Genomic DNA, 72089 nt, shown 5'->3' with positions numbered 1-72089 from the left:
GAAACCTGAATTTGCGTTTTCACGAAGAGCCAAATATATTTACTAATTAATTTTCACTAATTAACTGCTGAATTAAGTCTTATTACTGGGTTCATGTAAAATTCAGCTCACACAGAATAGTGTGATGGTTTCCTTGCTTCACAAAGTTGTTGCAAAGTGGTATTTTTTGCAGTTTTAAAATATGATAAACTTCTTTTGCGATTATCTGGAAAACACTTTTTCTTCAAAATCGACATATGTGGCTCTTCGTGAAAACGGTGACGATATGCTCCATCAAGATGAAATACTCATGCTAAGTAGTTTTTGAGAAATTAAAGGATATCTGCTTGCACAACTTTTTGGGACACCCTGAAGAGTATGCAAAATGTATCTTGTCAACATCTTTGAATGTTTAAACAATAAAAACAATCAGACTGTTATCTAGCCTGTCTTAGATTAGTTTCAAATGTTCCTGTTTGGTCACATACCAAGTTTTACAAGTATCAAGACTGACAACGCCTTCATAGCTAGACCTTCGCGAAGGACAAACGATCATACACATTCAACAATCTGAGGGATTTCCCACAATTTTTTTTTCGTATTATTTTACGATGATATTCCGGGAAGAAGTGTGATATTACTGGCAGTGTTGTCGTCGAGACCTCCATGTCCGAGACCAAGGTTGAGACTGAAACTGAGGCATTCGAGACCAAGACCGCGGACTTCCGAGACCGAGACTTTTGCAGGCAGAGACCAAGACCGAGACCAAGACTTAGACCAAGACTGAGCAATTAGCTTAAAGAACAATAAAAAAAATCTCAGAATTCCAAATAAAGAATTGGAAGGTTGAAAAAGTAAATAAATATTTTGGATGAGTTTCCTACCCTGTTGATTTATATTTAATGAATGTAACTAGCTTGAAGGGATTGTACAACATTTGACTTTGCTGCAATTTTCATAAAAGGATTTGGAGGATTTGTGTTCTAGCAAATATTGTTAAACTGACTTGTTGCACGTTTTGGGATTGTAGATGCTGGAAAAACCAAGAAAACCAATCATGTTCTTGTAGTCTGGTTCCCTGACCCCACTTAATATGAAACAGAGCAATTTATAGACTTTGGGGAATTGTAAAGTCAGAGAATCAGTCTATAGCAGGCTTGTACCCCTTCAAAGGTGTGTAATCAATTGTAAAGAAAATGCGGAATAACTAATAAGGAAAAAATAGGAGCAGTTTTTGAAGGAAAAAAACAGTTTTCTCCAACGTTGGTCGGTCGACCAGCGTTGGAAATTTTTTTTTGGAAAATGTCAGCACACCAGGAGCCACGATTTTACTGGATGCTTATTTAGACTGTCATTCCCTAACTTTCCAGTAAGGTATTTCGTGAGAATTTGATCATTTCGTTTTTTGATGTTTGCAAGACTTTGTATTTTCCCTTTAATGCAAGAGCTTGAAAAAAGCAGTCGCTAAAATGTTGTCAGTCAGGGCCCATCAGTTTCTGCAGGTCTTGAAGTTTTTAAATTACAACTGTACAGTCGCGTAGGTCTAAAACGGTCATGAAGCAATGAACGTAATACATTGGGCTGGATCATTTCATGGGGATGGGGGGGGGGGCGCCATGTAGATCAATGATTTTTTTTTTGAAACTCAAAATCTCCGTGGGGGGGGGGGGGGGGGCGACGGGGGGGGGCGACAAGGTTTCATGGGGGATGTCGCCCCCCCCCCTCCCCCGTGGCTACGCTACTGCACTGAGCCCTCCCGAGACCAAGGCCGATGACCGCTAAAAAAAAGGTCTCGATTCTGGTCCCTCTGTGTTGGCTGATTTGGGGTCGTCCACAAGGTACGTTACGCACGTAGTTAGAGACAAGTGTGTTTATCATATTCCAAAACAACGTACCTCTGCAACATACAGCTGACTTCTCTAAACGTGATCTATTTTTTTTGTGGTTACTTTGAACAGTGTCTTTTGGTCGAAAACGCAATATTTGTATAAATTTTACAGATGTGAATCAACTCGGATTTGAGCATTTACGGTGGTCACGGTGATCGCCATATTTATTTCCGAGTTGTATTTTGTCATCTTTGTCATTGTTTTACCCCCCCCCCCCCCCAAAAAAAAAATCAACGGCGACACAGTTGTTGGCGCTAACTAGTTTGGTACTAGTTTCATAATAACTACACAATCGCCAATAAAAAAAACTGCTTCATTAAGCCGGGTAGCATAGCAGATTCGTAATGCTTTGTATTAAACGTACAGTGCGGTTGAACCACTACGTGTGTACAGGGGTGGGGACGGGGTCTAAATAGTCAACATTTCGTGCGTACGTAGTTTATGGGCGGTCCCTTTACGACAAGCAGTCCGTCCGCTAATTCGTGTAGACTGTGGAATATAGCCGCTTCCGCAAATGCATCTATGATATATTTATAGTCACATAAATTTGTGTTCAACAGGCCAAGACATAGTTTATATTACATGAGGTTAATCAGTGGACTAACATCACCCAGAAACACAAACACGGAAGACCGGAATAAAGAAATTGGTAAATAGCACCCTCTATCGGTCAAGTGTAGAGCAGATATACAGCTCTTACATGTATGATCAGCTGGTCAGCCTCGAGTGGTTCACCGTCCATGTCTTCGGGTTTCTGAGCCTGAATGATGTCTTCCTTTATCTGATCCATAGGATCCCTTTCTTCAACTGTATTCTGATCCATAGTATCCATTTTTTGAACTGTATTCTGTGGACGGATATGGAAAAAAAAATTACGGAAGGAAACAAATGTGACCTGCCTGTATGAGGTAATGGATTAATTTTGCACCGCTTCATTATGTAAACAAGCGTCAGCATGAGCTTAAGTTCAGAATTAATTGTTAGTTTTAGCCCCATTAGTTTTTTTTGCTGTATTAGCAACTTTCAAACAGTATTTTAGAGCTTGAGACATGGTGAATTGCTCAGCATCTACGAATCCTTAAAAAGCAAACACATATCATCAGACAGTAAAATCAGCCCCACACAAGACCGAGTGCGACACACACGAGTATTAACCCTTCGAGCTTCAAGCCCCAAAAAATTACGCGGTGGAACCACCATGAGAATTGTATCACATTACGTGTTACTAGGTCGATAACCCTGGCATGCCTGTACATGCACAAGATATAGGTCATTTACATGGCCAGGGATTGTTTACAACCTGTCTGGGATCTGGGCGGCACGAGGGGTTGACACAAAGGGATCGGCGGCACTTACGGGTTGGCCACGGATCTCCAATCACAAAGGCATCAACCGCTATCTTGGCTTCTGTCTTTCAACACTCCGTGCTCCGGAGTGGCTAGGGTCTGGCCAATGGGAGTCTACAGGCTTGTGGTGTATAGTAGGGGTGAGGATTACATGGAAGCTTGGCCTTATTGGCCCATTGAAAAAAAAATATGACCATATTTGGAAAACAATGAAAATTTTTACACTGCGCCGCTGCTCGAAGGTACACTCATATACATTGTAGTTTACTATTACAATGTACTATCGTTAAACCAGGTATAAGCTTTTCAACAGTATTTGTTTCAGACCATCTTACCCTCTGTGGTTTTCACTCGTCCTTTGTTTCCCCCTATTGATGCTGACAACACTGTCCTTGCCCTATGACGTAGCCTATATTTACATATTTATTTCAATATGTTTAATTTTGGACCATCTGTACATTTCTTCAAGTAACAGATAATAATTATAACGATGACGTCATAAAACGAGATAGCTCAGTCTAAGTTATAAGTTTATAATTTTTTATAGTTAGGTAATAATTAGCTGATTACGTCATTATGATGTCATATATTGCCCGGCATCCTACCTTCTTTCGAAAATCCATGCCATGGTCATGCTCTTGAGTGGGCTGAGTCTTGCCGATGAACTTGTACAGCTCACGCCGCTGGACCATCTCCAGAATGTGACGGGACTCAGCCAGGGCTGGCTCATCGGAACGCATGATCTGAAGGATGATGTCGTCGGTCATGTTGGTGTAGGCAACCATGTCATCGATCGCTTCCGACATCTGCAACATGTTGCTGTACAGGGTGTATAAAAAAGGCAATCCAAAAATAACGGACAAAGTTAACACTCATACATTCAAGTGGAAATAATTACTAAGTAATGATTGGGGCATTACCTTCCTTAATCCTGGCAAAATACTCTAAAAACTCCTTGACGATTTTAAAGCAATGCATTTTCAAATAACCTTGTATTCGAATGCTCAAAACCGCTTTCGACATAATATTTGCGTTTGCTCTTAAAATAACCTTGTATTCGAATACTCAAAACCACTTTCGACCGAATTTGCATTCGCTCTTAAACCCATTGAAAAATCTCGAAAATTAAGTTGATATTTTTACTCACCCTTCCTTTCCTTTGACCAAGAAGTGATCGTTTGCCTTCACTAATGCTTCAACAAGCCTAGATCAAAAAATAAAATTTAAAGAAAAGAGAAAGACAGAAATTAATTTCAGTCCACTAAAGATAAATCGGAACATTTCGAAAATTAAATTATTAATTTAATTATCTGTCAACATTGGGGGAACGGGGGAACAGGCAGTAGCTTTAAAGTTTGTATGGGTGAGTTTGTCTTACATTCACTATGTGGACTTTTGAACAAAAGATGTCCACATAATGCAGGTTGTGTTGACGTCATGTGGACTAAGCCGTGTCCACATAACGTTTCGCCCTCTCTGGAAAACAGGTTTAGAGGCATTTTGGGGATAGGTTTATCCGTGGCAAACTGAAGAGAAACACTAAAGGGGATCATAGAAAAAAAAATTGGGTTGGAAGAGTTTTCACAGTTAAAGTAAAGTTATTTTTTTATATCGACTTTTCTTAACTTCACGAAAACAAAGAATGTCCACATATATAGCGTATGTAAAACAAACACGTGCGTGTGTGTGAGTATGTAAACACCGGAAATTGTGGACGTAGGACAAAAGTATTGGGGCGCAAACAATACGTCCACGATTGACCGAACTTCCACGATCTCAAATCGTGTACAAAACAATGGGGCGTCCACGATTGCCGGCATTTACACACGGGTGGGTGTGTGTGTGGGGGTGAGTTTGTCTTACATTCCCTATGTGAACTTGTGAACAAAAGATGTCCACATAATGCAGGTTGTGTTAACGTTATGTGGACTAAGCCGTGTCCACATAACGTTTTGCCCTTTCTGGAAAACAGGTTTAGAGGCATTTTTGGGTTAGGTTTATGAAGAGAAACAACATAGGGAATCATAGAAAAAAAAATTGGGTTAAAAGAGTTTTCACAGTTTAAGTTAAGTTATTTTTTGTACCGAGTTTTCTTAACTACACGAAAACAAAGGAATGTCCACACAAGGTACGTAACGTGTGTGTGTGGGGGGGGGGGGGGGTGAACACCAGTGAACTTTCGAGGGCGCTGTTCCAAGATGGTGGATACAACCATCGACCTTATCGTTTTTGGCACTGCGCATGTGCGCGCAAAGGACAGTAGGTAATTGTGTTGGTAACAAGAATTAAACAGCTGATTTTGTTCGTTACGTGTGTGGTCGATCGCTTGTCGATCGTACTTTAAATATGTAAACTTCTACTTTTTAATTCAAGCGGAAAGAACAGCATTTCCAGAGTTTCTCCTACCTCTACCATGGCCAGCAGATCTGCAGGGTAAACGGTTCCTGTTCCTCCACAAGTAAGAGTAACTTTCAAAATGTGTTTTTAATGATATTAAAAAGGTGTCTCTTCATGAATCTCAAAAAAGAAGGGCATGAAGGGAAGGGTAGGCCACTCTGTAGGCTAACGGGTCAACTCCCAGTCTAATTCGTACCCGAGTCAACTCGTACCCCAAAATTTACACCAAGGACGTCAACTCGTACCCCTGTCAACTCGTTACGGAGTCAAGTCGTACCCGGCAAGTTGTACCCTCTTAATTTTGAACATTAACTTTGAAAGCAAACAGGCAAACAAATAAAGGCAAAACTAAAAGCCTAAATAAAGCAGAAACAACTTGAACTCGTACAGCAATAGGTCCACCCACCCATAAAAAGTGGGTACGAGTTGACCCCGCTACGACTTAAACTGGGTACGAGCTGACTCCAGTACGAGTTGACGTGGGTGCTTGTTAAATTTGGTACAAGTTAACAAACAGTCTTCTAATCTCAGCTCGAAATTTGTTAAAACGTAAAACAAAATGGCGGCCGTGCGATGCAATTTTGAAGGAAAACAAGCTCTCATTGGACTGTATATAGCTACTTTGAAATTTCAACTCTAATATTCCGGTCTAATTTATAATTATTCAATGAATTTTCTATTTACAACTTTACACACATTGGCTCGGTATTATAATCTCGTTAATGTAATGTTTATGGCATAAAACTGGCTTAGAAATGACTCTTCTTATTTTGCGATGACCACTACACACGTCGTAACTTGCGACGTGTTTTAAGCCGTTGTCAATGAACTGACGACGCGTTCAACACATCACAACTTTCGTGAAATGGAAGATACGACGCGTCGCGAGTTGCGACGTGTTACACGTCGTAACTCGAGTTGCGACGCGTCGCAGCACTTTGTGAAATCGGGTGCTGGGCGACTATCGAATTTCTGTAGTCGCGAATAGTGACGATAAATAGTCAAGCCTCTGGTTGGGGAGGGGTTGGGGAAATAACCACGTTCTGATTTTTTTCTGTACGGTAGATAACCCCCAACACATATCTTCCCACTCCAAAACAATTTGGAGTGGAAAGATATTTGTTGGGGTAAGTAAAATAACGGGGGGGGGGGGGAATCAGTTAAAGTTATGTTTCTGCTATCACAAGTGAGAAAACTGAAGAAAAGTCTACATGTACAGGTACTTGGAATCAAAACAGAAGCAGATTTTTTTCATCAGTAGTTTTAAAAACTGCATTTGTTTTTTTTTCCCAAAAAATGTCATTTTTAACCCAGAAACAGAACAAATGAATGATGCTGTAACAAAATTGAGAACATTGAAGGAGAGTCTGCTTGAAATCAAAACTGAAGAAAGATTTCCTAACAGGTATTTTTAACACTGTATATATGTTTTTTGTGGGTTTTCTGGACCAAAAATGTCATTTTAAACCCAGAAGCAGCACAAATAAAAAAAATCAATTGTCTTGATTACGGACCTGGTACAGGTTGTGTATTAATAAAATATTGTACAATGCACTGCAAATTGTGTCAGTTTGAGTTTTTTTGGTCCAGGATATCAGTAGGCCCTACTACTGTGTTTTTGGTTAATTCTACAAAGCAGAAAAAAAACCAATTTTTATTATTAGCATTGATATAATTAAATATATAATTTGAATTGAAATATAAAAAACAACTACCCAGGTACAATTACCTAAAATTGCAAGGCGATAAAAACTCGGGAACCCTGGAAGTCATTTGCTTCTTGTGACGAAGCAAAAGATTTTTCAATTTCATTAGTAAAGCCGTTTTTCTCGACGAAAAACTTTTTAATATAATTGAGAAATCGCACATGTCAAAAAATCATAAAAACCCAACGCATTAAATAACATAATTGTTATGTCGACTCATGTTATAACGAGCTCGTCATAACGATACCCGGATGAAACGAGCACATTATCCCAGTCCCGATCAATTTGTGTACACTACTATGGGGAAATATTTGGTTATTACGGGCACGGTCATAACTAGACTTGGGCTATTACGACGATTTTGGCCGACCCAATGTCATTTACAATGACATTTTTTCAAAACTACGGACATTGCAGCTTTTAAGCTTCACCCATCAATGTACCTTTGTAAAGACTTCAACCCAACGTTATTTCATCTCGCTGATCTTTAAAAATAAATTCAATGGGACTGTGATAATTGGCGCAGTGGACCGCTGGTCTAGTCGCTAATCCCCCGCGTCGGTTTCCCTCGCATGACCAGGGTTTGAATTTGAATTTGAAACTGCGGTACCACATTTCTAGATTATTACAAACGGACAATAGGGGGCGCTCAGAAGATACGTGTTAACATTGTAAGGAATAGCCTTTAGTCTGCCCCACTGTGCATAATTGCTCCCTATTGTTGGCTTGTTAAAAAATACGTAAAAGAAAGAATAACACCATGTCTTTTGTTATTGCGTGTCAATCAATCTGGACCAACTGGGAATACATGTATAAGGAGGGGATTTTTTTTCCGAGAGGCCATACGTTTATCATACTCCATCAAGACAACTGCATGTCAAGATTAAACTGCAATGGCTTCATTTTGCGCGCCAGTATGGTATCGTTTCAAGTACCCTGGCAACCATCCTGAAGAACTGAGAAAACATCATGTCAAACTTTCAGTCTTCAAAGTTTGATCCCTCACGAAAGAGATTTCGCACTGCTCCTTTCGAAGATGTCGAGGAGGCCCTTCTCCGTTGGTTTCGTGGGACCCGAGCCAAGAATCTTCCTGTCAGAGCCACCACAACTTCAAAAGCAGAAGTTTTGAAGAATAAAATGATAAGGTAAACAAATTTAATTGACCTGTTCCAGGGCAACGGAGGTCTGATATGCTCTTCCCACTTGGAAATTATTTTAATGGACACCTGAATAACAGTAGTACATGTGTGCAGTTTCAATTCAACCTGTTGAACTGTTTTGTTGTCGTGGTCAGTTAAAATCGGCACTCTCATGCGCCCTCCGATGTACGTTATGGAGCATGTAATGGAAAAGTTAACATTTAAGCCTATACCTGTTTTGGTATTTGAACATTTTGAGACGCCGCTCTTAAGATAATTAGTCTAACCAAAATGAACTCTTTAGTCATATTTTCATGTTCCACTAGTGCCAAGGCATCAATAAAATGATTTCATTTTCCCAATTTAAATTTTGTAGTACATTGGCACTGTTTCAATTCGATCTATTAGTCGGCACTGTCATGCACGCTTTCATGTGCATGTACTTTCCAATGGGAAAAGTTAACATTTAAGCCCACCTGTGTCGGAAATGGACATTTCGTGACGAAGTTATGCCCTATTTTTATAAACTAGGTGTCAAAATAACCGCAAGACATCAGAACATCTATCAAAGAACCTTGGCAGCATTTAACAAATGCTTTACGACGATAGTAGCCAAAATGTACATGATGGGGGGTTGAGGCCCTGCCCCCTGTGCGCTTTTCCCGCCGCTCTTAAGACAGTTAGTCTGACCTAAAACCACTCTTAAGTTATATTTTTACATTCCATGAGTGATCAATACAAACTGGTTTCACTTTTTCCTCTTCCGGCCGTTGCGTTGCAACGGTATCAGCGAAAAGGAAAAGGAGGAGGTGAACGCCACGGCCACCCTCCGCGCTTTTCGGGCTGTTCTTATTAAGTTAATTAGTCTGATCTGCATCATTCTGAAGTTACATTTCCATAATCTACAAGTTCTAAGTTATCACATGATACTGGTTTCGCTCTTGTTCTCAAAATTTTGATTAAATGTAAAATTGGCCCATTTGGTATGGCGCCAATGTGACTTAATCTGATCTAGCAAAACTTAAGGATGGACATTCTGTGATCAGGGTCGATATTACTATGCTTTAAGACAATCAGGGTATTTGTTCCCGAAATTTTGATTAAACATTATTCAGCTCTCAGTCTAATAGCACTGAAAGGATCACCAACAAATTGTACAAGTTGATATGAATGAATGAGGTTTAGTTAATTATTGAACATAATCCCATTTTAAGTTGTCATTTTCGATGAAATAAAACATTGTATTTGGGTCAACTTTATTTTTTAAATGTTTTCATTTCATCAGCTTAGCGTCGTCTGCTGTCGAAAAAGGGACGCGAACATACGGGACAAACTCACATGCTTTCTATGATCTTGACCACCTTGTGCTGGTAAGCGCGGCGGTGGAGGCTGTATCGTGTGTAGAACATGTCGTACACATTTGCCACCTCCTGGAAAGGAAACAGCCAAAAACAAAGAAAATCAGATTTGTTATATTCTTCCAAGTACCATTGGTTCACTGAATCACCTAGTGTGACCAACATTCCACCTGTTAGGCAATACAAACTAGGGTGTGAGACACTTTGCTGGAGATTTTCCCTTGGCTATGCATGCAAAAAAAAAGATCACAAACATTTGAACACGTTGCTTGAGTAGTACGCATCTGTACCAACTATGGCCATTTCAAAAATCTTATGACACGGGGAAACAGGACTAATGCCAACTAACTTAAAGGAAATGCTGCCCGCTCCTACATTCTTACAATTTTGCGTACTTGGTGGACTCAGATATACAGGACACATCCACACTACATGTTTGAGCTCTTTCACTCTAAGAAGATGAAATTCCAAACCAACCTTATCCCTGGTGCATATCTGCTTCTCGCCATCCACCTCGATGACTCGGCAGAACTTCTCGAAACGGCGGCTGTCAAAGCTGCTAGAGATGGCCAGGTTTTCGCAATCTCGCTGGAAGTAATCCCACTTGTCCACGTCGATACCGTTACGCTCGTTGGCAACAATCTCGTACAGGAAGTTCTTGTCCTTATTACGGCCTGTGTCGCGCAAAGGTTTCTGAAAAAGTACAAGATGACTTAAAGTCAAGATTTCTTCTGATGAAGAAGTACGTACGTAGATTCACTCGTACCCCTTGCCCTGCAAACAGGGTGCTGGGAAGGACTGATGAGCTACACACAATCTTGTGAAGGAAGTATACGGATGGCATTCCTGCACCCGATTTCATGAAACTCATCGTATCTTACGATGCATCGCAGCGCTGCGACGCGTCGTTTCCCTACGACGAAAGACAGCCGAGAGTAACATCACAATGGCAACAACTATAGAGCATGCGTGCCTGGTAAAAGAGGAAGTAGGCCTATATAAACTGCCATGCAAAATGGAAGACCGCCATATATGCATCATCACATGTGGGTTGAGTAGGACTCTGTGACTTTTCCCGTGACTTTTTTTTCAGGGGGGGGGGGTTATCAACTTTCCGTGGCATTGATTTCTTTGACTCGATTGTAAAGTAACAAAATTCCATGACTTTTCTGTGACCATCCATAATAGCTTTGAATTCCAGGATTTTCCCAACTGTGGGAAACTTGAAACAATGTTTTGATGTGTATGTTTTGGTATGTATGAGTGTCTTCCGGTTCTTTTCTAGAACCAAACTCACAAGAGAAATTTCCCTTCACAAGTACGTGGTTTTCAGCAAATTTACACATTTTGATATACAAACCTATTCAACTAAGGGTGTATATGCCTGCATTCGGAGACCCCCTATTGTCCCTCTTTTGTTTGTACTTAATAACTGTTTAGGAAGTCCTCCCATATGCTTTGTACACATTGCCAAATTGGGGACCTTCGGGAATTGGGGACCCTAGTGTCCTCTATTGCTCAACGTCTCCTATTGAATGCAGAAACAAAGTCAGTGGTCTTGATTTGCCCAACCTTTAAGAAAAAATCTTAAGAGAATGCTCAACCCACGATGTGTCCCCCCCCCCCCTCCAGAGTAGACGGATATCGACTGCCCCTCTCCTCCCCGCCCCCATTACTTGCTACGTTAATTCTTTAATACATTATTTTGCACCTTTTTTCCCCTTTTAATTAGCTCCTTGATGAAGTTGATGTCTTGGGCGTCTAAACCATACTTGGCAAAGACGTCTATCAGTTGGTTGGCTTCAATCAGATGGTCAAACATGTCCACCGAGGCTTTCTCGTGCTGTAAATATGGTGTGAACAGAAAAATCTAAATAATATCAACAAACACAAAGTAAAACAGATATGAATGATCAGAGTATGACGGGAATTCCTCTGAACCTCCATTTGTTTACAAAAATCATTTCAAATCCCCCCCCCCCTCTCTCTGGCTGGCAATTTCAACAAGGCCAGAGCGGTCAAAATAAAAAGTGACTGTTTTTAACAGTCGAGTGCTGCCAGCCTTCATAAAGCAGGATGGCTGTGATTGTTATGAAACCTGATATAGCTATGCTTTGACTGTTGGAGACTAAGCCAGCTGTGCCTATACTCCAAGTCACGTGCGTTTTTCAGTTGATAGAATCCGACTGTCACAGTGTCATCTACAAGAAATATGATTTGACTGTTGGTGACTAGCCGGTGTGAAAGGCATGACAAGGGGACAGGAATGCATTTGTGAGTGTCTGTGACTGATTAAAGAAAAGGAGGGTTTTATTTCTGTTGCAGACATGGTTTTGTCCATCACATGTCACAAGTCAGTTACCAGTCAACCATAACGGAGAATGTATAGACAAACGAATGTCGTCGTCACAGTTTGTTTAAATTGTTGTGGCAGTCCTAGACTGAAGGACTTGCGAGTGTCACCTGTCTATGTGACGTCCATTATAAAAAGGGTCAAGTTTCTATTAAAGGCCTATTTCTACATGCAGAACTACATGTTTGATTTGGTTGTAACTTGATATGTACGATTAATGTGCTGTCGACGACATTTCAAGTGACGTTATCATGACGTTCATCACGTGCACAAAGACATTTCAAATGTCCCAAACAGCTTGTGTTTGTCCACAAACAGATTTCTAGTTATTTATTGGCTTTTTCGCAAAATGGCGAAAAAAGCCTTTGTTTTGTTCTGACTTGTTTTCTTCTATTTTATCTTTTTGGGTCCACCCCAAATGTACCTATTACCTAACAAACCATTAAAGGTGCATTTAGCTGTCAAAACAGTATTCATGTGCAATTTATGACCATGTTACTATACTTACAAATTCATTGTTTTGATTGAAATGTACATTTGCGTATAAGGATCGAGGTTTTATATAATGAAGGATCGAGGTTTTATATAATGATAAAGCTGATCATAGAATGCCAACACCCTGTTACATAATTCATTAGATGGCTATTGAGTTAAATATATATTATGTAGATTTTGGCCAAACGTCGTCAGTATTTGTACTTGGCAAAAGCCACTATTGACCTTTATCATGCTGCCACCATTTTAGTCATGTTCCCTGTATCCAATAACAGTACTGAATGAGATTTTTTGCGTAAAAAGGAACCAGAGTATTTTTCCTTTCAGCCTCGCTTTTAGTTACGTTGATTTACATGGGAAAAATAAAAATAACGATGGCCGCAACATGATAATGTTCTGCTGTGTTACATCGTTTCATTGGTTCTAGGCTCATATTCCAATATTCGGCAATATTTTTCTATCTAGTTGGGAATCTGGCACTGCAGGCAGGTGTTTTTTTCCTTTTCTGATGGGGCAGTGAATGCCCTATTTTAACTTACCTTCCATTCAGAACCCTGCCTGACAGTCGGAATGAAGAGCTGATCGAACATGTGGGAAAATGGACCATGGCCTGAATAAGAATGGAAAGTAACAACACAGGAATATTTTTTTCAGCGTCCTCATTACTTGCCACTGCTGAAATAACTCACAAGTCTATGGGAAGTGACTACAGATGCTTCCAAAGGTGCATGTGTTACTTCCAGCTCTATTGTCACTCTAATTAATTGATAAAAAAATAATATCTGTTTTCCAGTGGTAATCTATATATATATATAAGAGAGTTTTACTCGGCCTCCGAGACGATGTTTGCTCCTGAAAGGATCCGAGACCGCGGGCTCCCGCGGCGCCAAAATCGCTCCAAGTCCGTGGAAAAATGCGGAGGGTGTCTTCCGCCGGGTCGGACACTTCGGGTCGTCCTAATTTTCCCGTACGGACCGGCGATCCGTTTCGTCTATTTTTCGTTACTGCGTTTTGCGCAGGAATTTGCCGTCGTGTGCGCTTTCACGTTGACTGCCTGGCCGCCCCCTGTGCTGGCTTTTCTGCGAGTCTAGACTGTGCGAGGTCAGCGGCTTTAACGTAGGGGTTCCGTTTACGTGTTCTACTTGGCCGTTCTGCAAAAGTGTTCACCAAACGGCTGTATGGGGTGACCTTGGTAAAATATTTTTTGTCCATGGTGTGTGGCCACCAAGTGTCCCTATTCTTTCATATGCTTTGCTTGCCGCCCCTGCGCTGAGTGCAACGAATACTCAGAATGACTACACATTAGTATGCCTTGCGCGGTCTGACCAACCGAAAGTCTACACTGTGTACTTCCGGGGTCCGCGTAAAAATGTCGATGGCAACGCGTACTGCAGCATGCTCCACACCCTGGAAACGAGGTTGGGTCTACGGTGCTCGCTATTGCACAAGCATGTGACGTCGCGCGATAGAGTGATGTTGCTTCCATAATGTGTTTACAGCCCCACGCTTCCACTAGCTCTATGCTTCCACCTGAGTGTGTGAGTTCGCTGCCCGCCACGTCACGGTATAATGCAGTGTCGCGTTATAATTTCGGGGGCCTGTTTGGGATCAACGAAAGATCGATGCATTGCTTAAAACCAGTGCAGGGCCCGTCGAAAAATGCACCTGTTCGGTAGGGCCAATTTCAAACTGCTCATATCATGCAAACAACACACACGATTCAATTCTGTTGTTTTCACAGGTTAAACTCACACTCATAGGTTGAGCGCACTTATTACATGTCGCCAGGCCATCCCCGGCACTGATATTCACCCATACTGGACAATGGTATCACCCTACAGTGACGGTTGCTCAGTCGCCTGCAAAACGCATGTGCCCGTGCAGCTACTCACGTACGTTCCAGAACAATACTCTGGACAATAATGGACCGATCCATTAAGCTCCGCCCACTTGACAAATTGACCAATCACATGTCTTGATTTATGCTCCGAGAGATCGACCCGGATGTCCACCATTTTGTCTGACATAATTATCATCGTGTCCTATTGTTTAACGCACAGTTCCGTTGGGTTTTTTTTGCTTTTCTCGTCAGCACGTGCAGATTATATAAATTCAACCGGTTTTGTTGCAGTCATGGTTAAGCGTTGTTCTTATGTCCACTGTAAATCAGATTCTCGTTATGCTGAGAAGCAAGAACATTAAGATTTTGGCCGTTTCCAAAGCCGAAGACAAATTTGGAAAAATGTCGACGGTGGGCCAGAGCCTGTGGCGGTCGACGGGGACCGCACGGTCGTGTGGACATCAACAGCATATCGAGGCACTCGTTTGTATGTTCCAAGGTGAGTAGGCCAGGCCTACTACAAAAAGTACTAGGCTTACTACTGTACTGGACTGCACTGTTAAGTGCTAGCTCTTTTGTTTATATTGTGTTTGATCATGGGGGATGTGTTTGCCTTTCCACTCGTCAAGCTCGTGGTCGTGCTCTCGTGGGGTTAAGTGAGCTATTTCATTTAGGCTAACACACTAAGTTATAACAATTAAGATGCTGATTAGTCTGTCAATTATCATGTCTTTTGTTGCCTGAATGTAAACTGGGACACAAATACCGAGTTTTTAACTCTGACATAACATCGATCATTGCGACAGCTAGAGCCAATCATACTGTATGTGAAGTTAATTAATAATTTGATATGTCAATGTCATCTAAAAAAAATATGGCTTGTCCAGGACAGAAAATGGCTAGTTTGAACAACACTGAACATGCATGACAAGCTGAAACTAAAGCTAAGCTAGATCCACTAACTAGGGCGCTAGAACTCCCTTTTTGACAGTTGGGATGTGGTTTGTCGTCCCAAATGTCAAAAAAAGGAGTTCTAGCACCCCAGTTAGTGGGTCTAAAGCTAGGCCTAAACCACTTTTGAGGAAATTGTGGGTTAATTAGGCCGAATAAAAAAAACATGGTTCTCATTCGGGTTTGAAGAAAAAGAGGAAGAGGAGATTTTTTTAAAATTTTAAATTTTTTTCAAGATGGCCGCCATTTTAAAACTTCCTGCAACCATTGATATTTCGACTGTCACTGTTCAAAGACACTTTTAAAATGAAAAACAAGTTGGACAAGAGAACTGAACATATTTACAGGGTCATTTAGAGTTGTACTGGTCTACAATGAATAGTTTTAGATGCATTTGCTTTAACCGCCGAATTTGTGGACTTTTGTGTTTTTTAACTGCATTTTTCAAAAATAAAAAATTATAAAAAAATCCAGGTGGCCTCTTAAAAGGAAGTGGGCGGGGACGAGAAACACGTTTGTTTTTTACTTCGCCTTACACCAGAAAGAATCCAAATGTAAAAAAAATAAAAATCATAAATATCGGTCATCGCTACACAGCCAGTATAATATGATTAGATACGACATCGAAAATTACCCACCCATGCCAGAATATGGCCAGTTGCAACATAAACATACTTATACTAGGTGAGTTTAGGCCTAAGGCTTGAATACCCATTGTCGCCATCAACCCCACCTCTTAGGCATTGATATGCATCCTGATTGGAAGTAGCACTGCCATTGCAAAAGTGGCCCCTAGCCCCCGCCCCCGCCCCACCCCCACCCCCAACCAAAAAAAAAAGGCAAAATGTGTAGGTACTTTTTTTTATTTGGTCTGGAATTTTTTTATTTTCGTAACGACCCACACGGAAAATCCTGCGCACGGGCCTGCTTATAGTTAGAGTGACATATTTGATAGACCCCACCACAGCCCCCTTTTGATTACCACTAGACTACATTACTTCACATTAGGCCTACTGAAATAATTCAAGTCATGGATAAATGTTTATAATTATTTCAATCTTTCTGTTTCATTCAGCATTTCAAAGATGGAAGTGGACCCACACTGCAATATCCTGACCTAATTCCAGCTGATGGCAGTGCAGTTTTCAAGGCCAGAAAGCCAAGGAAACCAAGGGATGAACGTGGACACAGGTTTGCTTTTAAACATGAAATATAAGGATATAATATGGCCCCAAATCATGGCATACTGGCAGAGCTGGTTTGGCAAAGAAAGCGGGACTTTTCCCAACCAGATGATGAATAAATGCCCGTCACCCGATCGGTTGGTCGTTGATCACGTGTCATTGAATTATTTGTCCAAACGCGAGGCACGGCTGTACGGCCCCAGCACGGCAAAAATAGAAGTTCCACATCACGGTACACAGAATTACCATTGCACGATCATGCTTTTGGTGGTCTAACCAATCAGATGACAAGGATTTTATACAGAGGTTGTATAAAACAAATAATGAATGTTTCACATTCGTGCAATGGTAAGAATAATTTCATGAGGTGACGGATTGAATGTGCCCTTCCACTCGGCTTCGCCTCGTGGAGCGTAACGTTGCATCTGTTACCTCATGAAATTATTCTTGCCATTGCACTCATAAACATTCGTGACATTATCCAAAGAAGTTCTTGTTAATGCCCTTACCCAAGTCATGGCATAGACCCGCAATTTGAACACAAAGGATGTCTTTCTCTGTGATGTTCAGTTCTGGCTGCCTGTACTGCAGAGTCCGGCAAAATGACTCTGCCAAGTAACACACTCTGACGGAAAGTAGACAAAACGTATAGTTAGTCTCTGACACCTTGAGCCAATTGCTCAGAGTTTTTTTGCGGATAGGCCTCGTTATTCAGTGTCATGAAATTTCAGGAATACCGGTACTCAAGCCAAAGGCCAGGGTAATCTCTACTTTAATTCCAGGAATATCTGGGTGTGGGTGGTTGGGTAGGTATTACATTCACTGTGTGGACTTCCGAACAAAAGAGGTCCACCTAAGGCCCCCCCCCCCCCAAAAAAAGTCTCCGGTTTCTGGTATGCGCGCGCGTCGCCGTAGCCATGCGCGTCGGCAAAATGAAACAGTTTTTTTTTCAATGAAAGATGATGTCTCAAAACCGCCAAACTCACTGGTTTGACTGGAATCCTGCTGCCGCACAATTTTAACGTGTTTTTAGATTGTGTTATGGTTGAGAATAAGCTTTATGTGGCCTATCTGGACTCCCCTATATTTGCACTAAGTTTAGTCGGGCACCATTTACAGTCATCAGCACACATATGAAGCAAAAAATCAGGTAAAAAAAAAAAAAAAAGCCGCGTCGCCGCACCACTTTTTGGGCAAGCTCCATACCAGAAACCGGAGACTTTTTTTGTGGCCTAAACCAGGTAGCGGCGACGTTGTGTGGACTTGCCCATGTCCACACAGTGTTTCCCCCTCTCTGGAAAACAGGTTGAGAGGCATTTTTGGGTTAGGTTTATTCGTGGCAAAATGAAAAGAGACACTAAAGGGAATCATAGAAAAAAGAGGATTGAAACTGTTTTCACAGTGAGAGTAAAATGAGTTTTTTTCAGAGGTTTTTCTTAACTACACGAAACCAAGGGAATGTCCACACTAGGTATGTAACGTAAACATGGGTGAACGTATAAACACTGCCTTATGGGGTACCGGAACGATGGGAGGTACCCCACAAGGAATGCCCACCGATTGGATGGGTACCGTTTTGATGTATTTATGTGGTTTAAGTAGAATAAGAGGCGTAAGATGCACCTGAGTGCGGTTGATGCGGTTGAACCGGTGCAAGTGGGCGTGGTCATTTTGGAGGAAGAGGAGGGAGGGTGGTACAATGGTGGACGTGAGTGATGGTAGTGGTGGAGGAGGCGGGTGGAGGGGTGGTAAAGAGGAGTGGTGTTGGAGGGAGGAGGCCGACAGGTCTGAACATGTGAACGGTTAAAAAGGGTGAATGACATCATCGGTGTGACGTACGTCACAAACAGGACCGAACAAGTCCGATGAGAACATTGGGATAGCGCAGGACAAGTTTGAACTGGCACCGATTTTTGCGTGTGGATTGGTTCTTTACTTTCGGCTGGTGACGTTATGCGGGAACGAGAGTTTGGGTGAGTAAAAAATTGCAACATTTGGCGGTCTGGTATCATTTCTCTGCCAACAACTGGCCAAATCAAAATCTCTAATTGTAGCGCTTTATGTTTTATAATTTTTTTAGCCTACGTTACAAGTGTTCCTCAGGCTTTATAACTAACAATTCCACCCTCTGAGAAAACATTGGTCGTAAAGTGTAGTGAAGTAAAAAGTATAGCGGGAAACTAAATCTGGAATTTTTCCTCAGACGACATAATTGATACCCCACACTAGTCTCTCAAAAATACACGACAGCGGGTTGTGATAAGTGGAAGTCAGTGCGCGTATACTATTTTAACGGTAAACGTACTGTGCAGTACACATAATATTACCTTATCATCTTCGGAAAACGTAATTAGTAGTGCGGGTCACGCTATGTAAAGCCCCAAAAGGAAGGGTAATCTGATTACAATCTGTAAACTTAAAAGCAGCCGCTTATATTTTAAGACACTGGGAGTGTATAACGTGTATAGGCCTAACGGTAAACATAGTGTTCGGTACATATACGAACGCCTCAGACAACATAATTGACACCGGTCATTATTACAGATTTCGTAAGCTTAAACGTGTCTACATGTTTATGAGGATCATCGGTAACCCTGACGAGGATCATAAAACGGGGTGTCTGTGGCGGATGGATCGATGGACAAATCGATCATAAGGTGGGCATTGGCGCTGAATGAGTTTTATTGTTTAAAGACAATGGTGCAACATTAATTTTTTTCTTTCACAATTTGAAGCCTCGCTCTTTTATTGCTCAGTTACTCACCCCTTGCTCCTTTCTTGCTCCTTTGCTCACGCCTTGCTCTTTTGTTGCTCAGTTACTCACCCCTTGTTCTTTTATTGCTCAGTTGCTTACGCCTCGCTTTTTTATTGCTCAGTTACCAACCCCTTGTACTTCTATTGCTCAGTTGCTTAAAAGAGCGACGCATTGACTCTGTTTTTACCCCAGACACCGCATACAAAAACAAACGCTAATGTAAAGCATATCCAAGGCACCACACTATTCCTCATTTGCATACGTGTGCAAAAATCTTGCACATGCAAATGATCCAATACCAGGGTGAGAGAGCAGGTAGTGATGGGCGCGTACTGTTCGACACCCTGGGGACGAGGTTGGTGAGAGGGTTTAACCAATAGAAGGGAAAAAGAGTCCGATTTTCATATGACACCGTGCAATATAATCGTGACTAGCGTTGTGCATACCTAAACTCTCCGTTACTTGTAAGAGTCATCGACCTGAAATATTGTTTAGATTAATTAAGACGAGTTTATTACGTTGGAGGGTCATTTTCGATAGCTTTTGTGGTGCAAATGAATATAAATCAGACCCAAAATACACAATACTACATGTTTTCTATAGCAATCGCGGTGCGGCGACCCCCATCCCGCAATGCACTGCGGTGAACATTGCGCGACGTCATTAGTACAGAGGGCCTAGGGTTATTGTATTGGTCCATTGCACAAAGTGAAGTCAGCGACCATGTCAAAGCTAAATCATTTAAACTCTGTAGCGGCGTCGCCAGCATCATTAATGCCTGTCACACTAGTACTGTCACGTTCTGATATGGAGTTCGTACAGCGACCTAGCCTTGTTCAATGCGGTCTCTCGGCTTTTTGTCGAAGGGAGATAATCGGGCCCTGCACCCACAATCAACGCGGCTACGTGCGTGTACGACCCTTGTCCGTACGAACGGCTAACACAACCAGCAGCACACACACGTGAGTACGGACTGTACGCATGGTGTAATAAGGCAGTAAACGTAGGCCTACTGTGTTCTGCGTGTGGGTGTACGTACGTACGTGTGGGGGATATACGCGCCGCGTGGCCTGTCGAACGACCGCCTTGTTGGGTCTGCAACTTCCGGGTTTAATGTCTTTCTTTACTTTTTCGTCCAGTTTTGGAAAAAAATGGGCGGGCTTCAGCATATGCGGGTATGCCGTGCATGATTATGTAGGTTCGTCTTGGACCAATCACATGAAACAACCTTCCCAATAGTATGATTAATTCATTTTTAAGCTGACCAATCGTAAGCTTCACAAGAATCATGTGACGTCGCGCGGCATGCATAATGCATTACTCATCATGGCGTCTTCCATGTCTTTTAAGCGAGAGCGAAATGTTCGTCACTTTTTCAACAATTTGACATTGATTCGAGTTTTTCGGCTCGTGTAATGAATCCATTTGAGTGGGCAACGATCGTCTTATGACAACATTACCTGCAGAATTCGTTGGAGCCTTCAATACTGCTTCGGACAGACTGGGACTGAACGACTTTCACCCACAGCATCGGGCCGCCATTGCAGCGTTTCTTCGCGGATGCGACGTGTTTGTTAGCCTATCGCGGGCTGACCAATGAGAATTCAGTATACGCGGGGGTGGTACCTCATTACCGTAATAGGTTTTGCTGGGTCAACTCAAAACCATCAAGGCGTTGGGTTACGCGGACTAGCTCATGCATGTACTGTGTGTGCATGGCGTTGTACGAGTACGTGTGTGTACGTGCGTACGTGCAAGCATAGCCTCGCTGTATGGTACAAGTTACTTTCTCACTAGCAGCGTACGGGCATCGATATGTGCACGCAATTATGCCTTGCCAAGTTGATTAGGATTCTTATCGGTGATTTTTTTTTTATCGGCGAATCGATAAGCCCAACGCCTTGGTCAAGGCTAACAGCGACCTAGAACATTGACTTAAACGCGTCGGGAGCGCCGATGACGGCGTGGGGACTCATTAATACTAGTTGAGGACTTCAGAGGGACTCCAAGGACTTCACTGAAAGCCAAACTGCCACGTTCGTTTTGGACATGCACAAAACAAACGCCGCGCCTCGGCGTTTTGACCAGAACGCGGTAAGGACTCTGCGCAAACTCCTCGCGAACGGCCGTGACGTACTGGCAGCGCACAGGCCGACGGGAACGACGTCAAGAGAACTCCACGGACGTGCATGCATCAGGAATGTGCGTCTCCCCTGCGTCTTCTGCGTCCATGCCGTTAAAAAATTGAAGACTCGTGATGACTATCGCCCGTTTTGACTCGAGTATACACGCCGCACTTATGGCTGCTGACGTCACACGTACGTTTTAAGGTCCCATCAAGTGCGCGATAAGGACTCCACGAACGTCGTTCGAACTTATTGGACGCCGCGAGGACGCAGAGAGAACGCAGTTGAGGACGCTGCGCAGGTGACTTCTAAATGGTCTTTACTGAAACTCGTAGAGAACGCCGCAAGGACGCTATAGAACGCCACAGAGACGTCTTAGACTTTTGGTGGACTTCACAGAGACGCATTGCAAGCAAGCCACTGGAACCATGAATCTAGCGTCCTCATGGCGTTTTGTTACATTTTTAAGAATTTGAACAACGCAATACGAACGCCATGCATGGACGTGACAGTGCAACGGGGCCTCAAGCTTTGTTGACCAGCCGCTGGCACTTCAGCGACGACTATAAACTGCGTATTTGGTAATCACGCATCATTATTTCAGTTCTTATTTTCTTGTACATGTAAATCCTCATTTCAACCTCTGCAAAGTAGCTGTCTCATTTTGCCAGAAAACCTCACATGTACTAAAATCTGGGTGGTATTTTTTTTTGCTTAGCCTTAGGTTCTCAAATCGTATTTTAATAAGAACAAATGTACAAGAATGATTCAAATAAAAAAAAATAACTATTCAAAGAAACTACATTGAATAGAGTAAGCTCAGGTCCACAAAAGATTGTTTTGTATAGCCAGAGTTTGTTAGAGTGACTTTCAGACTGCAGATTTGGGCTAGTAGGCTATTTTGAACAAAACTGGAAGTTCCCCTTTGAGTGTACGCACTATTTTTTGTCTTTCGGCTAATATGTATTTATTTTAAGCACTGAATTTGGATGCGTATAAATATTTAAACATCGCTGGCGGCGTGTGCATGTTGTCACGTGGTTGCTTGGTCTATGCATGCATGATCCATCATGGTCGTTCAATTCATGATTGTTGCCGTTGTACTTCGTGTGATACTGCACGTACATGTATAGGCCTGTATGAATTTCCGTTCATTTTCAGCTGACACTGTCAGCCTAAAATATTGTTTTATTTTCATAAGAAGTACAATTACATAATTTTATTGTGCAAGCTTTGATTATTTTGAATCCACTCTTAAAAATATCGCATCACTAAAAATCCTGTTTCTGAGCATCCAAAATAAACGATTCAGTTCGGTTGGGTTCGGTTCAAAGTGCTATGCGAATTTTAGTTCGGTTTGGCAGTCCGGCTCCACTACTCATTAACACTGTATATAACATTTTGATGGAAAAAAAAATGTTCAGGTGTAGCGGTGTTCTGGCTACTGCATTTGAAACTAGTCTCTTTCTCGGCTTCAGTCGCTTCTTACCCAATTGAATGCTCAAATCTATTGTGTGCTGCACCAGGGAAGACTAGGTAAGCACAACCCAGCTGTTTGATGTACCGCAACCTCTGGAATTGTGGGGTGTCGATGATCCGAACGCAGAGTGGATGCAGCTCAATTTGTCCATGGATCCGGTCGTTAAATACCTAATATGACAAATCACAAACACAGTAACAGCACATTAGAGAGGTCCATGACAATTTTTTTTCTTAGAAACATATTTTGTGCACCTTTGCGCTCCCCTCAGGCTTAAATGTATGAAAAATATCGTTTGTTGGTTAACTGTATTGAAAAGTGCACTTCTTTAACCAGTTCGCGCCAGGATTATTTTTAGGTTGAAAATTTCTATTTTCGAAAAAGGCAAGATATAGCAGCCAACTTTCGCTATACAGCCAAACGCCACAAATCCTGATTCGCAAAAGGTCATTTGAACAGTATATTTTAGCGGTTTGCGGTAACACCATGTGGTAATAACTACTGCTTAGAAGATATTTATTTCTGAAAAGAACTTGTCCTGCTTATTATCAACTTTCGCTAAGTAGTTTTCGTTCTGATGAGAACAGTCCTGCTTTAAGTTCTAAAAGAACTTGTCTTTGGTCTCAACGTTTCGATTAGCCTGCTCTAGTCATCGTCAGTCTCCTAAGCAGTAGTTATTACCACATGGTGTAACCGCAAACCGAAACGATACCGATACTCCACAAGGAAAGCCTCAAATCTTACACAAGGTGAGTCAAAAAAAGCGGCACCCAAACCCCCAAAAATATATTTCATATTTAAAACAAGTCAGGTGTGTTTACAAACACAAATGCCCCGCAACCGTGACTGTTCCCATGACATAACACCACTCTTTTAACATCAACTTATGTACCTTGGTCACATGGAATGTTCATTGACAGCATTAGTGTCTTCTGTAGGTTTTATATGAATTAATCCCTAATCCCTATGATCTCAGAATAAATACAAGATTTCTATTGCTTTAGCCACTGTGACCTTGACCCTTGACCTTTCGGCCCCAAATGCAATAGGCTTCTTAGGATTACCAAGAACAATACACAAACCAAATTTGAAGTTCATATGTAAAGTATTTCTCAAGTTATCGCGCTGACATAATTTCTATTGTTTCAGCCACTGTGACCTTGACCCTTGACCTTCGGCCCCAAATGCAATAGGCTTCTTAGGGATACCAAGAACAATACACAAACCAAATTTGAAGTTCATATGTTAAGTATTTCTCAAGTTATCGCGCTGACAAGATTTGTCCGGACACCCCCCCCCCCCACACACACACACACCCAGACTTACATTACATACCTAGTGTGGACATTGCTTTGTTTTCGTGTAGTTAAGAAAACTCGGTACAAAAAATAACTTTACTTAAACTGTGAAAACTCTTTTAACCCAATTTTTTTTTCTATGATTCCCTATAAGGTTTCTCTTCATTCTGCTACGGATAAACCTAACCCAAAAATGCCTCTAAACCTGTTTTCCAGAAAGGGCAAAACCTTATGTGGACACGGCTTAGTCCACATAAGGTTAACACAACCTGCATTATGTGGACCTCTTTTGTTCACAAGTCCACATAGGGTATGTAACACAAACTCACCCCCAACAACACACACGGGGCCCTCAATAAGCAATTAACAGGGCTACACACACTGCAAACTTATCCTATTCACTGGACTAATGGACTTTACATACCCCCAAAACACAACTTAAATTGACCTCTACTACATAAACAGTTAAACACACAAAGTCCGAGAAGTCTGTGGAGGCAGACCGTAGTTGTGTTGAACTTGAACTTGGCCACTGTGCACAGCCTGTTGTGGTATAAATATCGCTCTGTGCAGGCCCACCGCGGCGTGTTAACAAATATGCAGTTGCGGTAAGAAATACCGGCGTACAAATATACTGTAACAGGGTGAGTCAAAAAAGTGTAACCCAAACCCAAAAAATTATATTTAATGTTTAAAAAAAAAATATGTATTACCAAACATAATAATGACTGGAAAGCCAATTTCATGAGCTACTTTTAGATGGAAAAATACTGAAATTTGTTAATCCGTTCAAAGAGTATCACCATTTAAACACAATGACCCTAAAACCCGTCTCGTACAAAACAAATTGCGATTTCATGAATCGTCATAAAATCTCAGGTTAAACGTTAAAAATATTCAACAAAGTCCTTTTGAAGGGCTCGTCTTTTAAAAAAAGGAAATTTTATAAATCATACTGTTTGCCTAACCGGGGTTGTTAATAACGATATTGTGCACAACAGGTGGTGACAGTTGTTGAAACAAATATTCTGTGCCATTTCCTTTGTTGTTCCAAACAGTCAAAACACACAATAAATTGCTTTTTTGGACGAGGAAGGTTTTAGGGTCGTTGTGTTTAAATGATGATATTCTTTAAACGGATTGAGCAATTTCAGTATTTTTTTCATCTTAAAGTAGCTTATGAAATTGGCTTTCCAGTCATTATTATTTTTGGTGCTACGTATTTTTATGCCCCGCGGCGAAGCCGAAGGGGCATACTGTTTCCGCCTTGTCCTTCCGTGGGTGTGTGTGGGGGTGGGTGCTCTTGTATTGTATTACGCTCGAGGACAGACAACAAAAGTAGCACAAATGAGCCTTTGACCCTCGGACGACGGTGCCTATTGTTAAAACCGGTCCTCGATCGTACGGTTATGTGCTTAGTCTATGGGAAAGTGTTATATTAGAGGGACAAAGGACAACACAATAGTTGTCCTCAGGCGTATAGTAAAAAAAGAAGGGGTGTGGGGGTGGGTGTGTGGGTGTGTGTGTCCGGATAAATCTTGTCAGCGCGATAACTTGAGAAATACTTAACATATGAACTTCAAATTTGGTTTGTGTATTGGTCTTGGTAATCCTAAGAAACCTATTGCATTTGGGGCCACAAGGTCAAGGGTCAAGGTCATAGTGGCTAAAACAATAGAAATTTTGTCAGCGCGATAACTTGAGAAATACTTTACATGTGAACTTCAAATTTGGTTTGTGGATTGTCCTTGGCAATCCTAAGAAGCCTATCGCATTTGGGGCCACAAGGTCAAGGGTCAAGGTCACAAAAGAAATTTTGTCAGCGCGATAACTTAAGAAATGCTTAACATATGAACTTCAAATTTGGTTTGGGTATTGTCCTTGGCAATCCTAATGTAGTGAGACGTCTTTTACGAGGCACCGTACAATTGGCACACAGCCCAGAAAAATGTATACAAACGCGCACTCAGTGCCGTGAACGCGCGAATATCATCCCTTTTCTGCCTGCACACCAAAGTGTGAGTATCGTGTGCATAAACTTGTGCTTGAAAACCAACATTTGAGTTTCAAATGAGCGAAATTTTTATTTTCTTTACATTCTAATGTCACAATGCAAGTTCTCTGCTACCGCTGGGCTAGGTTTTAGTTTATTTCATGTTGACAAAAGGAGTGATTGGGGGGTGAATTAGTCTTCACAATCACACAGTTTTAATCACCGTGTGTCACCTGTTGATTTATTGCAATACGACTGTTTCATGTCAGGTGCAATATGGAGGCCTAGTTCACAACACAGCCGTACACTTGCCAGGCGTTCGGGGAACTTCGGGGAACCTAATTAAAATATTAGAACCAGTGAATCTTAGGAACCTCACTTTGAATTTGGGAACTTTAGAAATACAACCTTTGTAATTTAATATATTTTATCATTGGCAACTGTGTCACAATTTATAGAGCTAGAAACTGATCTATTATCTTATCAATACTTTTTGTAACAGTTTTTGAGAGTTCAAATTGAGATCATGTGTTAATTTAAACTATTGTAATCGATTTGTGTGAACAAGTTCATGAGACCAATCATAATTTGACTCCTGCTTTTATTTGTTTCTGTTTGGCTTGATTTGTCCTTGGCGTCCTTAAATCTAATCATTTGAGCGGACCTCCTTACTGGCGTACCGCTACACTAAGAAGCCTATTGCATTTAGGGCCGAAAGGTCAAGGGTCAAGGTCAAAGTGGCTGAAACAAAAGAAATGTTGTCAGCACGATAACTTGAGAAATACTTTACATGTGAACTTCAAATTTGGTTTGGGTATTGTCCTTGGTAATCCTAAGAAGCCTATTGCATTGGGGGCCGAAAGGTCAAGGGTCAAGGTCACAGTGGCTAAAACAAAAGAAATTTTGTCAGCGCGATAACTTGGGAAATACTGGTACTTTACATGAACCTCAAATTTGGTTTGTTTATTGTTCCTATTGCATTTGGGGCCACAAGGTCAAAGGGTCAAGGTCACAGTGGCTAAAACAATATAAATTTTGTCAGCGCGATAACTTGAGAAATAATTTACATGTGAACTTCAAATTTGATTTGTGGATCGTCCTTGGCAATCCTAAGAAGCCTATTGCATTTGGAGCCGCAAGGTCAAGGGTCGAAGTCACAGTGGCTAAAACAAAAGAAATTTTGTCAGTGCGATAACTTGAGAAATACTGTACATGTGAACTTCAAATTTGGTTTGTGGATTGTTCTTGGTAATCCGAAGAAGCCTATCGCATTGGGGGTCGCAAGTTCAAGGGTCAAGGTCACAGTGGCTAAAACAATAGAAATCTTGTATTTATTCTGAGATCATCATCAAAGGGAGGGATTAATTCATATAAACCTACAGAAAACACGAATGCTGTCAATGAACCTTCCATGTGACCAAGGTACATGTAAGTTGATGTTAAAAGAGTGGTGTTATATGTGATGGGAACAGTCACGGTTGCGGGGCATTTGTGTTTGTAAACACACCTGACTTTTTTATGAAAGTGCTTCTTACTTAAGGTTGCTTTTTAAGAACACAGGCAAACTGGTGAGATTCATGAAGTTTTTGAGATGAAAGTTCACTTTTCTTAATTTGTGTTTGTAAGTAACAGAAGATGTATAGAAAGATTTGTTTTGAATTTTCCTTAATTATTTTTGAATTTCAGCCATTGATTGTTATGAACTTGTGTTTTTTTTACCATGTGGTTGTATCTTGCATAAGGGATTTTTCTTTGTTCACTCTTCCTATACCTTAACACATGGTTGGAGTTGCCCGCTCAGTTGATGACTGATTAAGGACTAGGGTGTCCTGCTTTCTAAAGTGGCCAAGACCTTTGTTTATTACATGATTATAATTCATGAGTTCAGGTTGACTTAGCCTAGTGCACATGTCCCCATGCTTGAAGTTTATGATCAAGATTAAGCTTTTCTCACAGTGTACATTGCACATGTACTTGCCTTGTATTATGAATGGACTGAATGGTTTCGTTGTTGAAACTTTAACTTATACATGTCAATTTCTTGTCTTTGCAGGTTGTTAAAGTTTGACTGTAGTAGATTTGTGTCTTTTCTTAATACTGCGTTGGTTTTTAAGGTTGGTTTTAATTTTTAAGCTTTTTTTTTTAGTGTTGCCTTTAACTTTGATTTTCTTAGGTCTTTCATTTCTAAAAGTTGGTCTTAGGAATTGGTTTGAAGGTTTTGAGTTTTCATTTGGCCTGATCGTGTCGGATTATTCATCTGGGGTCAAGTAGCTAGCCTACTTGTTACTTTGTTTTCAAGGTTCTTTTTAGTGTCTTTTATTTCAGGTCTTTTAAAATTGGTCCCTACGGTCGGTTGTCAAGTCCAGTATTAAGGAAGTAGAAATATTTTCTTTTATTTATCTTTTAGATATTTTTGTTCTGACAATTGTTGAATAAAGTAATTTGTTTGATATGTTTTTTATGAAATTTCTCTGTCTCTATTCTTTCAGATCTCCCAACGCATCCTTACCAGATCCCTTGTTAGATTTTTCTATCCCCCAGAGTAAATTTATTGAGTTATTTTTTTTTTGTGAAGTGTGTCAAATTTCCAGGCTACATATATACGAAACAAATGGGGGATTAGCGTGAGAAAGTACAAGGATTTTTGGAAATAATGTGCTTTGCCCCCCTCTATAAAAAAAATCCTGGCGAAGCCCATGGCTGTTCACGTGTATACAGACAGCCGGATCGTCATCCGATGCGAGCAGGTTATAACATTTAAAATTATTCATGCTTTTCCAGATAACTGAGGGTGCTGTTGCTTTGATGCTCATGTACTTTCAGGAAGACACTTTTCAATTAAGTTTTTTTCTGTTCAAATGTGAACGCAAAAAATTAATTTGCTCACTGAAAACATATCAGCAAAATTTTCTCATAGGCTATACTGCCATAAACTGACACAAGAATGAATCACCTCAGAAAATGAAATTTAGGACAGCAAAATATCGAAAGTTCTGGCAAATTTTTGTGCCGTAAAATCTATAACATTGAGGTTTCTGCCTGAAATGACATCACACTTTTGCTAATGAATGTGGAAATTCGCACAAGCATAAAAACAAAAAAAGCACCAAAATACCCTTTAAAATGGCTAACCCATCATTGAAAATAAGGTAGAGTAAGGCCGGGACACAAAGATGCCCTTAAAAAAATGAAATTACATTACATGGGCTCTATAAAACACACTGGAACTAGAAAGCATTCAATACATTTGTATAAAATATTGACTGCTTCGAATGGTATAATGAAACTAGGCTCCTGAAGTGATCCATTGAGCATTCTATTTTTCCAGAGGCGAAGCCGAGGGAAAATAGAATGTTCCATAGGTTCGAAGCCCCATAGGTCCGACGCCTATAGGTCCGTCAATTAAATTTACTTTTACGGTCCATAAGTCCGACGATTCATAAATCCCGCACCTCATGAATACAAACATCGCGTAAAATGTTAGCGCCAACAAGTGATAGAGTATTACACATTCAAATTTAGGAGTGCACCATGCTCTTAGCTCCCCCCCCCCCCCCCCCCCGGATTTACGCCCTTGGTATTAACCCTTGCGCAAAAAAAAATCCTGCGCGGTGGCAGACTCTGACACGGTTAACACAGTGCACACTGAGTGAACGTTGAAAAATATTACTATTACATATTAAAAAAAATCTTCAATAATAAATTGGTAAAAAGAAAACCATGCACTTGAAAAACATTCTGGCCCAGTTCAAAGAGTGAATACTACACTCATAAAAAGAAATCATACCCTTAAAAAAGGCCTACAAAAAAAACAAAAATGCGTAAAGCAGTACCCACAGTAACCCAAACTTGATCTAGTCTCTGAAAAAAATGTATATCCATTATTTATTTCAAAAGAGATTTGTGCCATGTGCAGTTAGTATTAAAAAAAAAAGTGAGTGGTCGTTGACAAATATTACTATGATAAAACAAGTCTTGAATAAAAAAAAATTGGTAAAAAGAAAACCATGCACTTAGAGTACCATTGTGGCCCAGTTCAAAGAGTGCATACTAAATTGGTAAAAAGAAAACCATACCCTTGAAAAAACCCTACCCCCAAAAACAAAAAGGCGTATAGCAGTTCGCACAGTCACCCAAACGTGATCCGGTCTCTGAAAAAAATATTAATATCAATCAGTCATTAATTTCAACCAAGAATTTTAGGCATTATTAAGGTTTACTTACTATCTGAATAAAAGGTTAAATTTACCATTAATTTTATCAGCGACGGCTATGTCATGAGTACTGTATACCATATTGAAAATGGCCTCCGCGCGGTACTATTCTCTTGACTGAGCCGACGTCGATAAACAGTAAATTTCACTTTTCAAGCAGATGATGAGTTAACATGTTGTACCGGTTACACCTCTATGTTCTGACACCCTAAGATACAGAATCGGTGGGTGAGGTGTTAGAACCAAAGATCTTATAGCGCCGAAGGCGCAAGATGGGGAACTCCATAGAAATTGCGAAATCGTCATGGACGCCATTCCAGTAAGCAAACCATTGTGAAAACCATTGTTTGCACAATGGTTTGCTTCGAGTAAGCGAACCACTGTGCAAACAATGGCTTGCACAATGGTTTGCTTGCTCGAATGGCGCCCATGGCGATTTCGCAATTTCTATGGAGTTCCCCATCTTGCGCTATCGGCGCTATAAGATCTTTGGTTAGAACAACGGGGTCCGACGCCTCATAAGTCCGACAACAGAAAAACGAGGCGTTTAATTTGTCGGACTTATGAGGCGTCGGACTTATGAGGCGTCGGACCTATGAGGCTGAATAAATAAATGGTATGCCTCATAAGTCCGACGCCTCATAAGTCCGAAATTTTGGACTTATGAGGTGTCGGACCTTAGGCGTCGGACTAATGGCACGGACCCAAAACAACATAGCACAGCAGAGAATAAACCACACCATTTTATAGCTCCATGGTAAAGCACAGTACAGCAGCGCATAGCAGAGCATAGCAAATGCAACAAAACACAGCTAATTATGGACCAGGCATATATCATTTGCATGTATCACAAGAGTAACCTTGAGTAAAGATCTGGTACTTAACACCTGTAAATTTATACCATCTGGCTGGCTGTTATATTTAGAGAAAATCTAGAATGTTAGATTGACTGATAGTTGGAATAAAAAGCGCTATTGACGGAGTCATGTTCCGTGAACAAAAAGGTTGTGCATGGGTTTTTCAATGTTTTCTAAAAAAAAAAAGGTGTAAACTCCACTGCGCTGAAATTTCAACAGCGGTCACGGTTTTGAACGTTCCTCTTTGGATTTTGAGTAATGTTTCGACTGGAAAGGAACAAAATACATGAAAAACACAACCCAATGAATAGCAAAGCATGGAAAGGTACATGATGCAAGTAAAGCACAGCAGAGCAAAGCACATAATGAAATAACATAGTGGGGTTCAAAATAATAGACATTTTCATCAGCCATTTCGTGGTACAAAAAAATTCTTTTTTTTTCTTGTAAAATTCTACTGTAATATACACAACACGACAGAGTCCTCCATAGGCAATCAAAACAAGAACATACAAGTAATCATATCAGATTCAGTAACAAATTAACCAACCTTGTAGTGGAGGGAATCTACAGAGACTCCGGCGATGGCGTGGTCACGCAATTTCTTCAGTTTCTGGAATTCTTGAAGCAACTCTAAGCGTTTCCCTACTGCGCTGCAAGTATGATGGAGAGTATGACGCAACAAAAAAAGCAGATTAAAAAGCAACAATGTACAGAATGCACATAAGATTTGAAGGTAATTTTTACCATGAATAGAAGACATTTGAGCTAACATTCCTCGTGCCATGGACGCTCTCAAATCATTCACCAAAGTGGCATTCAACAAAAGGGTGGCAATTTTTTTTTTTTTTTTGACAGACAATAAAACCATACAACTTGTACGTTTTTCATCATCTCCGTCGAGACTGCACACATTTTTTGGAAAGATTTGAATCGCAATGCTTTTCTAATAAAGGTTGACGATCAAACATTTGGATATATTCAGGACATCTGTAATGATGAAGTACAAGTAAGCAAACATGTCAAAAAGGAGTGAGCTTGTGATTGCATCATATGTGACATGAAATTTCTTCTGTGTGTTTGTGTGGTTCTGAAATTTCTGGAAATTCATTGTTTCGGATAGTATGCTCTGCACGTCATCAGAAGACTCTCAAAAGAGATTCCAATTCAAAATTTCACTCGGTGCAACTCCATTTTCATAAAATGGAAATCTTTTAAATGCCTAAATTAATCAATGTACATGTATCCTAAGAACGATATACTTATTCTTACCTCACACCAATCTCCTTGAGGACCTTATACGTCAGGTAGTCCAGACCTTTGCCAGATACTTCTTGTTCTATTCACAAAGCAAAAGCAAAGTTTTATCTCTCAGTTAACGTTCCCTTTATCAGCCAAAATGTGTTGTTATTCCTTAGCATAAATGCATGTACATGGATGCAGCATACAATACTTATATTCTTTTTACAATTTTATTTTAGCGCAACGTGCAAAGGACAGAGGTTAAGGTAGAAAACAGTTGTACTTTTTTTTTGGGGGGGGGGGGGATTTTAGTTTTCTTTTGCAATATGCTTTCTTTTGCATTATTAAGACTGATCGAGCAATTTATGACAGACCTCGACCAGGCAAGGCAGTCGATAGAGTTGACGATGAAGGTATTACATGTAGTTCACGGTGAAAATACTGTACTGTACATCCCATGTGTTTGGGGTCCGCTCATAAGTCCGACGCCTCATAGGTCCGACAGAATCGCATCCCCTAACCAAGTAAAGGCCCATATGTCCGACGCCTCAAAGGTCCGACGCTTCATAAGTCCGACGCCTCGTAGGTCCGACGCCTCATAGCTCCGACGCTTCGTAAGTCCGACAAATTAAACGTCTCGTTTTTCCGTTGTCGGACTAATGAGGCGTCGGACATATGAGGCGTCGGACCTATGAGGCGGAATAAATAAATTGTATGCCTCATAAGTCCGACGCCTCATAAGTCCGAAATTTCGGACTTATGAGGCGTCGGACCTATGAGGCGTCGGACTTATGATACGGCCCCATGTGTTTGACTCTTGCTGAGGAAAAACATACATGCAGCAACAACAATTTAACCAGTTGTCATGGTAGAGGTTCGTGACAGTGTATAAGGCCAAAAAAAAGTCTCCGGTTTCTTGTATATGCGCGCGCGCGTCGCCGTAGCCAAGCGCGTCGGCAAAATGAAAAAGTTTTTTTTTCAATGAAAGATGATGTTACAACCCGCCAAACTCACTGGTTTGACTGGAATCCTGCTGCTGCACAATTTTAACGTGTTTTTAGATGGGGTTATGATCGAAAATAAACTTTATGTGGCCTCTCTGGGCTCCCATATATTTGCACGAAGTTTAGTCGGGCACTATTTGCATTCATCTACGAAAGCCCGTTAGTGCCATCGAATGTATAAATGCAAGTATATGTTTCCCATATTGTTTTTGTGAAGTCTATTTTTAGTAACAGTCTTGTTTTTTGGAAGTATATGTTTCCCGAGTCTTGTTTTTTGCAAGTATATGTTTGGCGAGTCTTGTTTTTAGCAAGTATGTTTCGCGAGTCTTGTTTTTGTGAAGTCTATTTTTAGTAACAGTCTTGTTTTTTGGAAGTATATATGTTTCCCGAGTCTTGTTTTTTGCAAGTATATGTTTCCCGAGTCTTGTTTTTTGCAAGTATGTTTCGCAAGTCTTGTTTTTGTGCAGTCTATTTTTAGTAACAGTCTTGTTTTTTGCAAGTATATGTTTGGCGAGTCTTGTTTTTTTTTTAAAGTATATATGTAGGGACCCGATCTGCTACTCCCCACACAAAATTGTTGCACCCCTATTTTTATTTTTGGAATAGTCCTACTAGCTTGTACATGTACTTGTAGCTGCATAACATGTGGTCCATGTAATAATGGTACGGTATCCGGTCACTTCGGCACCTTGGCAACTCGGCACCTGCCAACTCGGCACCTTGGCAACTCGGCACCCACCAACTCGGCACCCACCAACTCGACACCCACCAACTCGACACCTGTACAAAAACCAATTTGGCACCTAGCCGACTCGGCACCTGACCAACTCGGCACCTCCCCATGTGCAAAATTCGAAATGTTTCTCAGTAATCAGTCCGCACATTACTGATTTTCATTGAGCTGGTAAATACGCTGTTACTAATGGCCTAATTGTTTTTATAATGGAACTGGCGATGTCAGATTGCAACGTTCGTTGATCCGTTTTCCTTGCTCCATGGTTCCTCCGATATTTTGAGTACGGGTAGCAAGCACTGTACGCTGGCCGTCACTGGTCAACACTTGTCCTTCCAAGTCCACGGCAACGGTGCACTGCGCCTGGCCTGGCCGCACATCCACACCGGCCATCGCCACGGTGCACGACCAGTGACAGTGCCATGCTTGACCGCACATGCCCTCCGGCCATCGCCACTGCGCACGGCCGGTGACAAGTGCCACGCCTGGCCGCACAGCGCCAACATTTCCAGCCCCCCCCCCCCCCCCCCCCTAAAAAAATCGAGATGGGGTATTGGTTGTGAATAACGGCAAAACAAAATTTTGCTTTCGGGATGACAGGTGCCGAGTTGGTCAGGTGCTGAGTTGGAAGTTGTGAGAAAGAAGCAAAATTTGGGTGCCGAGTTGGCCAGGTGCCGAGTTGGCTGTGTGCCGACTAAATGCCGAGTTGGCGAGGTGCCGAGTTGGCAAGGTGCCGAGTTGGTGGGTGCCGAGTTGCCAAGGTGCCGAAGTGACCAGATACCATACCATTATTACATGGACCACATGTTATGCAGCTACAAGTACATGTACAAGCTAGTAGGACTATTCCAAAAATAAAAATAGGGGTGCAACAATTTTGTGTGGGGAGTAGCAGATCGGGTCCCTACATACATGTATATACTTTTTAAAAAAACCAAGACTCGCCAAACATATACTTGCAAAAAACAAGACTGTTACTATAAATAGACATCACAAAAACAAAACTTGCGAAACATACTTGCAAAAAACAAGACTCGGGAAACATATACTTGCAAAAAACAAGGCTCGGGAAACATATACTTCCAAAAAACAATACTGTTACTAAAAATAGACTTCACAAAAACAAGACTCGCGAAATATACTTGCAAAAAACAAGACTCGGGAAACATATACTTGCAAAAAACAAGACTGTTACTAAAAATAGACTTCACAGAAACAAGACTTAGTTGCGAAACATACTTGCAAAAACAAGATTTGCCAAATTTATACTTGCAAAAAGCAAGACTTGCCAAACATATACTTGCAAAAAACAAGACTCGGGAAACATACATGCAAAAAACAAGATTCGCCAAACATATACTTGCAAAAAACAAGATTTGCTAAACATATACATCCAAAAAACAAGACTTGCTAGACATATACATCCGAAAAACAAGACTTGCTAAACATATACATCCGAAAAACAAGATTCACCAATCTTGGTCGCATTTTTTTTTTTTGGTCGCATTTTTTTTTTTTTGGTCGCATTTTTTTTTTTTGGTCGCATTTTTTTTTTTTGGGTCGCATTTTTTTTTTTGGGTCGCATTTTTTTTTTGGTCGCATTTTTTTGGGGCGTCGCATTTTTTTTTGGGCGGCGCATTTTTTTATTGGGCGGCGCATTTTTTTGGGGGGCGGAGGATTTTTTTTAGGCGTCGCATTGACGTGCCTGTCATATGATGCCCATGTGATGTCTGGGAATACCAAGGAATCAGGCGCGGCTCTATTTGAAAAGCTTATTTTCTATTTGAAAAGCTTATTTATAAACGATTAGTATCTTTTATCACTAAAAATAATATTCTTTCTGAGTCTCAATTTGGATTTAGACAAAATCGTTCAACTGAATTAGCGATATCATATGTAGTTAATAAATTATGTAATGCAATTGATCAAAATAATTTCTCCATAGGCATTTTCTTAGACTTATCAAAAGCATTTGATACTGTAAATCACGATATTCTTATAAGTAAATTAGATCATTATGGAGTGCGGGGAACAGCTTTGGACCTTCTGAAAAGTTATCTGTGTAACAGAAACCATTATGTATCGTTTCAATCTGTAACTTCAACTAGCCGATCATTACGTGTGGGGTACCTCAGGGTTCCGTATTGGGGCCTCTACTATTTCTTCTTTATATTAATGATATATGTAATACTTCAGACACTGTAACATTTTGTTTATTTGCAGATGATACAAGTTTGTTGTACACTCACGATAATGTAGATGAAGCAATAAGTAACCTAAATATGGAACTTGAAAAAATCGGTACATGGCTTCTCGCAAATAAATTATCTATTAATGTCGTCAAGTCAAATTATATGATTTTTTGTGCCAATCAGTACAAGTACACACAATCTGTTCCTCTGAATTTAAATAACTCAAGGCTTAATCAGGTTAAGATAACTAAATTCCTGGGTGTAACTATTGATGAAAATCTCACTTGGAAACATCATATTGATGAAGTAGCGACAAAAATATCAAAGAACGTTGGAATAATGAATCGTTTGAAATATTATCTTCCGAGTAAGATTTTATTAACATTGTATAATTCATTTGTTTTACCATACTTAAATTACTCAATCTTGACCTAGGGCAGTTTGCCATCTAAGTGTAACAAATTACTTACTTTACAGAAGCGAGCAGTTCGTGTAATTTCAAATGCTGGCTATCGTGATCATTCTGCTCCATTTTTTGCTAAATTAAATATATTACAATGTAATGACTTATATTACTTTAATTTAGGAAAATTAATGTTTAAATTTAAGCATAATCTACTCCCGTCCTGTTTTGATTCTTGTTTTACCTTAGCATCTAATGTTCATGTATATAACACCCGAAGTAGTGCTAAGGGAAATCTGTTTGTCCAATTTAACAGGACGTCAATGTCAAAAAACAGTGTGATTCATCAAGGCACCTTGTACTGGAATAGTTTAGATGATTCTCTTAAACTGTTACCCTCACTATCTGTCTTTGTCAAAAATTAAAAAACTCATTTTATCGAATCATATTCATAAATTGAAATGTTATATGTGCATTAATATTTAGGTCTTGTCTCACACACTTGTCCTGTCTGTCTCCCGTTGTGTTTTGTTTGTCCCTTGTTACAGTACTTTGGTTGTATGTCTGTCCATAGGTAAGGGCACAAAAGCGTCTGCTTAACCTTATACCTAACTGTTGTCATTTAATATTACACTTATTAGTAATCACTGTGTACATAACTGTCATATATATTACTACTGACCTTTCTTAATTTATACATGATTGTACATAATTGTAATGAATGACATCATTGAAATAAATGTTTCCAACTATTAAAGCAAGACAACGAGAATGCTCTCCACGGCAACGCACCAGACGAAAATTGAACTCACTTGCGGGGCCTGAAAGCGGTGTGGTACCCACATACATCGCGCGCGCAGATTTTTTTTGATGTCATCACGTGATGCATACATTAACATAATTAGCAAAACAAAATGTCATATCATCATTTTTTTGCAATGAGTGACCTTCATTGAGATGATATATGAATAAAAAAAAGCAGCGTCAGGTTGCAACATTATTTCCTTTTGTTCAAGGCGTGGCTGGGGGGGGGGGTAAACAAACTCCACATCTCTGTCCATTTCTAGCCCCACTTGTGTGGCCTCGGTATTGCTGCGATGTACGTTAGGCCACACGTCTGGTTTCCCAACCTACTGAGGAGTTTAGTCCAAACTGGCGCATATGGACTCCAGAAACTTTGCCCAAATTTCCAAAAAAATTGGCACATAGATTACCTAATCTACCCGGAGGGCAAAAGCTGAGAAATCATAGAATACTACTATATAAAGTGGTATGCCCAAAAAAAAGCCAAAAAAGGGTGCGCCAGTGTTTGGACTAAACTCCTCAGTAGATTGGAAAACCAGACATTTGGCCTAAACGTACAGCTCAGCAATACGGAGGCCACACAAGTGGGGCTATATGTCCATTTCCAAAGAAATGCCTGAAAAAAATAACGCTAACTCCGCCCCCCCCCTACTCTGGCACCCAAAAACAATTATTAATACGCATGTGCCCACAGACAGAGCCTGCTTTAGAAGAGTTAGAGGTTGGAATGATCATGAAAGCAGCTGTAACCACTTGCAAAATGTGTAACTCAGGTGCGGGGGGGGGGGAATTCAAAATTCTAAGGCTCTCGTAATTGAAAAGGGGGGTGGGGGCATCACCAAAAAGGGACACTTTTTTGGGGGGGGGGCTACATTTTCTGCTGATGTTGGCACTTTTTTTCACCGTACACCTGCCCTCCGTAAAATCAAATAGTGGGGGGGGGGGGGGGGGGGGGGGAGGCTGGAACCATCTTTCAAAATAGGGGCACTATTCAAAACCAGCCACTATGCAAACTATTTATGTACCTGCCCCTGTGTACAATCACTTTCCATTAGAATACTGCAACATTTAGCTCAGCAGGCTATTTTCTGTAAAGCAACAATTACAGTAATACTTTTTGAAAGCTTCAGTACTATTTTGTCTACTTTCATTAGTTTTGTTGAAGTAAGCTGAGCCGAGCTGAAACAGTTGCTTGTTATATTTTTCTTCAGGCGACGCCAAAAAAAAAAAATGCGCCGCCCCAAAAAAAATGCGCAGCCAAAAAAAAAGGCGACGCATAAAAAAAAGGCGACGCCCCCAAAAAAATGCGACGCCCAAAAAAAAATGCGACGCCAAAGCGACGCCAAAAATAAAAATGCGCCGCCAAAAAAAAAATGCGACCCCCCAAAAAAAATGCGACCAAAAAAAAAAATGCGACCAAAAAAAAATAATAAAATGCGAGGCCGTTGGCACATATGGAACACCATACATACCAGAAACCGAAGCCTTTTTTTTTTTGGCCTAAGTTTTTTTTTTTTTTTTTTTTACTATTGCATACAAACATACAAGTAAACGTTTCCGGTAATTTCTAAACTATTAAAAATTTATCAAATACATGTACATGGTTCTCCTTACCTTTAAACAACGGTGCTACCTCAGCAAATCCTTCAGCAGTTAGATAATTGCAGATGTCGTCCGGTGTCCAGTTCTCCAAGTCAGCAAAATCAAAGTGGTTGTTTGCCAAGCTGGTCAATGGCAGACTCCCTTCGACTTTCCTACGTTTGGTAGGCTGGGAGGACATTTCTGCATCTGCGTCTGTTTGGTTTTGCACAATCGCCAGGTGTGGCTACACTGTGCAGTTGGCCCAATGCAAGGAGATGCAAACTGATTTTTGGTGCATTTATGTAGATCAGGCAATTTGGAGTGGGCAAAAATTATTTAAAGCTAGGAACTAGTCGTGGGATATAGTATTTTCAAAGCTACATCAATACATGTATATTTTCAAGCAAAAGGGAACATTTCAAAGCAGGCAGTGTCAGCCAGACATTAAGTTGACAACTGTAATGTGCTGTGGCACGCAACAAAGGATTGATGATGTCAATGCAAATTAGCCAACGCGTGGGTAAATGCCTGTCATCTGATTGGTGGATCATAATCACCAGCTCTCTTATCATTGATCGTCATGCCAACAGCCCAGCTAATAGATATTCCATTGCGCCGTAACCAGGAAGTTCAGTTCCAAGGTCAAGATTAATGTTCACGTATACAAATAAGCGATGCTTCAGATGAATGTATGGAAAGCCAAAGCGGAATGAATCCCAAACTCCTTTTTTTTTAACACTAAAAAATCATGCTGCACTATTGTTCGTACAATACCAGAAATTTTGTGCAAGACCCACAATTTTCATGCAAGACCAAATTATCATGCAAAACCAAGTCAAAAATTCATCAGGAATTCACATGTGAATTCCTGATGAAATCAGCTGGAGTTACCGGTACTCAAGCTACATGTAGGCCTCATTTATTTCTCAAGAGAATCTTGACTAATATATTTTTTTTAGCCTACTTTTAGTAGGCCTGAATTTTTTTCATATTTTTACCTAATGGAGGCAACTGAAATTTCGTTTACATATATTCTTTGTGTCCAGTACGTTAGTGGAGTACTTTTTGTCCGAGTACCGAGTACTGCTGAGAACTTAGGTTACCGAGTATAAGTACGTCGAGTACTTGTACTTTCGAGAACAGATACAGGTCTTGTAATTCTGAGTACAAGTACAAGTACTTTACTTTAATTTCCGAATGCGGCCATAAGGCAAATGGTTCATTGTGCATAACTGCAGTGGCGTAGCCAGGAATTTTGAGTGGGGGGGGGGGGGGGGGGGGGGGGGCGGCGCTGGGGGGGGGGGGGGCTGGAACATTTCATGGGGGGGGGCGTCATGTAGATTTTAGAAACTCAAAATCTCAGTTGGGGGGGGGGCGACTGGGGGGGGGGCGACGAGGTTTCATGGGGGGGGGGGGACGTCGCCCCCCCCCCCCGGCTACGCCACTGCATAACTGGCACGGGCCCAGTCCGACCGATATACAGACCCACTCATGGCAAGCCGTTAAACGTGTTTGTCCGAACATGCGCAGAGGAAATCCAAGAAACTCTGATTTCTCTGCAAGCCAATCAACCATTTCAAACCGAAAGTATCGATAAAACAAGGTCATGGTCTGTCCAGCTATAGGCCTACCATTGGGTTTTTTCGAGTACTGCTATTCAAGTACGAGTACTTTAATGATCGATTATCAATTTTAAACATGTCGAGTACAATCACTTTGCTGGCCGAGTACGAGTACCGTCATTTCGAGTAAGAGTACTTCGACATTCGAGTACGAGTATGAATACAAGTACGAGTACGATAAAAAAGAGTACTAGACTAGTACTCGAGTACGGGTACCGAGTACAAGTATACAACACTGCCTGTGTCCAGAATTAATGATTGGTTTAAGCCAAAAAAAGGTCTCCGGTTTCTGGTATGCGTGCGCGTCGCCGTAGCCATGCGCGTCGGCAAAATGAAAAGTTTTTTTTCAATGAAAGATGATGTCTCAAAACCGCCAAACTCACTGGTTTGACTGGAATTCTGCTGCTGCGCAATTTCAACGTGTTTTTAGATGGGGTTATGATCGAGAATAAGCTTTATGTGGCCTCTCTGGACTCCCATATATTTGCACTAAGTTTAGTCGGGCACCATTTGCAGTCATCAGCCGACATTTGAAGCAAAAAAGTCGGGTAAAAAAAAAAAAAGCCGCGTCGCCGCACCACTTTTTGGACAAGCTCCATACCAGAAACCGGAGACTTTTTTTTTGGCCTTAAAAAAGGTAAATAATATGTCCGCAGCGGGCAACGTGTTTACCGAAAAATAAACTGCAGATCCAAAAGATTTTCAGTTCTAGCTCCCCGTGCGAAAACTTACGCGCATGTGCCGTGTATATACGCGGCCGCGTTCAAACTGGATCATAAATGCGCACAGTATTTTTAACGTACACATCGTACTCATTAATGCCTGCTTTAGACAGACACGATTGCTATTAACCAGTTAAACCACTGTAACTATACAATCTCTAAGAAATATCTACTCTAATTCTGTTAAAATATTTTTTTCGGATACGTTTCATGCCAGTTTGTCAAACCCCTAAATATGCATCCGCTGAAATGAAATATTTTTTCATGTCGGTTATGTGACCGAGCGCGGAATTACAAATATGTGCATGTTCTCAACTTTAAGGTTTGAATACAGAAGAAACATGATAAATTTAAGAGTAGGCCTATATAGGCCTACATGTATTTGAAACAAATGAAACAAAATATCCCCTCATAATTTTAAAAACTTTTGCTAAAAAAAATCAGGGGAAAGTGGTGTCTCAGATTGCACCACAGAACATCTAGAATCCAAAATTTTCCGGGGCCCTTAAGGGGGCCCCGGACCCCTCGCCTTAAGGGCTTCGCGCTCCGCGCTCGCATTAGTCCTCTGGCCAGATTTCCTCTATGCTAAAATTTCACCCTAGTGGTGCCCCCACCTTTTTTGTACCTTCAGCAGCGAATGGCTGAGGCTCGGACTACAAGTGGCCTAAATCCCTTTCCAAACTAACTGCAATTTCGCAAAAATAGCATTCGAATCTATGTTAATAGTGGCCAATTTGAAGCAAAGTAGCGCCCTGCTGTCATTCCCGTGGTTTGTATTAAATTTCAGGAGTTTTACATATGAGGTTTAGGGGGGAAACACATAATTTTGGTTCTTTGATGCAGCCAAAAGCAGCTATTTATTTGACCAAAACTTCTTAGGATAACTAAACGATGGACCATCACTATGGCGGGCTCACCAAACCATGGACCTATCATCCGCTTTTCCAAAAGAGTAATCCCTAAGGAGTATTTCTTGTGCCGATTTTGGTACTTGTATCGACATTTAAACGATTTTCCTGAAATATTCAGTTATCTGCTGCACTGTACTAGGCTGGTCTATACACTCTGTGAGACCCTGATCCAGCCTGCGTCCCCGCTGTATGCATGTGTGGCAAGTCGGACGCCAGACTAACTCTGTAATCTACATTCTCTTCCTTGATTTTTTACTGAGACATTACTTGATACATCCATTTTAGACTCTGCTGTTGTTTTTTTAGCACAATGTTTATGCTATTCTTGGTTGATCTTGTTTGTTTTGCTCTGCTGGATAATTATTTTCCTCTGAGTCCACCATCCTCTCCCCAGCCCTCTCCTCCACAAGTTGGTTTTGTTGCTTCTCTTCCCATTGCTGGTCTTACCCTTCCCCTTCCCATTGGCCCTGTTTAACCCTCCCCTTCCTGGTTTTGTTTGTTTGTTGGGGTGTTTGTTTGTTTGTCCCCCCCCCCCTTCTCCTTCCCTGTCTCCCTCCCTCCCTCTGTTGTTCTGCCTGGTTCTCCTATCCACTTCCTTTACTTAGCCTCATCTGCCCTGCCCGTTTTTTGAATCCCATATATTATACTAGCTCCCTTGGACATTTCCTCCCTTGTGCAATTTCGGTAGTTTTGTTTGGTGCTTGGTCTGTGTTAATGTGTCTGTCATTGTGCAGGGTTGGAGAGACACGCCCTATTGGCGACAGTGTTTTGTTTCACTTTTGTTAGCAGCCCTGCACTGTCCACGTTCTGTCTTTCGTGTGTACTTGGTTTCTTATTGTTTGAATATCCTTTTGTTTTAATATCAAATTCTATGTACATTGTAGTTATTGTAATTGTGTGTATATATGTCAATTTGCCGAATAGAATAATATTATTATTAACTCAACCTGGTGTATTCATCATGGTGAAAAATACTTGAAGTTAAACGTCAAACGTGCTGCTGCGCCGCTGCCATTCACCAATGTAACGTTGACTGAATCCTGGGTCCTTACACACGAACATGACGAGACAGAAAAATCACAGAAGCGATTCTCAGGTTCTCGAAGCTCTTTATTTCCTCACACTTTGTACACAGCTCGGCTCTCTTCTTTTAGCTCACAACACAACAACGTACTTTTCCCAAGAAACCCTACTGAGTCAGCGCAGCCCGGCAACGGGTCTACCCCGGCCGACCAGCAGGGGCTACACTGCACGGCTCCACTGCGGTGTCTTCGCTCGTACCCCCACCCTGTTTGCAGGGCGGGGGGTACGAGCGAATGTGGTGTCGTGCTGGCGCCCTCTGCCGGCTGGCCGGCCGGCACCGACGCCACACTACAGCTAGTACAGAAAGATTATTCAAAAGAACAATGTGATTTTTGCTACACTCTTACCCACTTAAAACGAATACATCCCCGCTTTCAAATTCAAGCCAACATATGACCTAAACAAAACAGAAGTTAAGGAACACACTAAAATGTTCATAATTCTCATAGGAGTAAATTTCACACAAAATGCGAGTAGGTTCAATATTAAAACAGTAATGATAGGGCAGTAACATTTACTTTACACGTGTGTATGTTTGGCTGCAACACAAAACACCTTCAAAATCGAACAATGCTGAAATTTGGTCTTAACTAATATATAATGCACAAGTTATCAAACATGTTTGATTGTGTCAACATTATAACTTACATGTATACAAATATCTGAATTTTAAGTTATATTCATCATGTTCATAAAGCATCAAAATCACAAAGTCAATTTTTAAAGTATTTTTGAACAGTATCTTTACATTAGTAACCATCTGTACCAGGAAATATAATTCAAATACTTACATGACCTACGCATTGTAAATGGCTACGTATAAAGATCCTACGGCGCTATAGGATCTAAATTTGGTATAAACCACTGATCTCTATATAAAGACTGGATAGCGGATATGCATACAACATTCACACAGTAGACTTTGCATATTGACCAATTCGCCCCCGGTCTCACGAAGATGGCCGCGTATAATACGAACGTTCTACGCGTAAATACGCGCGCGTTGTATCAACAGTTTACGCGCATTTTGGTCACGTACACAAATTATGATGTTCTAAAAGGAACACATTTCCGTAGTGATTATTATTTCAAAAACGCCGAAAAAGTGATTGGCGGCATTATAAAAGTAACCACTACGTTAGAAAAATTGTAGTAAATTAACCTTGGTCAGTTGGTCAGTGGTGGTGGCCAAAATATAAGTCAAGTGAGCCGCGACGTTACAAAAGAAATCAAGCTGTCTATAAAGACGGCAACTTGTCCTTGTAGATCACCAGCCGGTCTCACCAATATGGCGTCAAATTCGTACATTGTGCGGCTCTTTATTAGCTATCCAGTCTTTAATAGAGATCAGTGGTATAAACCCTGCACTCCATTTAAGCAACATATGCGGTGGTGGTGATTCAACTTGCAGCTACAATAGCACACACAAACTTGCAGCTACAATAGCACACACATGTACAGCGTGCTTCATGTTCACGACTTTCCTGGTGTTTTTTTCAACACATATTTTAGACTAGAACGACTCTATCTATCATCAATAACATCTACAAACGATAATCTAGAACAATGCTCAATACTTATACATAGCTCTGATTCCTATGTCTGCATACAATCACAATTAACCAAGAAAATGACCGTCTGCAGTCTGGCACAGCAGTCATGCCATTAATAATTGGATCGACAATAATTATCCCCGCCAATCACAACGGCGCGAAAAACTTGCGAAAATTTGACGCCGAGGTCAACGCACTGAGTGAAATTGCTACAATGTTTCATTTTAGGAATGAAAACAAACTAATGAACTACACGCAATACAATCGCTGCTGCACGCAAAATGATAATCAAATTCAAATGAGTGCCGCCATGCGATATTATTTACCACGGAAGAAAGCAAAGAAGAGATTCAAGCCACCATGGATATGTTCCAAAGTAAAGAAATCAATAATAACAAAGTACAATCTGAAAACTTCAGAAAACTTCAGTACAAAGACTATGTAGAGTAGGCTACAAAAAACGGAACAAGACAGGGAAATTGTCAGACAAGCGCAAGCCAATATTACGAAGAAAGACTTATGAAGGAATTTAAGAGAAGCCCAAAAGCTTTCTATAGCTACTTTAGACAGAAACAGAAGGTGAAAGTTGGAGTTTCACAACTTGAGAAAGAAGATGGATGCCTAACAGAAACATATAAAATGTATATGTCTCTTGCCTTCACAGATTCCCCCTCTAGAAAAAGGTGTGCCCCCTCATCAGAATGTTATAATTAAGCCTAGCTACTCCACTGCACATAGGTGGGATATAACAGTATTGAAGTCCAAGTACTTGCAATGGATCACAAGTGCATCATAAATCTGGTCACAAGTAAATCGCAAGTCTAGTCGCAAGTTATAGGGGATGACTAATAATTAACAAAGGAATGCCCTTGTCATGATTCATTTGAAAAGCTTGTAAGATACGGTAGAAGCGTCCGACTTGTGACTGATTTGTGAAGACTTGTGATCCAATGACCTGGGCAACAACAGTGGTTAATGGCAGCCTCCTTCTTCTTTGTGTGGCTTGCGATAGAAAAGTAGTTCAATCCTTCTTGGACCTCATAATAATTATGCTAGTTTTTCACTGGAATTCCGTATCTGGGATTCTCTGCTTCTCCGGGGTCTGGGTGTCCTGCAACCAGGACACATCTGTGGTCGACACTTCCATGGTCGCCTCTGAAGAGTCAAGCACATCATTCTCAGCCTGTAATAAGAGATAAAAAAAACCAAAGACTGGCATATTCATCCTGTTTTTGAGCAATTGGTCAATATGGGTTTTTTTTTTTTTAGTAATAAGACAAAATTGAACCATGTAGCAAATCTCTTTTTGTGTGAGCTTGTGAGGTTCTGAAAAGAACCAAGGGAACTCAAGGTATTTTTTAGTTGGAAAAAGAAAAAAAAAATACTATGCCATCGGTGAGTTGGCACCAATGGCATAGCTGGGATTTTTTTCAGTTGGGGGGGGGGGGGGTATAGGTTGAGGCATCAGCATCTAAAAAGGTGGCACAAAGGGCAGATCCCGAACCAAATGTTTGGGGGCTGCTGGCCGTAGTAATTTTAGAAAAGTGTTATTTCCCCTTTTTCTTACATTTGTTTTATTCAATTCAATAGCCATACATATACATCCCACTGATACATGCAGTATATTCGGTATATTAATAATGCATTATGATTTTTATGTTTTCTGGGGGCAATATCAAATTTGGGAAGGGGGGTGGAAAATACCAAGGGATGGTATTTGAATTTGTGGGGGGGGGAACATGCCCCCACACCTCGCTAGGATATTTATGCCAAAGGGTGGCTGATAAACATCTTTTGTTCTTAATTTGAGGTGCACATGTATTAAGGAGAAAGCTTAAACATTCTACTAGTCAATGAAGCAATGAGGGTGCCCATTTTTCACCTGTGAACAGGCCTACAACTTAATAATGGCTAATTCTGACTGTAGTCTTACAATCTGCAGCCCATTCATGGTATGTATGACGTGGCTCCGCCTTGCTCACTTTGTGGGGTCGGCAGCTTCACCCCCTAACCCGTGATTAACTCATGAACACACAAACATAAAAGCACACACCTTGTCTGCTTTAATTCCTATCCTTTACCTTCTGCACCGTGTAGTTTTTCTTGTCACACCAGCTCTGGAAGCACTCATGAGCCTTGTTGATGTATTTGTCCTCACGTCGCTTGCAGTAGACACGGATTTGCTGCTCAGCAAAATGCTCTGGTAGCAGCTGTGAAACCTGTAATGTTTCAAGGGCAATAGAGGAAGAGAACAAGTTATTTTGCACGGTTGAACTATTTGTTAAAATTGTGAATTAAAACCTTGCTCATATTTCAGTTAGCATCTGCTATCAAAATTCCTGCATCTGTTTGGTGGCTATTTACAGTCTATTTTACTGTTCAAACAGCCCTGAGGACTCCAGGCAAAAGTTACCCCCGCACCCTCACTAGCTTACAAAGACAGAGCAAGAAGGGAGTCAGAGGATGTCTTAAGAAATATATTTGGCTATAGGGCCATCGCATATTTGTCCTTTGTAAAAATATAGGCAGATCGACTAACAAGCAATTTCCAAAATGCTCAAAATGGCTGCCATTTCTTGTTATTCTACCTATTGTTTTTCAAAGGACAAATCTGCGATTGCCCTATAGCCAGATATCTTTCTTATATGACATACATGCACTCTAAGTGTACATGTGCCAAAAGCAATGCTTATGTCACCAAAGACACAATCCCATCACCTAGGCCCTACATGCACGAATCGATCTGCATGATGTGTCCCTCCCAAAGAGCTGTCTGGACGGGTCCCAAATAAATGCCACTCAGCTTTTGTGCATTCACAGGGTCTACATACCATCCTGGACGTTCAAAAGACTGCCACTAGTAAGCTTTAGAAATGACTGAGTGGAATTTGCAAACAGCGCCATTCTCCAGTTCATGCGCACAGTCCATTGCCAGAGTTGATATCTATGGCATGCACACCCGAACATAGCTGTGGCCATGCAGCTGTAACACCCGTGTCCACGCCGAGTGAATTAGCCGTTCCCATAGGTGCATGTGTAATTGCAAGCAGTATACAGCAAAATAATTCGGACGCAGCCTCTAGCTCTCTCTCTCTCTCTCTCTTGGCTTCCTACCTGATCCTTTCGCAACAAGACTGCTTCCTGGGGGTTGGCCTTGGAGTAGAATCTCACTTCTTTGATCGGATTTTTCCCACCCTTGCCAAAATTCAGATCCACAATCTGTAGAGTATCATACAAAAGAAGAGGTTTCTCTCTCATTCAAAGGACGAGATCAGAAATTTACGTTTTTGACACAGGACATCATCAGCACGAAGAAAATACGGAATTTCGCAGGCAACAATTATATAATGTCGCGCATCATAGTAGTCAACAAATGTTTAGTATTTTAATAGTCACATATGCATGGTCAAACAGGCCTTTTCACATTACAAGAGGTTACTCAATGGTTCACATAGCAAACAGAACCAGATCGAGACCAAGAAGAAATTAACTGCGCTCTCTACCGGTCAAGCGCAAAGCCGACCTACATGTATGATCAGCTGGTCGGCGGTGAGTTGTTCACCGTCCATGTTCTCGAGTTCCTGAGCCTGAATGATCTCTTCTTTCATGATCTCTTCCTCTTCCTTATAAACACTCTTCTGTGGACAGAAATGGAAAACAAAATGTACAAAAGAAAAAAAATGTGACCTTTTAATTTTGTGCCGCCTTTATACTCCCTGATGTCAAGTGTCAGCATGTACTTACATTTGAAGAATTACAGTTGGCCTGTGTTTGAACTTTTAAACCTTATTATTTTAATGATTTCTTTTTTACTGTACATGTATTAGCAACTTTCAAATAGAATTTTAAAGCATGGTGGCATTGTGAATTGCCCAGCATCTACGACTAAGTAAAAATCACCCCCATATCATAAGCCACTAGAAACAAACCCCAAATAATTATAAGACCAAGTGTGTTACATTCTTGTTCTGTAGTTGTGGGGACATTCGTTTCTACGAGGTATTTGTTGGGACCAAATATGCAGTGGGGACAGCAGAAAGTCCCCACAACTCGGTCCTATAATTTGCCTTACAATAAAAAAAATGTCCCCATATAATGTGGTGACGGCCTGCCCAGTCTTAGACACGTAGAATGCCACGGTCTAGTGGTTACGGTGTTTGACTTATGTACGAAAGTGCGTGGCGGTTCGAACCCTGCCAGGAACGTGGTGTTTGTGCCCTTGGGCAAGACACTTAGCTACGATTGACTGATTGAACACTGATATCGGCTGCCGTGTAGTCCCATGGCCTGATGAACAGGGTATTAATTGTAAAGGGCTTTGAGATTGTTGATACGATGGAAAGCGCTATACAAGCGCAGTTTATTTATTATCACATACTTATGGGGTCGACCCTTGGTTCCCTTCTTTTGTTCACTGTTCCTATTGAAATCTCAAACTAAAGACTTCCTTATTGGGGTCTATTGTTCTATTTGTGTTTTCTACCCCACATGTATACACGAGTAATAAGGTACAATCATACGGGATAAAAGTGCTGTGGAGCAATTATAAACGTCTGGTTTAAAACCAGATTTAAAAGGGGCCTCATGCATAGCCACCGAAAATGGCAGCCATGCAGTCCCTAAACCGGTTCTAAATATCACATTTAACTCTCCATCAAATTGTTATCCCATTTATATATACTTTTTCCGTCAAAAGTTATGAAAAAAAGTTGAAAAACTCCAACAATTTTGAGCTACCATTTTACTCAATACTCAACTGGAGGCAGGCGCTGTGTCTGGCCAATAAACTTGTACAGCTGACGTCGTTGGACCATCTCCAGAATGCGACGGGACTCAGCCAGGGCTGGGTTATCGGAACGCATGATCTGAAGGATGATGTCGTCTGTCATGTTGGTGTAGGCGACCATGTCATGAATTGCTTCTGACATCTTCAACATTTTGCTGTACAAGGCGTACGTATTCCAAAAAAAAGGTAATCCAAAAAATAACAGGCAAAGCTGTTAACACTATGTACTTTCAAGTGGAATCAATTTCCAAGTAATGACGAGACATATTATCTTCCTTAAAGATTGTAGAGCTGTCCATTTTCGAATAACCTAGTATGCGATTACACAAAACTGTGTTTGACCGATATTAAAACTGCCCACTGCAACTGCGTATACGGCACAGGTAAAAAGTTGCACGAAGAACTCGCATGTGAAGAACTGTAAACAACTGGGTTTTTTTTTTAACTGTAAACAGCTTTAACCTGCAAAAATGATGTGAACAATGGGAACCACTGTCAAAAAAAAATAATATCATCGACAAAAAGTGCCACTTGACAATAAGGCGCTGCAAGTATGTGATTAAATAACACCACAACCGTGAGTGTATATGCCCGTAGTTTTGTTGTTTTCGAACATTAAAACTTATTTAGAGTATATATATGGAGTATTTAGTGTATATTGACAGCCCTAGATGATTTGAAGGATACATGTACGTGAGAGTTGTAAAGGCCATCGTTTCCCAAGGAGTCGTAGCCTGCTGGGCCCATCCGCATTTACTCGTAAAGCCGTTTAAAACTGTTTAAAAATTCAGTTGCTAAGTTTCTACTCACCCTTCCTCTCCTTTGACCAAGAAGTGATCGTTTGCCTTTACTAATGCTTCAACAAGCCTACCGTAGATCAAAAAGTAAAATTTGAAGAAAACAAAACTCAGAAATTAATTCCAGTCCACTTAAGATAAAGAAGAACATTTTGAAAATTAAATATATTTTAAATATCTTGGAAGAGAAATAAAAATAATCATACAAAAGGATTTTTTGGACTGACACAAATGTGGTGGATCATACAAAAGGATTTTTTGGACCAGCAGCGGCTATTATCTGTCAACATTGGGGGAACGGGGGGAACAGCAAGTACCTTCGAAGTTCGGAAGTGTGTGTGTGTGTGTGTTAGGGAGGGGGGAGGGGTGTTCGAACACCAGCAGATTTTCAAGGGCACTGTTCCAAGATGTTGGATACAAACTCACATGATTTCGATGATCTTGGTCACCTTGTGCTGGTAAGCGCGGCGGTGGAGGTTGTATCTTGCGTGGAACATGTCGCTCAAATTTCCCTCAATCAGAATAGGAAACAGCCAAAAAACAAAGAAAATCATATTTCTTTGAGCCAAGTACCACTGAATCACCTAGTGTGACAATTAATATTCCACCTGTTGGGCAATACAAACTGGGGTGAGATCTTACGTGAACAACATAAACCCTGCCGGAGATTTCCCATTGGCTATGCAAAAAAAACTCAACAACAATGAGTAGTACGCATGTGTACCAACTGTAGCTATTTCAAAAATCTTATGATACGTGTGAACAGGACTAACTCATATTCCAACTTATTCAGAGTATCCAGTCAATGCTACTCATTTAGACTCAATTCATACAATTCTGTGTACTTGGTGGATCAGACATTAAGGACTCAACTTCATGCAGCTCTTTCACTCTAAGAAGATGAAATTCCAAACCAACCTTATCCCTGGCGCATATCTGCTTCTCGCCTTCCACCTCGTTGACTCGGAAGAACGTCATTAATCGGTTGCAGTCAAAGCTACTAGAGATGCCCAGGTTGTGGCAATCTCGCATGATGTAATCCCACTTGTCCACGTCGATACCGTTTCGTTTGTTGGCGACAATCTCATACAGGAAGCTCTTGTCCTTGGCACAGCCTTTGTAAGGCAAACGTTTCTGAAAAAAAAACATATACAGGATGACTTGAAGATAAGATTTCTTCTGAGCAATGATGAGTGAATTTGGAAGACACACCCAGACGCAACACAGGTTAATCAACAGTATGGATGCTTGTTTGTTACAGTACTTTGGTCATATAACACAGAGAAAAGGTAACAGCCTAGACAAAAATGATATTGCAGGGAAGAGTGATTCCAGCAAATTTATATGCGTGATTCCAGCATAAAGGATACCTTTCGGTATCCTTTGAAAGTACACACCATCTAGTTCCATTGTTGTGGGGAAGAACACTTGTCGCTACGAGGTACGCGAGGACCAAAAATGCTGTATTTGCCCAACAACAAAAATATTCCTCATAACGCGGTGTAGGCCTACTCAGCGGTCTCACATTGAGGCGAACCCAAAGCTGCCCCCCCCCTCCCTGACTGAAATTTTCCCCTCTCTCCAAACTGAAAAATATTTGCCACGCAGAAAATCATAATTTTAATTTTGCTAAAAGCTAATTTTTTAATTTGACCCATAACCCTTATAGCATTCTAGTTTACTATATACTTCCTCTTTTAATATGCATGTGTGTTCACAAAGTGTCCCCCCCAACTCCAGAGAATACGGACCCCCACTGCCCCCCTCCCAAAAAAAACCCCAAAATCTGCTCTTATGTATAGTAGTACTGCGCTGCGTTCTTACATTATTTTGCTTCTTCGGCTTATCAATTAGGTCCATGATGAAGCTGATGTCTTGGTCGTGTAAACCATAGTCGGCAAAGACGCTATCGAGGTGGTTGGCCTTTATCAGATGATCTAACATGGCTATCGAGGCATCCTCGTGCTGTAAAAGATGGGGTGAACCAGAAATCTTAATTACCAAGATAGCAAACATGTACTAAAACATGAAAAATACAAAAAATAATTAAACAGCTGCAAGCTGCTCAATGACTGGATTGACCTGAAATATACCAATCAAAAAGTTTGAGAGGCCTGATATATTTCGTTTTTGCAAAGACTTCTTTAGAGGCAAATGACACATGGACAACTGTTAGGGAAGAAAGGAGTGTGGTGGCAGTGGGGAACAAAAGGGGGTCAGGGAAGGAAGGGAAAGATGCAGGGGGAACAAAGGAGAGTGGTGATACATGTAACAGGGTAAAGATGAAGAAAGGGGAGGCAAGAACAGTGTAGTCAGTGTAAAAGGAAGGGGAGGGGCAGAAAGGATGAGTAACAACCACAGAGGGAAAGATGGCTCTGAAACAAATTACACCAAGAGAGATAGAAAAATACATCGTTGCCTTGTTGGATGTTGAGACCATGTGGTTCAACAGTCCAAAGACACTTCATCCACACTTTCTCCCTGCTAAGATGAACTGAGTTCTTGCGGCGGTCAGGTGACTCTATACCCTGTAATGTCATATTGGGAATTGAATGGTTAGAGAGGTTGAAGTTGTAGCCAACAGGCCCGTCGCTTGGTGTCGACAGTTACTCAATTACCACAGAAACGCTTCTTAAGCGTGTTAGCCTCCCCAACATATACTGTACTCCATCATCCCTTCAAGAGATTATAGATATACAACATTAGATGTGTTGCAGGAGATGTTGCCAATGGTGCCGTGAGTGGTTCCAGAAGAATGGCCAGTAAAGAAATCAGACTTCTGGATGTGGACCTGGCAAACAACACATCTGCTACTGCACTTTAAAAGTGCCATGCTGGGTGGGAGGGGGGCATTTAAGGATGGGGACTTCGGCTTGAACTATCAGATCTCGTAGATTGCGGGGACGTCTAGAAGCCAACATGGGCTGTCTGGAACCCTCACAGTCACAGCACCATCGGCAACATCACCTGCAACATATCTAATGTCATATCTAATCTCTTGCAAGGTCTGTGGAGTACAGTTGGACTGTCAACACAAAGAGGCTGGACACCCCTGTTAATTGGCTACCACTTGAACCTCCCTAACAACCTCCCTAACCAATCAATTTCCAATATGACTTTACAGGGGAGAGTCACTTGGCCGTCGCAAGGACTCATCAGTTCGTCTCAGCAGGGAGAAAGTGCTGATGAATTAGCGTCTTTGTACTGTTGAACCACATGGTCTCAACATCAAACAAGGCAACGATTAATTTTTCTATCACTCCCAGTGTAATTTGTTTCAGATCCATCTTTCCCTATGTGCTTTTCACTCAACCTTTGTGTCCCCCCCTCCCTCTTGTAGAGGCTCGCAACCCTTCATTGTAAAGGCTCGCAACCCTTCAGAGTTTAAGCAGATTCTAACTATGAATTCAGTCTTCAATGTTAAAATAGTAGGCTACGCACTCCATCCACAAGTTGCAAACCCAACAATGTGAAGTTAGTCTTCAACAAATTGGCGCAGAACTTGGACGAAGACACTGACAACACTGTCGTTGCCCTCCCTATTTTTATCTCAACCCTGTTACATTCATCACCACTCTCCTTTGCTCCCCCTGCAGGCCCCCCTCCCTTTTGTTCCCCGCTCCCACCACACTCCCTTGTTCCCTAATCTCCTTTTATCCGCTGTGCACCTTCCTTCCCTCCCCAATTCCCTTTTTTGTGTTTCTCCTTCCAATTAACCCTGCCTGTGTGCATGTCCCCTGCATGTTTGTTTCTTGTCCATGTGTCGTTTGCCTCTGAAAGTTCACGTACTAAAACAGATTTTTATCTTTGATCATAGTATATGAAGAGCATTCCTTTCATCAGAACCCTCCCAGGTTAAAAAAAATCATTCGATTCATTAAAACCTTCCCTCTCTGGCCGGCACTTTCATCAACAAGGCTAGCCCAGCAGTCAAAATAAATTAAGTGACGGATTAACAGTTGAATGCTCCTTGCCTTCACATGGCAGGATTCACTGGCTGTGATTGTTGTGAGCTTGATGAAATCTCACTTTATACTGTGAAATTTGAGCCACATTAGGGGCCGCAACACGTATAGAGGACATCAACAATATTTTCTGCTTATTGAAATCGGACACTTGACTGCAGGCTGGAGTATTTGTTTTGTTTTGTATGATGGGGCAGTAATTGGTCATACTTGCTTACCCTCCATTCAGAATCTGGTAGTGTTACCGGAATAAAGAGCTGATCGAACATGTGGGAAAATGGACCATGGCCTGAATAAGAATAGAAAGTAACAACACAGAAATATTTAATCGTGTCAGAATTACTTGGCTACAGCTGGAAATAACACACGTCTGTGGGCGCATATGTGTAACTCGAGCCATATATAGCCAGGTAATTCGGACATGGCCTTACACGGGGTGAGCTTTGCTTTCAGATTAACAGACAAAAAGTCACGCATTGGCCATTATTTTTAGCAAATAAGGGAGCTGCAACAATGCTATTTTCTGTGTAAAAAGATTAAATTAATTAAAGGTTGTAGAAATATAGTTTTGGCTATAAAGTATACTATAAAAATATGGTTTTGGCTTGACTCGAGTCAGTGACTCGACTCGAGTCACATTTTTTGGCGACTCGACTCGACTCGAGTCCCGACGGATAAATTACTCGACTCGACTCGAGTCACTGCGAGCAAATGACTCGACTCGACTCGAGTCCCTCATCAGAATGACTCGACTCGACTCGAGGAAGGCTAATAATTAAGACTTGAGTCCCAAAAATAAAAGCAAAACTTATTTGCGAAAAATATTTGCAATGACTTACGCCGCGCCGTTCGCTTTGCCAGTTTTTGTTCACGTTACGTTATGTTCGCGAATAATGTACGTTCATGTACAGCGGCTGTCTGTTTTCCTTCCTCCATAATGATACAACAATGTAATGCTAAACCCAGAACCAGACTTAAAACACATTTCTCAATTCGTGGTTTTGTAGCGTTTTCTTCCATATTATTATAGCTTAATTTGTGAACTTTTAACCCCTCGTACATTGCCCCCAGCAACAGTCCAGTGGTTGGTAAAAGTTATGACCCTATGGTATCAATCTCCCTAATTGATTGATTACTATTACTGAGCCAAGCCCCACTTTTATTACTTTGTCCCTCTTACCACATTTTATCACCTAGCCACAAAGTCCATTAGTTCATTCCTTCAGTCTCTAGTTTTTATTGCTTTTAAATTGGATAGTCAGCCCCACATTACTTATTAGATTCTTCACTCACTCTCCTTTATTACTTTCTTCGCTCACTCTTCTTTCAACCATCAAACGAGACACATGTCTCCAAATCCTCTCTTGTGTAAATACCGTAGTTTAGGTTTTTCGATTGTTAGAATAAATTTGCTGTAGGACCAACATCGTGTGTATTCCATTATTCCATCAACCAAAAAACCTAAACTGGTGACCCTGACGTGATCTATACAACAAAACAGTGGAATTTTGGAATCAACTGCAGCGATGCCTACTACTCCTGCTACAACTAGTACCGGCGCAACAGCACAGCCACCCGTAACCGCTACCATCAGCCTCAAACTCCCACCATACTGGCCATCTGACCCAACAATATGGTTCACCCAAGTGGAGGCACAATTCACCACTCGAGGCATAACCTCCGAACACACCAGATATGCTTATGTGGTGGCGTCCCTGCAGCCAACTATAGCGCAGGAGGTGAGGGATATTTTAATAACTCCACCCTCAGAGGCTCCATACACAACGCTAAAAAAGGAGCTTATCAAGCGCACATCTCAATCTGAACAAAAACGCTTGCATCAACTCTTGACAACAGAGGAGTTGGGGGATCGAAAACCCTCCCAACTGCTCCGCAAGATGCAACAGCTCTTGGGGGAGCGAACATTGGAGCCATCAATAATGAAACAACTTTTTCTCCAGCGGCTTCCAACCAATGCTCGGCTAATTCTTGCTTCCACCTCAGAAGAGGTCGACATCGACCAATTAGCAAAGTTAGCAGATAAAATCATGGAAGTCTCCACTACCCAGGCACCCGTCTCTGCACACATCACTACCATTGAATCTCCGCCACCAACCGAAATTCAACAACTGCGGGCCGAAGTAGCGAATTTGGCATCAATGATATCCAACCTCACCAGCCGTCCACGTGAACGCAGTCGCAGCCGCAGTCAACCGCGTCGCCAACGCACTGATGACCGTAGATCAGCAGCCACGGCCACGCACGATGCAGAGTGTTGGTACCACCAGAAATTTGGAGCTATGGCCCACAAATGTACGCAGCCATGTTCTTATAAGGCCGGTCACCAGGAAAACGACCAAGCCGGCAAGTAGGGGCGACATGCTCTGCCGGCCGTTCCCCATCTCATCGCCTATTTTATGTCACAGATCGAGTAACGAAGCAACAATTCCTTGTGGACACAGGAGCAGAGGTGAGTGTCATCCCTCCTTCATCTCACGACCGCGCCCACCGCTGTCATGGACATGACCTTCAAGCAGCTAACGCAACGCAAATCGCTACTTATGGTGAAAGGTCATTGACACTTGACATTGGGATTCGGCGGCCATGCCGATGGGTGTTCATCGTCGCCGACGTTCAACATGCAATCATAGGCGCAGATTTCCTTCGTTATTTCAACTTTCTTGTTGACATTCGCAACTGCAGGCTAGTTGATGCTACGACCAGCTTAAGCATCGATGGAAAAGCATCAACATCGCCATCGCTCAGCCCCATCTTCAAACCGCCCACCCCATCTCGATTTGCGGACATTTTGAAGGATTTCCCCAGCATAACGCGTCCCACCTATAGTGACACTCCAATCAAACACAACGTTGAGCACCATATCATCACGACTGGCCCCCCTACAGCCGCACGCCCACGCCGTCTTGCACCTGACCGTTTGAAAGTCGCCAAAGACGAGTTCCAACACATGATGGACTTAGGTATCGTACGCCCTTCGGCCAGTAACTGGTCCTCACCTCTTCATATGGTCCCCAAAAAGCAACCTGGGGATTGGCGTCCATGCGGTGACTATCGGGCTCTCAACAAATCCACAGTGCCTGATCGTTATCCAGTGCCACATATCCAAGACTTTACATCATCACTACATGGCACTGTGATATTTTCCAAGATCGACCTCATCCGCGCATACCATCAGATTCCCATGGCACCAGACGATATTGCTAAAACCGCTATCACGACTCCGTTTGGGCTCTTCGAGTTTACCCGTATGCCATTTGGTTTGCGCAACGCCGCCCAAACGTTCCAACGCTTCATTGATGAAGTAACAAGAGGTTTGGACTTTTGTTATGCCTACATCGATGACCTCTTAGTTGCCAGTACTGATGCCGATCAACATGAAACGCATCTTCGCCTTCTGTTTGACCGCCTCCAACAATACGGCGTGATCATCAACCCCGCGAAATGTCTGTTTGGCACAGAGTCATTGGAATTCCTTGGACATCACGTTGACCGTCACGGAGTGCAACCACTTGCTGGAAAGGTCAGTGCTATCCGTGATTTTCCCCAACCAACAACTCTCACCAAACTCAGGGAATTTCTCGGTCTCGTCAACTTCTACCGCCGTTTCATTCCCCAGTGTTCCCAGGTCCTCCAACCACTCACCGATCTACTTTCTAATACCGGAAAGAAGTCGGCACCACTCCCTTGGAATGACTCTGCCACCGTTTCATTTCACGCTATCAAAGTTGCCCTCGCTAACGCCACTCTCCTTGCACATCCAAAGCCAGACGCGCCTCTGTGCGTCATGACGGACGCTTCGGATGTCGCAGTGGGAGCTGTTCTTCAACAACGAATAGACAATGCATGGCAACCACTTGCTTTCTTCTCAAAGCGACTTCAACCAGCAGAGACACGTTACAGCACATTTGGTCGCGAACTTTTGGCCATATACCTTGCCATCCGCCATTTTCGTCACTCACTCGAGGGTCGTCAATTTCATGTGCTAACGGACCACAAACCACTCACATATGCTCACGGCACCACAATGGACAGACACTCCCCTCGCGAAATTCGCCACCTCGATTTTGTTTCCCAGTTTACCTGTGATATCAGACATGTTAAAGGTGGAGATAACCCTGCCGCAGATGCCCTATCTCGTGTCGAACTCAATGCTCTTCGCACGGATCATACTGCACTCATCGATTTCCACAAAATGGCGGAATTGCAGAACACCAGCGAGGAACTTCAACGCTTGCGCACATCGTCATCCTCGCTCAAGTTCAAACAAGTTCCCCTACCATCATGTGACATTACATTAACTTGTGACATTTCTACTGGAAACGCACGTCCATTTGTTCCAGTGGAGATGCGTCGTGCAGTGTTTGACGCTCTACACTCCCTATCTCACCCTGGAATTCGCGCTACGCAACGCCTCATCACGGACCTCTACGTTTGGCCATGTGTTAACCGTGATGTGCGACAATGGGCAAAATCGTGCATACAGTGTCAGCGCTCAAAGGTCCATCGCCATACCTTTGCACCCCTGTCTAAGTTTTCAACTCCAGATGCCCGATTTTCGCATGTTCACATTGATCTTGTTGGACCATTACCCACATCCAATGGATGTGTATACATGTTGACCTGTATTGACCGTTTCACACGTTGGCCAGAAGCCATCCCTCTACCTGACATCACAGCTGAAACAGTCGCTCGTGCTTTTGTAACGCGATGGGTTGCCTCATTGGGTGTTCCATCGGTTATCACCACTGATCGCGGTGCCCAGTTTGAATCCGCACTTTTTTGCGCACTCACAAATCTGCTTGGTACCACCCGCATACGTACCACAGCCTATCACCCAATCGCGAATGGACTGGTGGAACGTTTTCATCGCCAACTGAAGTCATCACTACGGGCACAACCAGACGCAAGCCTATGGACAGAGACTTTGCCGCTGATTCTCTTGGGAATCCGAACTGCAGTCAAGTCCGATTTCGGTCACTGTGTTGCCGAACGCGTCTATGGCACCACACTTCGCCTGCCTGGCGAATTCTTTGACAACACCACTGATGCCACTGCCTTAGAGCCTACGAACTATGTTCATCGCTTGAAACGCGCCATGCAGGATCTTCAGCCACCAACAACCCGCGCACAGCAGCGTCCCACAGTGCATGTTCCCGAGGAACTTCAGACATGCACTCATGTTTTTGTTCGTCGTGACGCAGTGCGCAAACCTCTACAACCGCCTTACGACGGACCTTTCAAAGTACTCAGTCGTTCAGCTAAACATTTCGTCATTGAACTGAACAATCGTCAGGACACAGTTAGCATAGATCGCCTTAAATCTGCCCATTTGGATATAGGTCATGCTATGAATTCTGCTCTTCCCAAACCCAACCACTCTATCCCAATAGTTCAAACCAATCCTGTAAATACCGAGCAGAATATCCCAACCTCAGATATTCCACCTCCTCGTACAACCCGCTCAGGCCGCACAGTTAATTGGCCCAAACGCTATGTCACATTCGTTCGTTCTTAAGTGTTTTATCAATTTTTGTTACTTCTCACTCACTGGAAGGGGGCTCCTGTAGCGTTTTCTTCCATATTATTATAGCTTAATTTGTGAACTTTTAACCCCTCGTACATTGCCCCCAGCAACAGTCCAGTGGTTGGTAAAAGTTATGACCCTATGGTATCAATCTCCCTAATTGATTGATTACTATTACTGAGCCAAGCCCCACTTTTATTACTTTGCCCCTCTTACCACATTTTATCACCTAGCCACAAAGTCCATTAGTACATTCCTTCAGTCTCTAGTTTTTATTGCTTTTAAATTGGATAGTCAGCCCCACATTACTTATTAGATTCTTCACTCACTCTCCTTTATTACTTTCTTCGCTCACTCTTCTTTCAACCATCAAACGAGACACATGTCTCCAAATCCTCTCTTGTGTGAATACCGTAGTCTAGTTGTTCGATTGTTAGAATAAAGTTGCTGTAGGACCAACATCGTGTGTATTCCATTATTCCATCAACCAAAAAACCTAAAGTTTCATCATTGGTTTGGGCGATTTCTTATTAAGCTCTTGGTGGAACGCTGGCTAAATTTATGTCCCGATTTCACAAAGAAAATGGATACGGACGGGCCCACCGTTATATAATCAGAAACAGTTTTGTATAATGCAATTAGGTTTTGACGTTGTCAGTATCAGCGAACAACAAAATCTAGACCCGAAGCCAAACCAGTTTTAAGATCGAAGTTTCACATCTTAATTCTTATCTGTGACGTGAGCTAGCATTGGAAACTGTTGGTTGGGTACCATACAGCATTCTTTGTGTCTTTGGATTTTCATAATAGACTGGTGCCTTGTATTCCTACGTCCATTAATGCGCATAGCAGCCGAGTTCGCTTTTCACGTACGTTTTTTATACACGTTCATGTCAGCAAATTGTTTTAACAATCATTATCTTTTGTGAGTATTAAATCTGACCCGGAGAATTAAGAAATAAATCGCGTACAGCTGTTCACAATGGAAACAGCTTTAGTATCGTTTGGATTCTAACTACAAAGTAGACAAACAGAAAAATAAGCATTTCAAGGTGTCGTGCACATTTTGCAAATCAAACATCAGCGAGCGCCGTGGGGGACATCGTCGAACTTTTCCAGACATTTAAAAGCAAAACATGCAAGACAGTAAGTAATAAGCCAACTTGTGCATTGTCCAAGAACATGAATTAAGGGCTTGGTTCAAACGTTTCATACTTGTACGTTTCAAAGTTGTGCAGGGTAACTTGAATACTTGATATAGGCCTATTTTTTTCTCAGAAAGTAGAACTGCATAGGATCTGGGATACGGTCATGACGGTCAGGGAGCCCCGTATTCCCGTAATGTCAAATGTGGTGTCACCACATGTAGTAGCCCAAATTTAAAATAAAAAACAAAAGAAAATGATTTTCCATCTTGTGTTTGTTGCTTTTTATTGTATTTATTGTATAGTGTTCAAATATTTGTGACTCGAATTGACTCGAGCTACATCTTGACTCGACTCGACTCGACCACACACTGTGACTCGACTCGACCTTGTTGACCTAATGACTCGACTTGATTCGAGTCACTGCTTTAAAATGACTCGACTCGACTCGAGTCACAAAAATCAGTGACTCGTTACAACTCTGTTGCGGGGTAGTGCATTTGGTGGATCTGACCAATCAGATGATGAGGATTTATTCAGTTGTTGTGTAAAACAAATAATGAATGTTTCACGCTCATGCAATGATAAGAATAATTTCATGAGGTGACAGATTGAATGTCCCACTCCACTCTGCTATGCCTCGCGGAATGAAACATTCCATCTGCCACCTCATAAAATTAGTCATGCAAATAATTGCACTCCATGGCATAAACTTTCATTATTTGTATACCTAGAAGTTCTTGTTTCATGCCCTTACCCAAGTCATGGCAGAGACCCGCAATTTCAACACAAAGGACGTCTTTCTCTGTGATGTTCAGGTCTTGCTGCTTTTTCTGCAGTGTCCGACATAATTTCCCTGCCAAGTGACACACTCTGACGGAAAGTAGACAAAACGTATAGTTAGTCCCACTCATCCTGAGCCTCTTGCTCAGAGTTTTTGCAGAATCAGTCAGCCATGTCCCAAAAATAAAGTTCCGGGGTTTTTTTTTCAAGCAGACCCTGTGGCATATCTGCCTCTGCCTCACATGTACCAAACTCTGGGTGTGACTTTGGATTTTTGTTTTTGCACTAAAGAAAAAATTAAGACGTACCCTTTTGAATGTAAAAGAATGATTGGAATAAAGAAACAATTACTATTCAAAGAAACTATTACATCGAATGTCACTAAAAAACTTGATCAAAGTGATGTTCACAAAAGATTGTTTTGTACCGCCAGACTTTGTTAGAGTGATTTTCAGACTGCAGATTTTGGCTAGTATTTTGTCACAAAACTAGAAGTTCCCTTTTGTGTATACACATGCTTTTATTTTCTTTCTGTAAACATACACCCAATTAGCACTGAATTTGGATTTGTATAAATGTTTGAGCAGCGCTGGTGGCGTGTGCATGTTGCCCCGTGGTCACTCAATCCATGATTTTGCCATTGCACTTTGTACGTGCACTATTAATGACTGTAGTACGTACATGTATGCCTACCTGAATTTTCTTTCATTTTTAAGTTGATACTATCAGCCTAAAATATTGTTCTATTTCAATTAAAAGTACAATTTGCTAATTTTATAGCAATTTTTGATGAATTTGATAAAAATACATGTTGCTAAAAATCATGGCTAGTGCAGCATTACTTTCCGCCCCACTGCTAATTGTTACAGCACCTAAAATTTAGAAGACAAAAGGGGATGTTCATTATAGAAAAATGTTTGGCGTAGCAGTGTTCTATCCACTGCACTTGAAAATAGTCTCCTTCTCAAGCCACTTCTTACCCCAATGAATGCTCAAATCTATTGTGTGCGGCACCAGGGAAGACTAGGTAAGCACAACCCAGCTGTTTGATGTACCGCAACCTCTGGAACTGCGGAGTGTCGATGATCTGAACGCAGAGTGGATGCAGCTCAATTTGCCCATGGATTGGGTCGTTAAATACCTAATATGACAAAATCACAAATTACACAGTGACAGCACATTAAAGGGCCACGAAATGAAATTTTCTCAGAAACATACATGTATTTTGTTCACCTTTGCTCCCCTTAAATGCATGAAAACTATTTGACAACCTTCAATTGTTGGTTAATTTTATTTACTTAAAAGTGCAATTCTTTCACCAATTCGCACAGGGGTTATTTTCGGCCGAATATCTCGATTTTCCAAAAAGGTAAAATATAGCAGGCAACTTGTGATATACATGCAGCCAAATTAATACCACAACTACTGATTCGATAGAGTCATTTCAACAGTATTTCTACGATATTTCTTACCGCAACCTCATATTTTTCAACACTCCAAGGTATGCCCACAGAGCATTATTTGTACCACAACAGGCCGTGCACAGTGGCCAAGTTCAAGTTCATTACCCAGTCCGCCTCTTGGATGTTGTGTCCCATGTACAAAACAAATAGTCAGGTGGCATATGGTCGGAATCGTGACCGACTGGTCCAAAGCACCAAACTTGGCAGATAGATTCTTATAGCCCTAGAGAAGATATTTAGAAGGGGTGACACCTCAAATTCTTTTGGGAAGGGTGCCTAATGTGCATAAATCGTTCATCCCTGCCGTGTAATATATTTATTCCCATATTTGGGTATATATATATTTTTTTTTTGAAAAGTGTATTTTGGTGATTCTACTTGCATATTCTTACTTCAATAACATTTTGTAAAACATATAAGTGACTGAATAATTAGGAGGACATAGTAAAGAACCACAATTGCACTCTAAAAAAGCATTAGTCAGATTGACTAGAAACCAGTTAAATTTGACGAGCCATTCAGGGTCAGCTGGGTGCAACTGAAAATCAGTCAATCTGACTAGATTTTTCCAGTCAGTATTATTGACTTGGGAAAAATAGTTATGCCAATAACTGAATTTGGAGTCGAACCCAACAACTTTTTCTAGTCATAGTATGAAACTTTGCATGTTTAACTAAATTCCTAGTCAATTGTCAATAACTAGGAAAACCAGTCAATATTTTGACTAAGTTGTTTTTAGAGTGTGCTACTATTTTACCCTAAAGTTACGCGCATTTAACTTTTCCTCAGATATCATCAACTAGTCTCGCCAAACGTGGGTATTGATGAGCTTCAAATAAACAAAGTTACTTACTGGCATAGTTACCCTAACAAAAATAAGTGGGAAATCAAGTGAAAATTGATAACATCTTGATGCTTAGCCCAAAAGACCAAAAAAGGGGAGAAAATGTGGTGTCCGTAAATTGGGCTAGGACGGGAAGGGTAACGTGGGAACTTAACCCTAAAAGGGCCGGGGGCGGAATCCGCCCCCCCCCCCTCAACATTTTAGGTGATAGCCTCTAAAAAAAAAATTTCGCAACCCGAGCTGTTATGACTTTTTAGCCTCGAGCTTTGCGCATCTTTTGATACCAAAAACATAAAAATCGGACCACGGGTTGCCGCGTAGCGAAAAATTTTCCGGCGCTACGCGCCGTAAAAACTGAATTTTCGCATATACGTCGTGTACACAGAGCAGAATTGCCATTCGTACATATGAATAATTAATTAGCCATAATTCCAAAACCCTTTGACCTATAGTCATGAAATTTCTTGGGTATGTCAAGGAAGAGTTGCTCTATGCATGTATCGAGTTTCAAAATTGTTCGTCACTCGATGGCCGAGATCTTAGGGGGGGGGCCGAATCCGCCCCCCCCCCCCGGCTGAGAGATGGTCAAAATAACCCGGCCCCTTTAGGGTTAAACAAGTTCAACAAAATCCCCCTAAATAAGAGATTATTGTTGTTTACAATAATTTTGTCTACGCCAAAACCTTTTCTCAACAATAATTAGGGGAATTTCCTTGAACTTGTTCCAGTGTTCCATGTTAGGCAACCATTCACCTACTTGTTAGCCTAGTTTATGGACACCTCGTTTTCCCCAGTTTTTGTTTTCTGGGCTTAATATCACAATGTTATCATAGTTCACATGATTTTGCATAAGGTTTTAATAGGGTAGCTGTACCAGTAAGCTACTTGGTGAATTTGAAGTTCATCAATGCTAATGTTTGGCAAGACTAATTGATGATATCTGGAGACAAGGTAAATGCGCGCAATTTTAGGTCATAATAGTAGCCATTTTGGATCGTTACTATGTCCTCATAATTATTCAGTCACTTATATGCTTTGGAAAATGTTATTTAAGTAAAGATATGTAAGTAGAATCCCCAAAATACACCTTTCAAAAAAATTTAAAAAATGGAAATATACCCAAATATGGGAATAAATATATTACACGTCAGGGATTAACGATTTATGCAAATTAGGCACCCTTCTCAAAAGAATTTCAGGTGTCACCCCTTCTAAATATCTTCTCTAGGTCTATAAGAATCTATCTGCCAAGTTTGGTGCTTTAGACCAGTCGGTCACGATCTTGACGAAAATTAGATCTAAGCCACCTGACTAAAATGGAATAAGCATGTTTAGACATCATCCAGAGGCGAGTCAAGGCACACTTGACATTTAAAACCGTCAGCTGTGCCAATGGGCTTTGCCAAGATGGCACAATAAGGGAGTTTGCCCCCCCCCCCCCAACCCCCCCCCCCCCCCCAAAAAAAAAGGAGAAAAAAATTCTGCCAATTTTTTTGTGTTGAAATATAGCTATAAAATTGAGGTTTGTGCCTAAAATGACATATCACACTCATGCTCATGAACATGGAAATTTGCAAAAAGCATAGAAACCAAAAAAAACACCAAAATACCCTTAAAAATGGAAAACCCCATAATTGAAAATACGGTTAAATGGGACAAAAGATGCCTTTTTTTTCAATTTTGCATGGCCAATAAATAACAATAATAATAGTGATAATAAGTATAATATTGGGGTTCATGTTTTCTACAAAAACGCCACGTATTGTACTGTTGTTTTAATTGTGGTACTGGTTAGCACGTTAGCACTGTGTATAGGGGTATTTCCCAGTGTGAGAAACATTGGGCAATAGGGATATTTCACATTGCGTGATAGGGGGATTTCCCAGTGTGATGCATGATAGGGGGATTTCCAAGTGTGAGAAATCTTTCTAACTGCATTCTGTATACATGTATATATGTAGTGGGCAATTAAAGAGGCACTAAGTCCTGAAATCCTGGAAAATGTCACTGTCGATTGTTTATCCTATTTCAAACATCTGTTTGAATTTAGAAACCAACCTAATGCATTATCGCTCCTGTGAAAGGACAAAAAAAACACCTGGTTGTTTACATCAGACACGACGGAGTACGCATACATTTTTCCTGTCGTTTTCATTCAATGTACAACACATTGTGTGTGTGTGTCAATTACGCAATGCATACGTGGTTTCTTACACGGCCGCAAAAGCCGAAAACTTTACGGCTGGAATCACAACTAGCATGAACAGTCCGATTTTTGAGGGTCGCAAAAGTGAACCCCAAAATCTATTCTCGCATGAATGACACAAGAATGTTAAACACAAAAACACCCAGTTTTGAAAGGATAGTTGTGTGGGTGATTAGGCCGGGTCTGCTCATTAGTCCGATGCCTCACAGGTCCGACGCCTCATTAGTCCGACAAAATCACATCCCCCAACCAAATAAAGGCCCATAAGTAATTCGACACCTCATAGGTCTGACGCCTTATACTTGTTATAAGTCCAATGCCTCATACGTCCGACACCTCATAGCTCCGACTCCTCGTAGCTCCGACGCCTCATTGATCCGACAATCAAATTTACTTTTATTTCTGTCCATAAGTCCGACGCCTCATAAATCCGACGCCTCATAAGTTCGACGCCTCATAATTAAGTCCGACGCCTCGTAAGTCCAAGTCCTCGTAAGTCTGACGCATCTTGAGTCCAACATCCAATATTAATTAATACAAACATTGCGTAAAATGTCAGAATGTTATAGCGCCTCTTATTGCTAGAGTTAGCAATTACACATTGACATTAAGGTATCACCAGATACTTGAGGCGTCGAACTTATGAGGCGTCGTGACCTATGAGGCGGAAAAATAAATTGTATATCTCATATTAGTCCGTCACCTCATATATAGTCCAAAATTTGGGACTGATGAGGCGTCGGATCTGTGTGGCGTCAGACTTATGATGCGTCCCCGGATGATTATATCCTACTGTAAATGTGATCTCCGATTAACACGTTTTCTCCGTTTTGTAGCCCAATTGGGCGTATTCCAAGATGTTTATAATGTCCCTTAAGCCACATGCTCTGCATGCATTCTACATGCACTGGCCATAGAAAATGTTTGGTTATCACTTCATGTAAATATACGAGCAGTAAGTACATGAAAATGGAAATATACATACACAGAAAAGAGAAGTCAAGTTCTTTGAAATATTCTTCTTTATCGATGTTTGCGACGGTGTCAAACTCGCGACTGTATCAGAAGTCCGACACCTCATAGTTCCAACGCCTCATAAGTCCGAACTTATGAGGCGTCGGACTTACGAGGCATTAATTCTGCCTCATAGGTCCGACAATGGACAAACGTTGTTTCGGACTTTTGAGGCATCGGAGCTATGAGGCGTTGAACTTATGCGGCGTTGGACCTATGAGACATCGGACTTATGAGCGGACCCCTCAAATTCAACGTGTTTTATTACGCTACGTAGGCCATCTGTTCCCGTCCTTTTGACATTACTCTTGCTAGTTTACAACAGCTGCACACATTATAGCACCAACGCGAGGCGAAATGTTCTCCGATGGCATTGGGAAAACATCGGCAGTTTTCTTTTGAAAATAGCAAAGGTAGGTAGGACAACAAACAAAAAACGGACACATCGGAAAACTGAAATGTTACTACTCATACCAGAGGTTATGATGTTAAAAGGTGTTGGCAACCGTTTTGTGAAGACAGGCAAGAAAACTTGTGTTTTTTTAAACTTCAACAGGTTTGGTTTTGAAAGTTCCTCTTTGGATTTTTGAGTATTGTTCCAACTGGAAAGGAACAAAGTGCATAAAAACGAAAAAGGTCCTATATTTCCCTTTAAATCAATCACAAATAGCACAGCATGGAAAGGTACATGAAAAGCACGGCAGAGCAAATTGCAGAATTAAATAGGCCTATACATTTATATGTACAACTTCACTATAATGAACATATGGGGTCCAAAATATAGACATTTTCAGCAGCCATTTTGTGGTACAACAATTTCTCTTTTTTTATTTGCAAAATTCTACTGTATTATACACAATGGGACAGAGTCCTCCACAGGCAATCAAAACAAGAACATACAAGTTATCGTACCAGATTCAGAAACAAAATTAACAAACCTTGAGGGAATCTACAGGGACTTTGGTCCTGGCAACGTCACACAAATTCTTCAGATTGTGGACTTCTTTAAGCATCTTTAATAAGCGTGTCTTCGAAGTGCTGGGAGTATAATGGAAAGTATCGTGCAAAAAAAAAAACCAGATTAAAAATCCACAATGTACAGAAACCACATACGATTTCAAGGTAATTTGCACCATGAAAAGAAGAAATTTGAGCTAAAATTCCTCACGGATACTCTCAAATCATTCACGAAAGGGGGATTCACTAACCATACGTTGTTCATCATCTCTCTCGATACTACATTTTTTTTTGAAGATCTGAATCGCAAAAATGCTTTTCGAATATTTGGTTGATATGATCAAACATTTGGATATTGGGTATAACCAGGACATATCTGTAATGATGAAGTAAGCAAACATGACAAAAGGAGTGACTGAGCTTGCACACAATAATATGTGACACGAAAGTTCTTTTATGTATATTTGTGTGGTTCTGAAATTTGTGGAAATTAATTGTTTCGAATAGTATGCTCTTCTCGTCATCAGAAAACTCTCAAAGAGATTCCAATTCACAATTTCACATGGTGCAATGACAAACTCCATTTTGATAATATTATGGAAATCTATTAACCCTAACTCTTTAGGCCTTGCTAGGATGTAGCCTCAATCCTGCAAATTCCTCCATTATTTCTTGAATATGTTCCGTGAAGGGGTGACCACTGCCTGAATCCTGCGGTAGTGACTGTCGAATATGTTGGGGCTTGGCCAGTGTCATCCTGGAGCAGTACGGAGGATTTCAAGCACAATTGTCTCTATTTAGAGACATGGCTGAGCAAAAACAACATAAGGTCCGCCCCAAGACCTCGACAAAGTGCATCCTACGAAATCATTAACAAACTTTTGCCATGTAACCTCAATCCTCCAAATTCCTCCACTTTGGCAAAGAAGATTTTGAAGGATTCAGGGCAGTCATAGGGTTAAATGTCTTAAAATTAATGAATGTATCTTCAAAAACGATATACTTTTTCTCACCTCACACCCATCTTGCGGAGCAAGTCTTCTGTCAGCTTGTCCAGAAATTTGCCAGATATTTCTTGTTCTATTCACAAAGCAAAAGGAAAGTTTTTATTTATCAGTTTATACCCTTCATCAGCCCAAAATCCGTTGTTTTTCCTTGCCATAAATGCATAGATGCACGGCATACAATTACTCTTAATACAATTATTTTAGCGCAGCGTGCAAAGGGCAGAGGTTATGGTAGAAAACAATGGGTTCCTTTTTTGGGGGGGGGGGAGTATTTATAGTTTTCTTTTGCAATATGTTTTCTTTAGCAATATTAAGACTGATCGAGCAATCTATGACAGACCTCGACCAGACAGTCAATAGAGTTGACATCGTGAAGGTTACATGTAGTTCATGATGAAAATATTGTACTGTACACCCTACACTGTATGTGTTTGACTGTTGCTGAGCAAATTAATACATATACGTGCAGCAACAACAATTTAACCAGTTGTCATGGTAGTGGTTCATGACAGTTGATAAGGTTGGGGGTTTTTTTTACCATTATATATAAACATACAAGTAAAGGTTTCCGGTAAATTAAAAACCATTATTCATTGAATACATGCTTCTCCATACCTTTAAACAATGGTGCTTCATCAGCAAATCCTTTAGCAGTTAGATAATTGCAGATGTCGTCCGGTGTCCAGTTCTCCAAGTTAGCAAAATCAAAGTGGTTGTTTGCCAAGCTGGTCAATGGCAGACTCCCATCGACTTTCCTACGTTTGGTAGGCTGGGAGGACATTTCTGTATCTGCGTCTGTTTGGTTTTGCACAATCACCAGGTGTGGCTACACTGTGCAGTTGGCCCAATGCAAGGAGGTGCAAAACTAAGTTTTGGTACATTTATGTAGATCAGGCAATTTGGAGTGGGCAAAAATTATTTAAAGGAATTACATGGGATAAATCTAGTATTTTCGAAGATATACATCAGTACATGTAATTTCAAGCAACATTTCAAAGCAGGAAGTGTCAGCCAGACATGAAGTGTCTGACAAAAAATATGTGCTGTGGCATGCAACAAAGGATTGATAATCAATGCAAATTAGCCAACGCGTACGTAAATGTTTGTCATCTGATTGGTGGATCATAATCACCAGCTCACTTATCATTGATCGTCATGCCAACAGCCCAGCTAATAGATATTCCATTGCACCGTTACCAGGAAGTTCAGTTCCAAGGTCAAGATTAATGTTTACGTATACAAATTAGCAATGCTTCAGATGGAATGTATGGGAAGCCAAAGCGGAATGAATCCCAAACTCCTTTTTTTTAACACCAAAAAATCATGCTGCACTATTGTTCTTACAATACCCAAAATTGTGTGCAAGACCCACAATTTTCATGCAAGACCAAATTATCATGCAAAACCAAGTCAAAAATTCATCAGGAATTCACATGTGAATTCCTGATGAAATCAGCTGGAGTTACCGGTACTCAAGCTACATGTAGTTCTCATTTATTTCTCAAGAGAATCTTGACTTATACTTTTTTTTAGCCTACTTTTACTAGGCCTGAATTTGTTCTTCATATTTTTACCTAATGGAGGCAACTGAAATTTCGTTTACATATATTCTTTGTGTCCAGTACGTTAGTCGAGTACTTTTTGTCCGAGTACTGAGTACTGCTGAGTACTTAGGTTACCGAGTATAAGTACGAGAACTTGTACTTTCGAGAACAGATACAGGTCTTGTAATTCTGAGTACAAGTACAAGTACTTTAATTTCCAAATACGGCCATAAGGCAAATGGTTCATTGTGCATAACTGCAGTGGCGTAGCCACGAATTTTCAGTGGGGGAGCGCTGGGGGGGGGGGGGGGGGGGGGCGGGGCTGGAACATTTCATGAGGGGGGCGTCATGTAGATCAATGATACTTATTTTTAGAAACTCAAAATCTCAGTGGGGGGGGCCCCCCCCCCCCTTGGCTACGCCACTGTATAACTAGCAGGGCCAGTCAGACCGATATACAGACCCACTCATGGCAAGCCGTTCAATGTGTTTGTCCGGACATGCGCAGAGGAAATCCAGGAAACTCTGATTTCTCCGCAAGCCAATCAACCATTTCAAACAGAAAGTATCGATAAAATAAGACCGTGGTCAGTCAAGCTATACCATTGGGTTTTTTCGAGTACTGCTATTCAAGTACGAGTACTTTAATGATCGATTATAAATTTTAAACATGTCGAGTACAATCACTTTGCTGGCCGAGTACGAGTACCGTCATTTCGAGTAAGAGTACTTCGACATTCGAGTACGAGTATGAATACAAGCACGAGTACGATAAAACTAGAGATGTACTACAGTAGTACTCGAGTACGAGTACCGAGTACAA

The 72089-nt window shown here is 41.3% G+C and overlaps 2 protein-coding genes across 2 annotated transcripts; both read right to left on the bottom strand.

Moving 5' to 3' along the window:
• Window positions 1-2121: 2121 nt before the first annotated feature.
• Window positions 2122-34732, bottom strand: LOC119739089 (deoxynucleoside triphosphate triphosphohydrolase SAMHD1-like). The gene is made up of 12 exons (XM_038213923.1): window positions 34645-34732; window positions 32633-32699; window positions 31911-32013; window positions 23008-23168; window positions 17147-17262; window positions 13202-13272; window positions 11526-11657; window positions 10292-10507; window positions 9795-9886; window positions 4362-4418; window positions 3820-4033; window positions 2122-2715 (listed from the first exon to the last, which is right to left on the bottom strand). The coding sequence occupies exons 1-12, from the start codon at window positions 34730-34732 to the stop codon at window positions 2539-2541; spliced, it is 1494 nt and encodes a 497-aa protein (XP_038069851.1). The 3' UTR covers window positions 2122-2538.
• A 10763-nt stretch (window positions 34733-45495) lies between these two features.
• LOC119739131 (deoxynucleoside triphosphate triphosphohydrolase SAMHD1-like) lies at window positions 45496-70770 on the bottom strand. Its single transcript, XM_038213960.1, has 15 exons — window positions 70338-70770; window positions 69729-69795; window positions 68697-68796; window positions 63212-63372; window positions 62206-62321; window positions 54977-55047; window positions 52618-52758; window positions 51712-51927; window positions 51220-51305; window positions 50807-50863; window positions 49968-50151; window positions 48738-48848; window positions 48325-48429; window positions 47292-47429; window positions 45496-46393 (listed from the first exon to the last, which is right to left on the bottom strand). The coding sequence occupies exons 1-15, from the start codon at window positions 70501-70503 to the stop codon at window positions 46271-46273; spliced, it is 1842 nt and encodes a 613-aa protein (XP_038069888.1). The 5' UTR covers window positions 70504-70770; the 3' UTR covers window positions 45496-46270.
• Window positions 70771-72089: the final 1319 nt, after the last annotated feature.

Source organism: Patiria miniata, unplaced genomic scaffold (assembly GCF_015706575.1).
Source record: "Patiria miniata isolate m_02_andy unplaced genomic scaffold, ASM1570657v1 HiC_scaffold_30, whole genome shotgun sequence".
Taxonomy (NCBI): Eukaryota; Metazoa; Echinodermata; class Asteroidea; order Valvatida; family Asterinidae; genus Patiria; species Patiria miniata.
Note: the sequence above shows the minus strand (reverse complement) of the source record. Positions and strands in the feature narration are given on the sequence as shown.

Coding starts and splice junctions, on each gene's coding strand:
- LOC119739089 (XM_038213923.1), bottom strand. CDS start 34,732: ATGGCCGGTGTGGATGTGCGGCCAGGCCAGGCGCAGTGCACCGTTGCC. Junction 11,658..13,201: donor GGCAGGGTTCTGAATGGAAG/GTAAGTTAAAAT, acceptor CCATATTTACAG/CACGAGAAAGCCTCGGTGGA. Junction 4,034..4,361: donor TTGGTCAAAGGAAAGGAAGG/GTGAGTAAAAAT, acceptor CACCCTGTACAG/CAACATGTTGCAGATGTCGG.
- LOC119739131 (XM_038213960.1), bottom strand. CDS start 70,503: ATGTCCTCCCAGCCTACCAAACGTAGGAAAGTCGATGGGAGTCTGCCA. Junction 51,306..51,711: donor AGATATGCGCCAGGGATAAG/GTTGGTTTGGAA, acceptor ATTCTGATTGAG/GGAAATTTGAGCGACATGTT. Junction 48,430..48,737: donor CCGACCAGCTGATCATACAT/GTAGGTCGGCTT, acceptor GATACTCTACAG/ATTGTGGATCTGAATTTTGG.